General features: G+C 44.5%; 3 protein-coding genes across 4 annotated transcripts; all 3 read right to left on the reverse strand.

Moving 5' to 3' along the window:
- Window positions 1–5,636: 5,636 nt before the first annotated feature.
- LOC130109650 (solute carrier family 25 member 53-like) lies at window positions 5,637–6,518 on the reverse strand. Its single transcript, XM_056276649.1, has one exon. It carries the CDS (start codon window positions 6,516–6,518, stop codon window positions 5,637–5,639), a length of 882 nt encoding a protein of 293 aa, XP_056132624.1.
- A 784-nt stretch (window positions 6,519–7,302) lies between these two features.
- On the reverse strand, window positions 7,303–11,798 carry prps1b (phosphoribosyl pyrophosphate synthetase 1B). Of its 2 annotated transcripts, none has more exons than XM_056274130.1 (7): window positions 11,516–11,798; window positions 10,891–11,074; window positions 10,348–10,446; window positions 9,794–9,918; window positions 9,387–9,560; window positions 9,125–9,284; window positions 7,303–8,656 (listed from the first exon to the last, which is right to left on the reverse strand). In XM_056274130.1, exons 1-7 carry the CDS (start codon window positions 11,635–11,637, stop codon window positions 8,564–8,566), a joined length of 957 nt encoding a protein of 318 aa, XP_056130105.1. In that variant the 5' UTR covers window positions 11,638–11,798; the 3' UTR covers window positions 7,303–8,563. The 2 variants fall into 2 exon arrangements, with proteins under 2 accessions (XP_056130105.1, XP_056130097.1); XM_056274122.1 differs by having other exon boundaries at window positions 10,885–11,074.
- Window positions 11,799–29,972: 18,174 nt separating this feature from the next.
- On the reverse strand, window positions 29,973–43,701 carry frmpd3 (FERM and PDZ domain containing 3). The gene is made up of 10 exons (XM_056289667.1): window positions 43,594–43,701; window positions 41,107–41,238; window positions 40,574–40,693; window positions 37,631–37,767; window positions 36,996–37,122; window positions 36,489–36,578; window positions 36,015–36,194; window positions 35,577–35,712; window positions 33,907–34,797; window positions 29,973–32,800 (listed from the first exon to the last, which is right to left on the reverse strand). The coding sequence occupies exons 1-10, from the start codon at window positions 43,696–43,698 to the stop codon at window positions 29,973–29,975; spliced, it is 4,746 nt and encodes a 1,581-aa protein (XP_056145642.1). The 5' UTR covers window positions 43,699–43,701.
- Between the last annotated feature and the right edge of the window lie 28,388 nt (window positions 43,702–72,089).

The raw sequence follows: 72,089 nt of genomic DNA on the forward strand, positions 1-72,089 counted from the left end.
TTTAGTAAATAATTGCATATTTTCATTTTTTTTTTCTCCTGTGGCCATATGCATTTTCTGTTCTGCATAATAGTCCTTCCTGTGCTGACTTGCAATGTAGAAACATGTTTTGGACAAACTCAGTAAGCCTCTACTCCACACAAGTTGATTTGAATTTTGCAAAAAAAACCAAAAAAAAATCCGGTAAAATCTAGAAAGAAAAAGCAACTCAGACATGACATTTTGAAACATTGATTTTTATTAAGACAAAAATATTTTCTTATGCCCCGTTTTAAAGAACATTTCTCGAGTGGCATCATTTATAGGGAAAGATATGGTGTTGTTGAATACAGATTTGTTTTTGACAGGATCCAGTTGACACAATCACTCTCACTCACATCTTCATCCATCTTTACCTGCTTCATGACCACGTGCCAACGTACTGGGCTATACATCCATTAGGTTTATTTTACCTGGCACAACAACCAGAGCACCACTCATACGAGAGTAAATGCCATTGTGATTAACCATCATAATACAGAAAGGAGTGGCAGAGACAGGGAAGATGGACAGATTGCCCAAGTGAAAAAAGACATAAGGGGGCAGGGGGGACTTGAAGACAGGCGGGTCTTGTTGGTTTCACTTGTTCGCCGCCTCGTTTTTCTTCTCCTGCTCAATCACTGTGTGACAAAACAGATAGTGAGAGAGAAAATCAATCAATGGGGTCATTTTACAAACAAAGAAAGTTATGCAAGGCAATAAAATTCCCTCTACAGCTGCATATTTAATATAGTGGAAATGACAAAAGCATTACAAGAATAAATATGGGGACAGATGAAGATGACATTGGAGTTCTGATATGTGAAAGTGACCGGAACTGCATTAGGATTTTTTTTTAGGTTCAGCCATATATTCGCTTCATGAGGGATTCACCGGTAACTCAAACCATAGCATGCACATAACTGCTGGCCTCCCACACCTCGGCACCCTCCTCTTCATTTCTATGTTCTGCAGAAAACCTGAAGAGCGATGATGTCTTTGAGGCATCGCCATCGAATGTATGTAGAGAATATGATTTCATGAGCAGGGCTGAAGCAGCTGGCGTGACAGATGGCTCCTCTCCTGAGTTGGGCTCCGTCACTATTAATCTGGCAGAATTTCTGGTCAATGGTCAAGTGGCTCATAGCTAGAAACAAAGCTCTCCACAGTTTTAGAAGCTTCTCATGAAAACAGACTTTCCTGAGAGACAGCTCCGTAACGTCTGGGGGGGGGGGGTGCCAAGAATCAATAATGCTTAGTTTTACTGGATGATCTCAGAAGAAGTGAATGAGGACATGAAATATGTATGTATTGATGGGGTGCAAAACATAATTTAGAAATTGCAATTGTGTATTGCATCATTCAACCACTACCTAAAAGTTGTGTCCAAATTGGACAATAACAGCCTAGCATTTCAAGGTTTTGTGTCATCTATAAATGTTGTTTCCTTATGGGTGGTACAGCGGTTAGCGTGGTCGCCTCACAGCAAGAAGGTCCTGGGTTTGAGCCCTGGGGTAGTCCAACCTTGGGGGTCATCTTGGGTCGTCCTCTGTGTGGAGTTTGCATGTTCTCCCATGTCTGCGTGGGTTTCCTCCGGTTGCCTCCCACAGTCCAAAGAGTTAGGTGAGTCAGCTGTACTAAATTGTCCCTAGGTGTGACTGTGTGTGTGGGCCCTATGATGGCCTGGCGGCCTGCCCAGGGTGTCTCCCCACTTGCCGCCCTATGACTGCTGGGATAAGCTCCAGCATCCCCATGACCCTGAGAACAGGATAAGTGGTTTGGATAATGGAATGGTTATTTCCTTTGTGTTGTGATACTACTTAGGTCTCCTCAGCAAAGGCTGAAGTGGTGGTCTTCTTGATATGTTTGCATGCACCAGGCGTGCCCACGACAGCACTTCTGCACCAGTAACCGACGGAGTTTCCCCCATCGACATTGTGCTGCATGTAAGAGTTGCGGTCAGATTGACAGAGAGAACAGGAATCAGTCAGCAGGGAGCCGCTCACTTCCTGGAGGGAAAAGGCTCAAAGTTTCCCAAGCGTTTTGTGTTTAACTCTTCCCCGTCGCTGCTGCTTCATATCACACTAAATCTGGACTATGGCTTTTCTCACCAAGCTGCTTATCTCAGTGACTCATCTGCTGTTACATGAAGTGACTTTGATTTTTCGAAAGCTGCATTGTGAACCATGAAACACAAAGGCATACTTGTATGCACAGAGTCCGAAAGGTTTCTGGTATGTTTTCTCATGTTTTTTCCCCCCCCACATAGAAAAATCAGATCCTTTATTAGCAATAGTGGGTGTGTGCACTAAACTCAACATGATGCAACTGTAATCAAAAGCAGGGAAATACCAGTTTCACTCTAATGCTGTATTAATTGCCACCTCGTTTTTTTTTTTTTTTTACACACTATAAACTGATTGAAGATGGACAGTGAGTAGATGAGTATAGAGGGGTGTGCACCTTTACTGTTCTCCAGACAGTCTGGTACCGAGTGGAACAAGGACGACTTCTCTTCCTATCATGCAGTCGGGTGTGTATCAGAAACAGCCATAATCAGTAAATTATCGTTGCCATGTTTGCGCTCCTCTTGCAGCACAATGGCTGGGGTGGAGTTTGGCTATGGTGGATGGGTACAGGGTAGGGCGGGTCTAGGAGATTTGGTTTCCTGTTTAACCATTCCCGCTCCCCTGGGGTATGTAATACTTACCCTCCTTGGTGGGCAATGTGTTCTTTTCTTGCGTGGAGGCTTTCTTCAAAGAGTTCCTGTTAAAGTTCTCCACTTCCTTCTTGACTGGATTGTCTTCTTCCATTTTGATGATTGCTGATAGAAGAAAGGCAAGATAAAAAATTAAGTCGGTTTGAACAAGAACGATAATTACCTCGGTGACTACCCATGTCTTTGATAAAATAACCAGGTTCATTGCGACAAGAGAGCATAGGAAGTGAAGAGCTCTCTCCAACTGACGCATCATTCCATCACTCAAGATATGATCTTCGGTGCATGCCCGTGCAGGTATGCTACAATCAAGCCCCACTTTAAATACATGAACCATGCAGACTGAACCTCTGATGTTACGCAAGTCACACGCTTGACACGACACGCAGCCCACAACAGTAGGCTACTTTAAAACCGACCCTCTCAAGGAAATGTTGTACTTGTTCCAGTGTTGCGTTTTGATCCGAAGTGATTAAGAAAAACTTGTGAAATGCAATTATATTACATACTTGAAATTAACGAATTACCTCCATTATGGAGATTATGTTTTACCCCTCGTCTGTCAGCAAGATATCTTAAAAATGGATAGGTCGATTCTATTAAGTCTTGGCAGAGGTTTTCTCTCTCTAAATGCTTCTGATGACAAAGGAGTTTTGTAGGTAATTTTAATGAAGTCCATGTCACTGCATATGTGCAATGCTTTGACGACACTATAGCTTTGTTCCTGGTCATTTCTAAACTGTCGGAGTCATAGACAAATACCAAATTTTCGTTTGTGATAATATTCTGACGTTTTAGCTGGCTCCTTTGCAAGGGCCTATGCAGTGTTATGCAGGGTGGTGAGGTTATCAAGTCCATTCTGCAGCAGCAGCAGCAGCAGAACTGATGTTTTTATGACGGATGGAACACGAATTCATCACAGGCAGATTTATTCAGAGAGCAACCATAAGCAGTAATGGAAGTCACGATACAGGTCCACATCAGACAGAACAACGAAACAAGCTTGCATGCGGCGGTATGCAGCTGTGGTGAAGTCCCACAACACGTTGGAGCAAGAAACGATCAGCTACCGACCGATGTCCCAGAACCGACGGAATTAACATGAGAATTAATTCGCACACCCACCAAAATACCGCATCAAACATACCCTCTTTGCACACCAGAACAATCACTTTAAATGTTACATCACTATTTTGATAGCTCACTGAATAGATGTACTACTGATGAGAGAGGGAATCAACAATAATATATATGTGATAACGTTACCTGAGGCAGCTGGATGCAGAGAGAATGTCTTTCACCTGTGGAACGCGTTTGTGAAATCGCGGTGTAGCGGAGGGGTTTAAATAGAGAGAGCACGCCCATGTGCACGCAAACATGAACACCGACACGATGCCGCCCATTGGCCCTATTTTCTCATCGGAACAGTTTTATTGGACACTCCTCACGCAGGACTTCCTCGGCCTAAAATGCCGCTCTTTTTGATACGAACTGGCGCAAACAGCCGCGCAGCAGTTAAATCGGATAGCTGCTGGATCATGCTGCTCCGGACTCAGAACATATGAGAATAATGGCAAATCACTGAACGCCATGGATGAGCGTAAAAGAGCTCAGGGTTCTTTTGCATCATTTAAGTATGCTGTCTCGCCTCAGCGCCATCTAGTGGAGTGAAAACGACACGACGACTAATCCTGACGAACGAGAAAGCAACGTCTTCTGCAGCCGCATAAATTCAAAATGTACACCGTCCTTAATTCAAACGTAAAGCATTTTCTGATGCTGCAAAAGGTTTGCTTACGTCAGAGTTGTTTATGAAACACTGGCATAAAACAGGTCCGCATTTTCAATTACGATCGTTAATGAAAGATTTTTAAAATTTTTTTAATCTATAACTCAAACTCGTCAGTTGTGAACGCCTCAAATGTTATGGTCAAATAAATCAGATTGGGCCTTTTAAAGGCATGATAGAGCACAAAGGCACACTATTACAGCGATGTACATTAGGTAAATAATGATAACATTTGGATTTATTCAGATATGTTGTTACAAATACTGACTTTTTCATCCCCCCCCTCACAAATACAGAGTATAAGATATGTTTTATTTCACTCATAAGGCATATATGGTCATTGTTTTAGATCAGTTATAGCATCACAAAGCAATTCAAGTGACATCTATAGAAAGCACCTTGAACAAACGTTAATTTCACCAGGACCTAAGAGGAATCCTTCCTCTTATGGTTCTCCTGAGCCCCCCCCCCCCGATTTTCTCTTTTTTTGGGGGGGGGGGTTATAGAATATTTCCTCGTCTGAATTGAAGGTTGATGAACCCGGGATGTTGCACATTGGTCCCTATGCTCTCTTTATTTGTTGGAGGATGTAGTGTGATTGTTAAAGCGTTCTGGGACTAAAAGGTGATTTAAGGCTATACAAATAAAACCTAACTTAAATTGATTTCCTTAACATAGTTTGAAAAGACACAAACTGCAAGGTCCCAGCAATTCATCATCACACTATTTCTATCACTACCAATATTTAAAAATTCTGTCATTGATCAATAAAGTTTAGCTCGATGACAAACATCCCAGAGAACAATTCAGTCTATAACTGTGGCCTGCATAGTTGTCTATCCTTGAGAGAAAACCATGAAATTATGGCTTAAATGGGGCTGAAAGAAGTAAATATACAGGACCATTTGTCTTTATGCAAGCTCAGGTAAGGAAATCCCAGAAAGTTGAATCAGTTCATCTTGACACAACATTTATTGGGAGAATAAATGTGTCCAGATGAACTGATTCAACTTTCTGGGATTTTTTTACCTGGATTATTGAGCACTTTATACGTATCACTACAGATATAAATAACTTCCCTGAGCTTGTCTGTGATGTGCTGTTCTACAATCAGCCTGCCTGCCTCTCTTGCTTGTCATAGATAGCAGTGGTGATTCCCCATGTGATACATGATCGCAGAATAACCAGAGAACCTCCCCGGTAAAGCAGAGTAATACTCCGCTGGCGGGATTCCCACAACTTCCTCCAACTTCCTTTCATGCCATTCATTTCTTCCCCCACCTGTGCTTGCATGTTAGCCACAAGCACAGAGAGTGGGTACAGAGGCAAGCTGATTGCCATGGAGGTCAGGGTACCAGACATAAATGAGGAGGCTGTTGGAGAGAGCCCCTTTTGCTCTACGATGGCACACAAGGGTCCCTTCAGGCCAAAGTAAAGGCAGCTCCCTATGGCGTTGCGAGTTGCAATTGGCAACAATGCCTTGTAGTACCCTAGGGCCAACCTCTCTGAACTCAGCCTGACAAGAATGCTCCTTAGGGTAGGCAGCTTGCGGTCGTTTTTTCCATTCTGCAACACATTTTGGACACGTTCAAATGGTGTGAAGACCAGGGCCTCTACAATACCTGCACCCATTCCTGCGAGTGCAGACAGGGCAAAGATGGGCAGGGTATTCAGAGATGATGAAGACAACTGTTGGACAAGGGTATCCTGTAGACCAAAGAGAAGTGTCCCATTCAATGTCCTCATCAGTAAGGGTGGGGCAACCCCTCTGTAAAGCTTGATGGGCCCCTCCCTGTAGAGCTGTCCCACTGCCTGACGAATCAAGGTGTTATGGAGCTGTTGTCGGAAAACCGTCTTGTAAACCGGGAAGACGATGATAGTGGGAAGGGTGGAGAGCAAACTGGATGTTCCTCCATGCAAGTAACTGTGGAAACGAGCCATTTGGTTTCTCGGGACCTCTGCATCTTGTGTAGTAGCAGGACCCCGCCCCATCCTTGATGATATGTGGAAATTTGAAATGTTGGATACTAGGATAGACATCAGAGAATTTAAGTCATTGCCAAGGAAACCAAAAGCAAGCTTATGGAAAAAAATATAATGGAAAAAGAAAAAGAAGTCACAGGAAACCAATATAACATTTTGGTAACCAAGCTTGTATGGGTGTAATAATAAAGGTGTAACTGACCCTGAAGAAAGAAAACCTCCTCATTAGGCAGTCAGGTCACATACTTACAGTCAGCAAACGGCAGCAGGTGAATGAAGACAATTCGTTGTCAACAGTCTGCTCTGATTTTATTGCCCACCGGAAATTGTCGCTATGGAGATATCTAACTAGAGTAGCGTATAGCTTACGTGTGTCAGTTCGTTAAGCAGACCCGATATAAAATAAGGATGTATTGATCTTTCCGCTGAAATACCACCTCCTCCTCTACGCTGGTGAACGCAATAAAAGGTAAAACACGGTTACAATTTACGGTTATTTTGATAACGAGACGCAGACTTGAACGAAATGCCGGTGTGCGTCGTTGTCCCGCCCCCTCCGGAATAAGACTGGATGCACGGATTGCGTGTTACGCGCGGCCACTGGGAAATACCAACTGTCAGTCTACATAGGTTAACATGGATGTTGTTTTCCATTGGTCAACAGAAGCCAAATAAAATGTTGCGCCTCCAAATCGTCTCAGATCTCCGTGCATTTATTTGGCCGTTCAGGATACGGGTGGGGGGGAATGGGTGTGATGGGAGTGAGTGGGTGTTAAAACAAGTTTCAAACACATTTAGGTTTTCTCAATCTTTATTTAAGAACACATTCTGCAATCAATTATCTGGCGCATTCAACCTACTGAAAAGAAAGCTAAAACCAATGGACGCAATGTGACAACTTGTTCGTCCAGACATTGATAGTAAGTGTGAAGGTCAAAATCTAATAAGAAAAAAATAAAAAATAAAATAGGTGAACATTTTGAAAGGAAGCTCCAGCCCGCAGAGACCCCAAAGCAAAAACCCAACAGCTTCCCAAGATAAAGAACTTGAACATCGAAGAGCAAACCCTGTACACTGGGCATCCCCACTCAACGAGCGCGCCTCAATAGTTGAAAATTTCTAAATTTCTTCTATTGTCTTGTATTGCATTGTCTTGTGTTCTTGAATGTCTTGACAAGCTCTTTAGCTGGTAAAACCCTTCAAACTGATTGCACACATGCATCTTTCTAGTTAAAAAGGATTACTTTATAAGGCTATTTTTACAGCATTGCTGCCTTGTGTCAAGATGATGGGGGAAACCTTCAATTCCTGGTCATGTTTTGCACCTTAACCTCATGGCCCAAAAGGGCGCAACCCGCTCTGAAAGAAGGGGAACGTGGAGAAGGTGGGAAGGGGAAGTCATTTCAATCCTGACTGCTGAGGCACACTTGGTTGAGTGGAGCTTCAGTGGCAATGTAAACTACAGCTCATTAAAACATTCACTTCATTGACAAGCCTTTTGTTTTTCCAACAAACGCAGGGGAAAAAAAATCAACAGCACTGTGAAATAACTAAACTATGGACATCACACTGTTTTGCCTGCTCATTCATTGTAACATGGTCAAAATACTGTAACAGCTTTATGTTGGCCAGGCGCCTTTCCTGGCCACAGTAACCTGCTATGGATATTTATGAGCTCTTTAAAACATGTCAAAGTGCTTATAATTTACCCTTGGCAGGTGAAATAGTTAGGACAACCTCTGAATTTAAAATGTTGTGACGGGAAGAGAAAGTTCATAGCATAAACACTTAACCATCCATACATAATAAATAAACTGGCCTAATTCTGTAGTTTGACGTTGATAACTTTGGTGCCCTGGACTTGAGGGGTCACTGCTTCATGGGAAAGGGATTCCTATAGATGGAGTCAATATTAGTAACAGAAATGACTGTTCAATCCTTATTTCGTAGTTAGTTAGTAGTAGCAGAGTTTTGTTAATGTTTGTTTTTGGGTGGGGGGTGACCCTTCTCTTATTTGGTGTAACAGCAGATGGCTGACGGGAAAACACAAGGTGTTACAAGGGGACATGGCTGAACAGGTACGACACAGACTCGCCATTGTGTGTTCTACGGATGGCCTCTGCCAGGATCATTGAAATGTCAATAACCTGTGGAAGGAGCAGAGGGACTTTGTGAAGGTCAAGAAAAATGCAATACTTTAACAGCAAAATTGACAAAAACTAAAATTGTCTATTTAGTAAAATTACTCAACATAAACTATATATCAAAGCAGAAGAGGCAAGATTGAGATGGCTTGGACATGTGTGGAGCAGAAATGCTGGGTATATTGGGAGAAGGATGCTGCATATGAAGCTGCCAGGGGAGAGGAAAAGAGGAAGGCCAAAGAGGAGGTTTATGGATGTGGTAAGGAAGGACATGCAGGTGGCTGGTGTGACAGAGGAAGATGCAGAGGACAGGAAGCAATGGAAACGGATGATCCGCTGTGGCGACCCTAACAGGAGCAGCTGAAAGTAGTAGTAGTAGTAGACTCAATATAAACTATAAATAACTCTTCAATGCAGGGTGTCAAATTTGTGTAACAGTGAGTGCACTTGCACCAAATACTGAATCCTGACCTGTATCTTAGGGCAGTGCTTCATTTTCTCCTCCTGAGGGATGGTATTGGTGACCACCACTGCTTCAAAGCATGCATTGTTGATACGCGAGATGGCTGGGCCAGAGAAGATGCCATGTGTCAGAATGGCATACACCTTTGTGGCACCAGCAGAAATCAGTCTAAAAGAGATGGAAGAGAATGTAGTGTGAAACAGTGATTTTTCAAGTTCAGAATTCCTAAAGAATTTCCTGAAGAATAGAACATATTAGTATGAAGCTTACTTGTCAGCAGCATGGCAAATTGTGCCACAGGTATCAGCCATGTCATCTACAAGGATGGCGACCCTATCGGTCACGTCTCCAACCAGAACCATGCGATCCACCTCATTTGCCTTTTTCCTTTCCTTGTGGATGAGGGCAAAGTCCACGTTCAACCTGTCTGCTATGGAGGTGACCCTGTCAGGGAAAGGATATCATGCCTAAATGTCAGTATTAGTGTGCTAGTGAAAAGGCTGAGTCAAACCGGTCACAACGCTCTATTCCCACTGTAGATAAGTTCGGCACACAAGCTTGAATCTTAAGTAAATTCCAGTGGAGATATGGTCAAGTTGAACTATGCTCAAGTGTAAAACACCATTTGGCTGTGTTGTAGTGAAAGAGTGTGTGTAGTACAGGAGGCCCTGATGTACCTTTTGGCTCCCCCTGCGTCAGGTGAGACAATTGTACAGTTTTTCCACTCAGGGATGTTCTCTTTGATCCATTTAAGCACAGCTGGTTCTGCATACAAGTTATCAACAGGAATATCGAAGAAGCCCTGTGGAAAATGTAACCGAGCTACATGAGTAGAAGTCATAGCAGATTAAGATAATCAACTACGGGGGGGAGGGGGTAGAAGACCTATATTAAGCTGTGTCAACATCTAACTGCATCAAAGTCTGTGACATTTGTCCAGCTAGACTGTTTGACATCAGGTTACTAGTACATAGTGTCTTGACCATTTTTAAAAGATTCAGAATCAAAATGACTTTCTATCTCTCATGGAAAGTCAGGCTCAAGAAAATATGTTTCTTTTTGTTGTTATGACCCGTTTTGGGTTACAACTAGTGTATTATAACAAACAGGCCAATAATGGGTTTATATCACATGCTGAGCATACTGTAACATTATTCAAAGGGCTTGATGAATAAGGAGAAAGTAGGTGAAATTCATTGCTGTTTTACATTTTCTTCTAACGACAGCTCACCTGTATTTGTGAGGCATGCAGGTCCATGGTGATGATATGGTCAGCACCGGACACGGACAGCATGTTGGCCACCAATTTAGCAGAGATGGGAGCACGGCTCTGCAATGACACAGATCTCTTCAGTCACATGGAGACACTTATCAAATCACATGCATTGCTTGTTACTAAAAATAACATCTAGTCATCTAATATCAACTTCAAACAACTAGAATGATTCTTTAAAAAGTTCAGTTCCTTTTTATTTCACAGTGAAGAAATGAAGACATTTGGTTGATTAAAAAGGCAAAACATTTGAATAATGAAATGAGATCAAAATCAATGTTCGAGGGCAAATGGCGAGGAAAAACCACCAACAAAAAACATAAATAAAACAACAACTCTAATCAGCCAAGGGTACAACATACGGGATTATAAATAAAAATAGGCATGCAAAGGATGCCTCAATGAGTTATAAATGGAACTGGCAGCAGGCAGCTGGTTAATGATACGAGATGGTTGTTGGCGTGGGAAAGAAGTAACTAGACAGATATCCCTCACCCCCACCTTGTCCTTCTTGTCTTGCCGGGCATACGGAAAACAGGGGATGACAGCTGTGACCCTGGAGGCTGAGGCAATCTTACAGGCGTTGATCATGATCAACAGCTCCATCAAATTATCATTGATCTCCCCGCAGCCACTTTGCACGATGTAAACATCTTCTCCGCGTACACTCTCCCCTATCTCCACACTGCCGGGGGAGAGAGAGGAGAGGGGGCAAACAACACTTTTGAGCCAACACACCATGACAATCGGGAGATGGATGAGGCACTCAGTAAACAACGACTCGTGTAGGTGTGCTTGCTATGACCTAAAAGATAGCTAAAACAGGTTCCACCAGTGTCTTCCAAAAACTCAATGGCCAAATAGAAACATCATTCTCTGTTCATTGCCGCGGATGAGTTCACTTGATTAACAAACAGCTTAAAACAATCCCAAAGGACAGGGGTTACGCATGTGTTCACTGCCGTTAACGGACTACAAGTTCCAAGCATTGATGCGAGGCAGTTTCAACGTGACACCGCGTTTCTTCATCGTGCTGAATAATTTGCACGTAGCATGCGTCCGTAGATGGATACGGTCGAAAAACACAAATACGGTTCAAAATCATCTGCGATAAGAGATAACTCACCACGTCTCTTGGTTGCTAAATTTCTTCGTCACAACCTTTCCCAGCTCAAGTCCCAGGCGATCGGCTATTTTCTGAGACAGGTCCGGATGCGAGCTCCCGCTAAATATCTTGATATTCGGCATTTTGGCGTGTTCCAGGGCGTCGATAATAAAGAGCCGGCGGCCTTACCACACAGCGGCTGGTTGTGAGAGAAAGGCAGCTGGTAGATGACTGCTGAAAATTCACCTAAAAATCGTAAGCTACTCTAACTGAGCTAAGCGTGCTCCCTACCTATCCACCATTATGCCCCGCATCTGCGCATCACGCCTGCCCTTCCTGTTGATAGCGCGTACGCTTTCACTTACGTCCTGTCGTGATGCATTACCACGGTCGTTTTGGGCGAATAAGAGTGGGGGTGGAGGTGGGGTCGTTCCCATAGAAAACAGCAAGAATGAGTTTATTTTCTTTTTCTTTTAACTGCAAATTTGAACAACAAACGCATTTCACGAAATGCATAAGGCATAATACGGCAAGAGGTCGTAATGTACCTATAAGGGAAGGAAATGGAGTGCAAAGTGAATATTGTTCTACAACATTTACATTTTACATGTGCTCATTTGGCGGACAGATTTATCCAGCAACCTACAATAGTCATCAGTTAGCGGAGGAATTCGATTGTTACTAACTGGCATCACAGACTGCTATATAGTGCTGTATGAAGTAGAAGTAGAGTAGTAGTAGTAGCCGTAGTAGTTGTGGTAGTAAGTAGTAGGAGTGGTGGTGGTAATAGTAGTAGATGTGCTATATATTGATCATATATATCATAGCCAAGATCATCACGAGATGGAGGAGAATCAACACAAAGTTGATTTACAGTGCCACATATTAGTTTAACAGGGAAATCATTATCATAAGAGCATAACATCTCAATGACAGGAAGGAGTGTTTTAGATGTTTAAAATGTGCAAAAAAAATTAGGTTAAGAATAAGTTTTAAAAAAATTGGGGTAAAATCGAAGATGCAATGTATCTACACTGCTCAAAAAAATAAAGGGAACACATAAGCAATGCAATGTAGTTCCAAGTCAATCACACTTTTGAGATATCAACCTGTCCAGTTAGGAAGCAACACTGATTTGTGAATCAATTTCACCTGTTGGTAAATTGTCTAATTTCCACCAGGTGGAAATTAGACAATTTGCAAGACAACCCCTATAAAAGGAATGGATTTGCAGGTGGTGGCCACAGACCATTTGCCTGTCCTCATCTTTTCTGGCCGATCTTTGGTTAGTTTTTCATTTTGCTAGTGCCCTCACCACTAGAGGTGGTATGAGGCAGTATCTGCAACCTACAGAAGTTGCTCAGGTAGTGCAGCTCATCCAGGATGGCACATCAATGCGTGCTGTGGCAAGAAGATTTGGTGTGTCTCCCAGCACAGTGTCCAGAGCATGGAGGAGGTACCAGGAGACAGGCCAGTACACCAGGAGACGTGGAGGGGGCCGCAGGAGGACTACAACCCCGCAGCAGGACCGCTATCTGGTCCTTTGTGCAAGGAGGAACAGGAGGAGCACTGCCGGAGCCCTACAAAACGACCTTCAACAGGCCACTAGTGTGCAGGTTTCTGCTCAAACAGTGAGAAACAGAATGCATGAGGATGGTATGAGGGCCCGACGTCCACAATTGGGGCCTGTGCTCACAGCGCAACACCATGCAGCCCGATTGACCTTTGCCAGAGAACATTTTGGTTGGCAGATTCGCCATTGGCGCCCTGTGCTCTTCACAGATGAGAGCAGGTTCACACTGAACACATGTGACAGACGTGAGAGAGTCTGGAGACGCTGTGGAGAACGTTCTGCTGCCTGCAACATCCTCCAGCATGACTGGTTTGGCGGTGGGTCAGTGATGGTCTGGGGAGGCATATCCTTGGAGGGCCGCACAGACCTCTACGTGCTAGCCAGAGGTACCATGACTGCCATTAGGTACCGGGATGAGATCCTCAGACCCATTGTCAGAACATATGCTGGTGCAGTGGGCCCTGGGTTCCTGCTCATGCATGACAATGCTCGTCCTCATGTGGCCAGAGTGTGTCAGCAGTTCCTGTATGTCGAGGGCATTGATGCTATGGACTGGCCTGCACGTTCCCCAGACCTGAATCCAATCGAGCACCTCTGGGACATCATGTCTCGTACCATCCGCCAACGCGATGTCGCACCACAGACTGTCCAGGAGTTGACCGATGCCCTGATCCAGGTCTGGGAGGAGATCCCTCAGGAGACCATCCGTCGTCTCATCAGGAGCATGCCCAGACGTTGTAGGGAGTGCATACAGGCACGTGGAGGCCACACACACTACTGAGCCTCATTTTGAATCGTCTTGAAGAATTTCCACAGAAGTTGGATCAGCCTATGTTCTCATTTTCCACTTTGATTTTGAGTATGATTCTGAATCCAGACCTTAATGGGCTAATGATTTTGATTTCCATTGATCATTCTTAGGTTATTTTGCTCTAAACACATTCCTCTGTCTAATAAATAAAGATTTTCAGCTGAAATATTTCATTCCTCGAGGTATATATTGTGTTTTTAGGTGTTCCCTTTATTTTTTTGAGCAGTGTATAATACAGTACTGTGGTGATACACAAATGAGGGTAGATTCACCAGGGGCTGCTGCTCCTTTAAGGCAGACATTCAGAGTGCTGACGGAGGCACTGCTTAGAGTTTCCGGGGGGAGACATGTTTGCAGCAGCCTAGCGGTTAGCTGGTTGCCACGAGAGATTGTGCTGTATCGGTGTTGTTTTGTGTAGCGAGTAAACGGAATTGACCTGGTATTGTTGTAGAGGAGCATGGGAGCGTCTGGTTGGTCCTTTCTTGGCGGTGCAGGCATCGCAGCAGTGCACAAAAAGTTCAGTGTCGTGCCTGCATCCAGCCCAGTAGAACCGTTGGCGCAGCTTGTTCAGCGTCTTGGCCACCCCGTAGTGACCCGCCCCCACCGAGCCGTGGGCCGCCCGTAGTACTCGTTGGCGCCAGTCCTTGGGCACCAGTAACTGCCACACACTTCTTCTTCGGCCCGACACTTGCCAGACCCAGTACAGCAGTCCATCATGCCAGGCCAGGGTGGCCCACTGGGAACAGTAGGCCTTGGTCTCCACCGACATGGCAGAGACAGCTTGCCGGGGGGGGGGCGTGCCTTGGCGTCAACCCACCCCACCCTGGCCAGGGTGGGATCACTATCCTGCACTGCTTGCCACTCCTACTTGGCCATTGCCATCAGCCACGCTTCCTCTTGCTCAACCTGCCGCGTGGTGGACACTTGGAGGATCGCTCTGTCTCACTCCTCTTGGCGCTCACAGTGTCTGTAGTCCTCGCAGGGACGACGGGAGAGGGAATCTGCATTGCTGTGCGGGCGCCTGGCTTGGTGCTGGGTCTCGAAATCATAGCTCTGCAGCTCCTCAATCCACCTAGCCACCTGGCTTTCGGGCTCCTTGAAGCTGAGCAGCCAGGTCAGGGCTGCATGATCCATCCGCAGGAGAAAGGCCTGGCCATAGAGATAGGGGTGAAAATGATCGAACGCCACGACCACCGCCAGGAGCTCGTGTCGTGTAACGCAGTAATTGCGTTTGGGCGGCTCAAGGCACGACTGTAGTAGGTCTCCACTCTCTCTCTCCTGGCAACCTCCTGAAACAGGACGGCCACCAGCCCGACATCACTGGCGTCTGTGTCCACGATGAAGCGGCACTTAGGATCACGAAGGGCCAGGGTGGGTTCAGTGATCAGGGCGGTGTGGAGCTGGGCAAAGTTGGCTGCACAGTTGTCGTCCCAGTTGAACTCCCGTCCCTTCTCGGTGAAACGGTGTAGGGGGCTGGCGATGGAGGCAAAGTCGCGGACAAAACGTTGGAGCTGCGCATCTTGCTGACTTTTCGTGGAACTGTCCATTTCTCGACCGCCTCCACCTTAGTAGGCTCAGTGGCCACGCCCTCTGCCCCCACCACATGGCCCAAAAACTTGGTCTCACGTCGAAGGAGGTTGCACTTCTTGGGATGCAGGCGCAGGCCCACCCTCCGAATGGCTTGGGTGGCCTGGCAGAGGTTCTCCAGGGCCAGCTCGAAGTCAGCGCATGAACCAGATGGTCGTCAAGGTAAACCATGCACCGGTTGCAGGGAATGTGAGCCAGCACCCTCTCCATTAGTCTCTCGAACATGGCTGGGCATTGCAGAGACCAAAGGGCATCACATGAAACTGCCAGAGTCCCTGGCCGATGGTGAATGCCATCTTGGGTCTGGCTTCTGGTGCCAGCTCCACCTGTAGTAACCGCTCCGTAGGTCAAGTGAGCTGAACCACTGTGACCCCGCGATGTGGTCCAGGGCATCGTCAATGCAGGGCAAAGGATAGGAGTCCTTACGAGTTGCATTGTTCAGCTGACGAAAGTCCACGCAGAACCTCCAGGTGTCTACCTCCAGGTAGAAACATCCGCTCTGCAGCTTCACGCTTGGCAAGCGCTAAGGGTCGCAGTCTGATGGGCGGAGTTGTGCCAGTGTCGATTGTGTGCTGCATCAGGTTGGTCTGGGTGTACTCCTCCTTGCGTGCGGCAAAAATCTCAGTGAACTGTTGGAGCAGGTCTCTTGGCTGTTGGCTCTGCTGAGGGTCCAGCTCTTCACTGCTCCGCTGATACAGATCCTGGATGGTGGCAACAGTGTCCAGTGAGGGTGTCTGAGAAATGGTAGCCTCGACGGGGGTCGTTGTTGTTGTTGGTGGGTCGGGCAGTGTCGTCATCACCTCGGATGGCAGTGGTGGTGACAGTGGGGGCGGCGGCGGCATGGTGACAGGTGGAGTCGGCTGGATGTGGGTATGTCCCGCCGTCCTCTCTGGACGGCGCCAGAGGGCCAGGGTCTCTGTGCTGAGTTGAATGGCATTACTTGACACATCGACCAGAGCCCCCCAGCTAGTCAGCAAGTACAGCCCGATGATGCAGGGGTCTTGGATTTTGGCCAACCAAAACTCATGGGTGGCTGCGGCTTTCCCTGCCTGCACCTGCAGTGCTGTCTTCCCCAGCATGCCGGTTAGTTCCCCGGTCACAGTTCTGATTTTACAGGCGGTGTGCACCCACTCTGCCTCTGGCAGCACCCCTGGATGCACAATGGAGATGGTGGACCCTGTGTCTACAAGAGCCCAGCAGCGGTGTCCATCAATGGAGCAGCAAAGGTAGAGGCCATGTGCATGGCCCACTCTGCTGATTTGGGGAGAGTTCTCAATGGGGAATATGGTTGGTTGGCTGGGTGGCAGTCTCCCTGGGGTGCCACCCCACTCTAGTTTTTCGACTGGGGAGCGCTATGGTGTCGTGGTGCAGGGGCAGGGCAATCACGGGCCCTGTGCCCCGCTTCTCCACAGCAGCAGCATGGATCGTTAGGCGTCCAGGGTCTGAAGGGTGGCCGGTGTCGGCCTGGTTGCGGTCGGTGTGGTGACGGATGAGCCTGGCAGATGACCCCTCTTTCAACATCTCCCTCATCTTCGTGGACTTCAGCCTGACGCACTCGGGGTCTTGGTTGGTTGTGTGGGGCCATCACAGCCTCCACCCTCTCTGCCTCTTCCAACGCAGTCTTGAAGGTCATAGGTACCATGAGGCGGAGGTGCTCCTTCAACCTCTCTGGTGTGAGCCCCTTGATGAAGGCACTCAGGGCTAACTCTTCACGAGCTGCTGGATCAAAGGTGGGGTAGCCACGATGTTCAAAGAAGTGCACATCTGCTGCATAGGTTCCCAGGGTCTCGCCCTATTGGCGGTGCCGGCGGGTCAGTTGGTCTCGTGTGCTGTCAGTAGAGACCCGTTGACCAAAGCGTCGTTCTAAAGCAGCAGCGAGTGTCTCGTAATCTTGTTGTTCTGATGGCGTAAGGTGGAACAACACCTGCAGCACATTCCCTTCAAGCGCCAGGGCAACGTGAGCATTAGTGTCTTGGGTGCTCCAATGGTTGTACATTACTGCCAGTTTTACTTGAGCTAGGTATGGCTCCAGGGCCGTGATGCCAGCATACCGTGGTAGCTTGAAGATCCTTGGTGATGGCAGCATCGCATTAACAGGGGGTGCTGGTGTTGTAGGGGCGTTGGTCAGCGAAGTGGTGACGGTGACCAGTGACGTAATGGCGGCGGTCGGCAGTGGAGGGCCGCGGCCGGGGGTGAAGTCACGGTGGGCCGCGACCTCTCGGCCCACCGTGTTGCCACATGTTGCCATCTTCGGTTTTTGGGTATTCTGCAATCCTACTTCTGACACCAGTGTGGCGAACTCAGAAGTAATCACAAAGGTAACTTTTCAGTTTCCTTTAATGAACTCACGCAGAGACGAAAACTTGATAAATGCGAAATAATACATGGGAGTCACCTACCTGAACAACAATGTCGATCATGGTGTCAGTACTTAAGTTCCAGTATACAACATAAGAGAACGACAACTACAATTATACCACACTAAATAGTAATGCAACCACATAAAACACTTGCAAAACATTTAATAACATAACTAACAATCTGAACGCAGTGCCGGACGGGTTTTACAGGAGAGCACAATTCTAACGGGGTAGCCTCTTCGCTACAATACTGTCGAGAATTCGGGGGGCAGCCCGGCCGGAACCTTCACAGCCGGGACGCGAACTCGTGTACTTCGCACCGCGGGCTACAACTTTAACCAGTCGACTAAAGGGTCTGACCCGTTAGCCAAGTGCTAACGTGTCTACTTATTCGTGTACGTTACACTACCCCCCCCCCCTTCGGGAATAGGGCGTCCCCGGCCGGACCGTCACAGCTGGGACGCGAACTCCTGTATTCCGCACCACATGGTTTTTTTTTTAATTTAATGAATAAACTCAGTAGCCCTTGGCTAACGGGTCGGATCCTTTAGTCGACTGATTAACGTTGCCGCCCGCGGTGCAGAATACACGAGTTTGCGTCCCGGCTGTGACGGTCCGGTCGGGCTGCCCCCGAATTTGCTACATTTGTGTCAGAAGTGGGATCCCCGGCTGTGACGGTCCGGCCGGGGACGCCCTATCCCGAGAGAGGGGTAGTGTAACGAAAAAGTAGACACGTTGGACCCTTTAGTCGACTGGTTAACGATGTCGCCCACTGTGCGGAATACAAGAGTTCGCGTACCGGCTGTGACGGTCCGGCCGGGCTGCCCCCCGAATTCGCTACAATGCTGTAACGTGCACGAATAAGTAGACACTTTGGCACTTGGCTAACGGGTCGGACCCTTTAGTCGACTGGTTAACGTTGTCCCTCGCGGTGCAGGAGATACCCGTTCGCGTCCCGGCTGTGGTGGTTCCCGAGTGCCCCCCCCCTCCCGAAATCGCCACATTGGTGTCATAAGTGGGATGGTGGTGCTGATGTAATGGATATGAAAATGTCTGCTAAATGCACTGAATGGGAAAACATGGTGTTTAAGACATCCACTAGATGTGCACTGAATAAATTAAAATGGCTATAATCCATGGCTTTACAAAAAGAGTTAGAAATGCACTCTGATCTGCTAATCGGATTATCTGCAATCCATTGCTTTGGTATAGAGATGTGTAACCATTGCTCTTGCTGTCCAGGTAAAAGAGGTTAAAAAGAGATAATGTGTTTAAAAAAATCATCTAATTTGCTGTCTCTGTGGTTGAAGTAACGTTTTACAGTGTTTCTTTATTTCCCCAAATTCAACTATCAGCCCGTAATCTATTGATGTGTTTTCGATCGCTCATGCCTAGCCTAGCTCTGCCTGTGAGGGAAACATGTTGCTTGCGGCTAGTTCATTTACTACTCGGACTTGAAGTAGCAACGTCGTCTCTGTATTCATTCCTTTCGTATTCCCCTTTACAGGTAAGAACTAAGGTTATAATATGTTTAACCATGTATATATGTTTTCTATGATATATGGAACACGTGGAGAGTAAAAGATCTGTGTCTAGAGTAATTTTAGCAAGTGATTCTAGTAGCACGCTTGCTAGCTGGCGTCACGTAGGCGAGAGAGAGCGGTAGAAACGTAATGGCCGCCATTTCGTGAGACAATGTTTGGTCTGTATCCATTTTTATCTTGTACGGGTAAAATAGTGATGCCAGTGTGTTCCAGTTTAAGAAGAATATCACGGTTAGTTGAATGTGGATATGTAAAACTGCTATTTGTGTTTAAGTTAAGGCAAGACTGTTTACTGATTTATTGATTTACCAGTTACTCAACTGTATTCAGGTTTAAATGCATGGCAGCCGTATAAGACACTATTGGATAATGCACATCTACTATGCAGTCTGGTTAAAGGTGCTGTAAATGTATTTTCTCATCTCATCTCATCTCATCTCATCTCATCTCATCTTCAGCTGCTTTTCCGGGGTCGGTTGCGGTGGCAGCAAGCTAAGTAGGGCCCTCCAGGTATTTTCTAATTCTGTTTAAAGGTGCAATGCAGGTATTTTCCTGACAATTTCCTAATTCAGTTAAAGGTACAATGCAGATATTTTCTGATGTATTTCCAGTGTGTTTTCTTGGACGAAAGGCATTGATATTTATTCATATTGGGATTTTTCTTATTGTAAAGTTTCTTAAATCAGGGATCAGGAACAATTTATTGTCATTTCTTTCATGTACTTGAGTAGACAAAAGAAACAAAATGTTGTTTCACCCAGCCCACAGCAGTGCGACTCAAAAGATAAAAACACATCTAAAATGCCCAACAACGACACCACCAAACACACAAAAACAGAGAGGACAAAGCAAAAAAAAAAACAAAAAACCAAACAAAAACACACACACACACAGTTAACAACACAGTCCACTCAGTGCAACACAGTCCAAAAAATCACTGTCCAGAGAGCAAATACCAGCCAGGGTGACTGTCGGAACTGCTGGTCTGCATAGCAGTTCGCTTAGCCTGCCCCGCTGTTGAGGGCTCACCGCCCGCCCTCAGTGCTTCCTCTTTGGGTGCAGCTCCAGGCAGGGCCGGGGTCCCTGGGCCCACCGGACACGCAGACCAGGCTCCCTCAGCTGATCCAATGCCAGCTCTCCCAGAACAGACACCTTCGACACACCTCCCTGCTCTCCACACAACGACGCTAAAACACAGTCAACGCTAGGCGACGCTGCTGCCACACTGCCCTCGGTGTTATCGGAATTGCCAGTCTGTATGGGCTAGCAGTTAGCTTAGCCTGACCTGCTTTCATGTCCTGTCAGACCGCCCTCGGTGCTTCCTTTTAGGGCGCAGCTCCAGGCAAGACCGTGATCCTTGGGCCCACTAGAAGTGGCAGACCAAGGGTTCCCAGTGGATCCAACGCTAGCTCTCCCAGCCATTAAACGAAAAGAAAAAAAATCTAAGATCAAAATAAAAACTTCACAAACGACACAAACTTACTCTTATTTTCCAGATGCGCAGTTTCTTAAAGGGACAATATAATGTTTATTGAGGATTTTGGTGAACATGTAAAATTTGGATTTTTTTCATTACAACTCATGGACTTGAAGTAGCAACGTCATCTCCGTATTCATTCCTTTCATATTCCCCCTTACAGGGGCGTAACACTAAAAATGTGGACACAGCTCTCACTTTGGTTATACAAGGACCGGATGGCTTGTAGCAACTGCCCAGTATCCCATACTCCTGCAGTACCCCCCACAGAGTGCCCTGGGGTACACGGTTGTAAGCCTTCTCCAAGTCTACAAAACACATGTAGACTGGCTGGTCAAACTCCCATGCACTTCCACAAGGGTAAAGAGTTGGTCCGATTGTTCCTCCTGGATCTGAGGTTCGACAATTGGTCAGAGCCCAGCACCCTAGAGTAGACTTTACCAGGGAGGCTGAGCAATGTGATGCCCTGATAATTGGAGTACACCCTCCGGTCCCCCTTTTTAAATATGGGAACCACCGCCCCAGTATGCCACTTCACAGGGCAAGACAGCCCAACAATGTCCAGACCCATCAGCATCTCAGGGCGAATCTCATCCACACCCAGCGCTTTGCCACCGAGGAGCTTTTTAACTACCTCAGAGACTTCTGCCAGGGATATGGGTGGGGCTTCCCCTGAGTCTTCAGACTCTGCCTCCTCCACTGAAGACGTATTAGCCAGGTTCAGGAGCTCCTCAAAGTGTTCTTTCCACCGCTCGACAACATCCCTAGTCTGGGTCAACAGTTCCCCTCCCCGGCTGAACACAGCCCGAGGTAAGCCCTGCTTCCCCTTCCTGAGTCACTGGATGGTTTGCCAGAACTTCCTTGAGGCTAACAAAAAGTCCCCCACAGCCTCGCCGAACTCCTCCCACATCTGAGTTTTTGCTTCCGTGACTGTCGAAGCGGCAGCCCTTCCGGCCTCCCGGTACCGGTATGCTGCTTCAGGAGACCCCTGGGCCAACCAAGTCTGAAAGGTCTGCTTCTTCTTCTTATACTATTCTAATGTTTTTTTTTCATATTTAAACAGAAATATGCCTACACATCAAGGGAACATTGTCCGGACTATACATAGTGAGACCTACTAAAAACTCCAATATGACATAAACTACACCAGCTATATGTCTTGATGCATGCTCAATAATCCAGGTAAGAAAATCAAAGAAGGTTGAATCAGTTCATCTGGATACAACGTTTATTGACAGATACGTTTCATCTCTCAACTAAGTGGCATCTTCAGTCTAAACTGACTGCAGGTATCCCCACCCCCTATAAACATCCATTCATCCATTATCCGAACTGCCTATCCTGCTCTCAGGGTCGCGGGGATGCCGGAGCCTATCCCAGCAGTCATTGGGCGGCAGGCAGGGAGACACCCTGGACAGGCCACCAAGCCATCACACAGGGTCCACACACACACACACACACACACACACACACACACACACACACACACACACACACACACATTCATACCTAGGCGGAATTTAGTATGGCCGATTCACCCGACCTACATGTCTTTGGACTGTGGGAGGAAACCGGAGCACCCGGAGGAAACCCAGGCAGACACAGGGAGAACATGCGAACTCCACACAGACGACCACCCCCAAGGTCAGACTACCCCGGGGCTCAAACCCAGAACCTTCTTGCTGTGAGGCTACCGCGCTAACCACTGCACCACCGTGCCACCCCCTTTATAAACAATGCAGTACAATACAGTGCATAATGACCGAAACCAACGACCAGTTTCATATGCAAATATTGGTGTGACCATTGATCATGTGTCATATTCACAGAAGATTAGGGATTGTTGCGATCACAGCATTGTAAGATGGCGACAGATGTATAATGACCGAAACCAACGACCAGTTTCATGTTCAAATATGGGTGTGCCCATTAACTAGAGTTTCGATGGCCATGTCTAGCACAGAACTAGAGCAGGACCCAGAATGCAAACACACTCGAGGATGGGGCAAAAATCAAGTTCTTTATTCAGCAAAAGGTTCGGTACACAGAGGCCAATCAGCTCAGCAAAGGTATCCAAAAACGACAGGCAAAAGGCAAAGTCCAAAAACACTCGGGTCTGATCTAGAACACTCACGGGGGAAACACAAGGAAAAAAAAATGCTGGAATGCTGTCACACAAGGATCAAGACGAACTGGCACAGAAGACAGGGAGCACACAGATTAAATACACTAGGGAGGGAGACAATTAGACACAGGTGCAACACATTAGGGCGGGGCAGGTAATCGCACATGCGGGAAACAGTAGGGCAGGAAGTGAAGGTATCTGCAATGAGAGACAAGGTGGGTATCAAAATAAAACAGGAAGCACGAGACAGGGAAACAAAAACGATAACTAAACCAAGATGGACTGTGACACCATCTTACATTGCAGTGATTGCAACTATTCCGCAACTCTCTGTGACTAGTACACATGGCTATCGAAACTCTAGTTAATGGTCACACCCATATTTGCATATGAAACTGGTCGTTGGTTTTGGTCGTTATGCAAACTGTATTGTTTATAAGGGTGGGGATACCTGCAGTCAGTTGAGACTGAAGATGTCACGTAGATGAGTGATAAAACGTATCTGTCAATAAACGGTGTATCCAGATGAACTGATTCAACTTTCTCTGATATACCAGCTATACTTCCAGTGGAGGTCAAGTTTAAATAGTGACTGGGTAGTAGGTGCTGGGTAGCAGCAGTAGGATTGATATGAATATATGAATTGGTGAGTTACAAATATTACATTAGTATTTATAGTAGGTTCCAGAGTTTTGTTGGTCTGTAAAATTATTCATTCAGTGAAATGCAAGAAGTACCCCGAGCTTGATGTGTGTGTTATTCTGAACATCCTTATGCTTACTGGATGGTCAATAAATTTGTCAGCAAATAAAACCCCAGGTACTTGGCTGCAGTAGCAAAGTTTTTGGCAAAGACGAAAAGGATAAAGGCTTTTGGCTTTTATCAGCTTTTGCTGTTCTCAGGTACAAAGAACTTTTGGAAATATTTTGCTTCCAATGAGTTAACATACTATGTAAATTGCTGGAATACGCTTAGATATCACTGCACTGTTCAAAATCCTCCTCTAATGATTGTAACTAGATGGATGGCAAAGTCTTTTCTTATTGCTTGCAAAGATAGCTGCAAAGATACTTAATGGGTATTCACAATATATGTACAGTGCTGTGGACTATATTTGCCCCTTCTTGATTTCCTCTATTTTTGCATATTTGTCACAGTTAATGGTTTCAACTCTTCATACAAAATTTAATATGAGACAAGGAGAACCCAAGTAAACACAAAATTCAGTTGTTAAATGATGATTTTATTTATTTGAGAGAGAGGTTATCCAACACCAACTGACCTCGTGTAAAAAATTAATTGCCCCCTTAGTTACTCAATCATCCATTTAACCAAATTTAATGGATAATTTGATTCGATTAGAGCAGACACACAGCCTTGATTACTGCCAGCCCTGTTGAAACAAGACTTGTATAGAAACTTATCGTCAATGTGAAGCAGGCTACAAGGTCTCAACAAGCAGCACACTACACCGCCATAAAAATAAATTCCAGAAGAGATGAGAAATGAGTTGTTGAGATACATATATCAGTCTGGAAAGGGTTACAAAGCCCTAAGGCTCTGGGACTCCGGTGAACCATGGTGAGAGACATTGTCTCCAAATGGAGAAGACTTGGAGTAGTGGTGAATCTTCCCTGGAGTGGCTAGCCTACCAAATTTGTCCAAGGGTGCAGCGACAACTCATCCGAGAAGTCACAAAAAAACCCAAGACAACACCCAAAGAACCGCCGGCCTCTCCAGTCTCAGCTAAGGTCATCGTTCATGATTCGACAATAAGAAAGAGACTGGGCAAAAATGGAATTCATAGGAGAGTTGCAAGGTACAAACCCCTGCTAACTGAGAGAAACAGTACTTGACTCACATTTACAAAAAAAGCACATTGATAACCCCAAAGCCTTTTGGGATGATGTTCTGTGGCGTGAAGAGTCAAAAGTGGAACTTTTTGGAAGACACAGGTCCTGCTATGTCTGGTGTAAAGCAAACAGCATTTCACAGTAAGAACATCATACCAACAGTCAAACTTAGTGGTGATAGTGTGATGGTGTGGAGATGCTTTGCTACCTCAGGGCCTGGAGGAATTGCCATTATTAAAAGAACCATGAAGTCTTCTCTCTATGAGAACATTCTGAAGGATAAGTTCTGGTCTTCGGGCAGTGATCTGAACAGGATGGACAATGATCCAAAACACAAGAGGAAGTCCACCTCAGAATGGCTCAAAAGAAACAAAATTAAAGTTTTGGAGCAGCCTAGCCAAGTTCTTGACTTGAACCCCTTCAAGATGCTGTAGCAGGACTTTAAATGAGCATTTCAAGCTTGAAAACTCCCCGGTGCCACTGAATTACAGCAATTCTGCAAAGAAGAATGGGCTAAAATTCCCCCACGGCCATGTGAAAGACTGATCTCTAACTTTAGGAAGTGTTTGGTTGGTGCTGTTGCTATTAAAGGTGGCACAACCAGTTATTAAGTTTGGGGGGCAATTACTTATTTACATGGGTATTGGATAACGTTTTTCCTTCCATAAATGAAATGATTGATAATTTAAAAATTATATTTTGTGTTAAATTAGGTTCTCCTCATTTACTAAGTTGTTGTTGTTACATTTTGTATGAAGTTAAAACTTTTTAGTGTGACGAATATGCAAAAGTAGAGGGAATCCGGAATGGGGAAAATACTTTTTCATGGCAATGTAATTGATTGGCTTACCCACATGTTGGACAAAGCTAAGATGAGATTGATTCTTGCATTGCTACTTGCAGAATGCATTTGTTTTGACCGGTGGACATACGCAGGCTTAAATGCTAGGGTTAAATTGGGCCTGATAGAAATGGCTGGCTGCAAGCTTCACTTTCATACCCAAATGCCTCTAATGTGAGGGAAATGTTTTAGATTGTAACAGCAGCGGTGGTGTCTACTCCTCATGTATGTTAGATACAAAGAGCCACCAAGCTCTGCAACATCAGGTCCACAATGTTTGGTAGGCACTAGGCACACAAAGTCCACAAATGCATAAATTAATGGGGGTTTTTTTGTGTGTGGCTTTTTCCCCCTCTTTTTCTCCCCAATTGTACTTGGCCAATTACCCCACTCTTCCGAGCCGTCCCGGTCGCTCTCCACCCCCTCTGCTAATCCAGGGAAGGCTGCAGACTACCAAATGCCTCCTCCGATACATGTGGAGTCACCAGCCACATCTTTTCACCTGACAGTGAGGAATTTCATCAGGGGAACATAGCACGTGGGAGGATCACGCTATTCCCCCCCATTTCCCCCCAGCCAGAGCAGGTGCTAGTGCAGTGACCAGGACACATACCCACATCCGGCTTCTCGTCTGTAGACACAGCCAATTGTGTCTGGAGGGACACCCGATCAAGCCGGAGGTAACACGGGGATTCGAACGGGCGGTCTCCATGTTGGTAGGCAACAAAATAGATTGCTACGCTACCCAGACGCCCCATTACAACTTATTTTAAATGTCTGCAATGGTAAGCCCTTTACTGCGATTGGATTTTAAAAGTTTGCTTAAAGATTAGATGTCAGACGTGTTGATGAGCTGATATCAAAATGAATGAGCCAAATGATCCTAGTGTGTTGTGAAAAGGAACAGCCCTAAAATATAAATGCAACGAGAGTTATTTCTGTGCAATCAACTTTAAGTTGTCATCGTGTGAAGTCAACGCAAAAGACACCTTCCGCTTTAGCCTGCATGCAATGTCATTACCACATTCTTTGAAAGGCTTCATCTTCAACGTACTTTATTGCTCTTAAAACATGAGATAATTTTTACACAGACAGAAAACCACAGTGACGACAAGATTATTGACAGTAAATAAAGACAGAAATGAATAAGTACACATACAGTAAAGAAACAATGGACCAAGCCATGATGGACCCATTGTGTGAATTAAAACACAGACATATCCACACAATTTTGCCAACGAAACCAACTGAACAAATGACAATCACTGAAAATGTTTACCATCATGTTTAAATGTTCTGATGTAGATGGAAGAATTTTGGCTGATATTTCTGTTTATAAAAATAAACATGTTCCATGCTTTATATTCATAATACCTTTTTTTTTAAAATATATGTTTTGCTATAGGTCTATGTTACATTACTACTATAAATAATTACCTACAGAGATGTTTTGTCCTTTTTTACAAAATAGTGAAGAGACTGGATGAATCTTCACATCACAATTATTAGATTTTTTTAAAAGTATTTTTCAGGCTCACAAATATCATGTTTCAGGATATTTACATTTCCAGAGTAGAATAATACATCTCTCCAAAGAATATCCATTGCAAAACACTGTCATAGTATTTCCTGTCATGTCCCTTGCTTTTTTGTGTATTCTTTTCACTCAAGAATTGGAAAATAATCTTTACAAACAGTATAATCACCTTCATTTGTACTTTAAAAGTTTCTGCTCCGTGATCGGAGGTCCAGCAAGAAGGGGAGAACATGCACTACAGTGAGAGAGAAAACTCAGCATGGTTATGGAAAATGCCAAGTTAACAGTGAAGGATACAACACTGCTAAAAGAGAGTGCATATAAATACTATGATTGTGTTTTGAAACAAAAAAAAAATGGACTGGCACAGTGCTGAAACTATGTTTTTGCACTTGGTATTGAAGGGTGAGCCAATTGCATTTGCGCAGAAATGCTAAATATGACTTAATAACACCAATCAAGATGTCTAGAATACCAAACAATCTTTAAAAATCAGAATTTTTCAAGTCAAATTGACCACTCACTATGTGGATCAGTGTTTCGTGTGTTCCCTTTGGTGCATATACAATCCAGCATCTAGGTGCATAGTACCCTCAGTCAAATCAGATTTTTAATTTTTAACAAAAATGGCAGACATCACCTTTAAATGCAGCTTCTGATAACAAAGGGCAGGTGGCTTCACTTGCACACAGTTCAAAAGGAGCCAGTTTAGGCAACACTGTGAGTCTAATGAGGATACACCTTTGAAACCATTTGTGTATCACACTTGAGTAGCTTTTTCCCCTATCTAATAATCAATTTTCACTGTACCATTGGAGAGCCACATCAAACAAAGATCCCAAATCTCGCAAAATAAAAAAAATAGTCCCCATTTTTCTAGCAAGCAACATCAATGGGTCCATGGACTGATCCATTTTTTTTCCTTTTTTATTGAAAATATTTATCCAATCCTCAGTGGTTCAGTAGTTAAAAAGAGAGCCACCCTGAGGTTAAAATGAGTGGCGGGACTTCCTTTCCAAATCTGGTATTCTGTATCCTAAAATTGCCTTCTGGGCACTTCACAGACAGCGTCCCATGTCTAGGGATGATTGTTTAGTGTAACTAGAAAACGAGAGTAACACTAAAAGGTATGGAAGAATGCACTCATCAGATTTTCTTGGATATCATGGTGCATTACCATTTTAGTTTCAAGTTTCTCAATTTACCAATTAACGTTGAAGGATGTTCTCAGTGGTGTGCAAATAACAATAGTAAAAATAAGTGTTTTGTTGTCAGCTCATTTGCCACTTCTTATTGGGTTTCAGAACACTCTGTTAACAGTGTATATACTGTATGCCTGTGTTAGGCTTACTTAATTGTAAGGCCTTGCTGATTTGGCTCTAGGTATGACAACAGGATGAGACACAAAGAAGATTTCAGACAGGGAATAGTGGTGTTAGTTTTATTAAAATACATAGAAAACTACTTTGTGTGTTTCTTAAATATTTGTTGGATTGCACAATGTAGAACAGCACATAGAAAGCAATTGTATTTATCAATTAATTGTATTTATCTGAAAACCTGAATCATAACAAAGGATCCTATGAAACTGGTGAGCGTTAGTTTTGAAAAGATAGGGCCATGTAAAACTCATGGGCTGGACTGAATCCTTTTTTTTTTCAGCAGCAGTGTAAATAAATAAAAAAAATTGAATTGAATTGAATGAATTGAACATGAAAAGATACACAGAAATGTCCAAACTAATATTAGAGGTTGTGCAAATATCTAGAGCTAAGCTTACTCACTTGCAAGTGGATCTCTATCTAAAATTGTAATAATTCACAAGAGTGAGATGCACATTGTGTAGATCGCTGCCAGCGTAAGTTACTCGGTGCATGGGAAAAAATACAAGTGTTGGAACTCCTCCTTATATGATTACAACTTGAGTGCGGTAAATAAATTTTCACTCAGTAATTTACAGTTGTTTAGCCTGTGACATGGGTTTCTGCTACATTGTCTGCCCTAAGCAGGTGTGTGTGTGTCGTACCTGCACTGTTATTAACTTGTGAAAGAATGGGCTTATGTCAGTCAACATTGTTCAAGTGTATCATACAAGTCTTTCAGAGGTATTCACTTTTCAACACTGAATGATGTTGTGATTGATATTTCAGTTTGTCAGATGTTGTCGACACAACCAACAGACATCTCCTTTTTTCCCCCCGTTACAACAGTTAGAAAATTCAACAAACAAGCACATCACCATCTACCCAACCAATGCTTTGGACTACTTAATTCACAGAAGTCGCTATTTCATGAGCTCGCTGCATTATTTTTGCCCAGAGCATACATTTATCTCTGACTATTTATAATAATCTCTATATTTCTCTTAAATTTATGTATTTCAATAATTATTCTAACATATTTCTCCACAAAATTGTATATTATTTGTTAAGAACAACTTAAATATACATCACATAGAAAATATTATACGATAATTACTTTTGAATTGTGAATGTTGATGCTATGTGGTTAGCCCTGTCTCACCAAGTCTTTTGTGAGGGTCTTTCATCCTTTGTGCATTAGTTCGATGTGTTTTTTATATTTCAAGACAAAAGACCCGCTAGGTTACCACAGTGCATGTAAACATGAAATGAAACAGCTGCATTGCAAATTTATACTCAGGATGAATCATTGCACGTCTTGTAAAAATGTAAACAATAAATAAGTAATGAATTTTGAGAGCCCTCACTCACACTCTCAAATCTTGATTACATCCCAGGTAGGATTATCTTTACTGGGTGGGCAGAGTTTTGATGGGTCGGGTGAGAGAGCTCATGTTACTGGTGTTGGTAGAAATTTGAGGGCTCACTGTCTTTGTTGGTAAGCTGCTTGAATGTCCCATTGACTCCTCTGCCGCACGCAAAAGCAAAGTGTAGTTGATAGCTACTTCTTCAACTTTTCTTAGTAACTGCAGCCTTTGAGTTTCTGATCGTACACCTCTGACCAGCTTGATGAAGGTCTGAGTAAGGTCACACAACACCTGAAAACTGGCGGTAACAACAGCAAGCATTCGTGTTGGGCTCTTTTCAACACTTGCCACTCGCCGACAAGATGCCCGGAATTCTTTGAAACGCACAGCCAGCTCCTGTTTATACTCTGTGACTCGTGAGGCTTGAAGACGAGCTTCACCCTCTGCTTGAGGACTATTTGCACACTGACGCAGGATAGCTAGTAACTCATTAGCATCCATCTGGGCATTTAGGAAGCCATCGGGCAGGCTGAATGTCTTCCCTTGTAGAGCCTGAACTCGGGCCAGGCTTCCTTCTAATGTACCACAGGCTCGTAGGTCAATCTCCTGTGTCTGTGGCTCATCTTCCTCATCCTCCTCTTCCTCCCCACTGCAATCCTCTGCATTGAGAACTTGAAGAGTTTTGCTGACTACAGGCAGAGTACGTGAGTCCAGCTGCATCCCAGGGAGGACCTGAAGGGGAATGGAGTATGAGAGTTCATCCTTCTCACTGCTTTCATCTGCAGCTTCACACTTCCTGTAGCAGAAGCAAAATGAGCAGCATTTCTCCCTCTCCTCACTGTCTTCACTGGGCAGAGTCAGTAGCACCTCCCCAGGCCCCTCTCGACTCTCACGGAGTAGTTCCTCTCCTTGAATAAAGAACACTCCCTTTTTCCCCTTGCCTTCTGCCTGGTGAGATTGAGTGTGAACTGGTTCCACAGGGGTAGGAAGCCTCAGTCCTGTGGCCCTCACTCTCTCCATCTCCTTCTCAAGGCTCTTGGCCTTGGGCTTAACCTCAGCATAAACAGGTGTACTAGTACTGTTATCCACCTCTCCAATGCTGTAGCGCCTCTGGAGCTTCTTATATTGTGGAGCTCCCATGCAATCTGTTTGGGAGGTGCAGGTGGGCAGGCAGGAGCCCTGTTCTCCCCTGGGTTCTCTTGACTCAAGGCTAGTTGAACGAATTCGGGTAGTCTTGATCTCTAGGGTTTGCGGTCTCCTTGTGCTGCCTTGGGTGTGAGGGACTTTGGAAATTATTGGAGGGGTCTTGGAAACATTCCTCTCTCTGCCTCTGTGCTGTGTTTCTGCAGTTGAGCCAACTGGAGTGTCAGGTAGACGTATGCCTCTGCACATTCTCTTACAGTCACAGCTGCGCCGCTGCTCCCTGGAGATACCTGGTGCCTTCTGAACTGGACTGGTACGGAGCTGACAGGCACAGGGAGTGCCTGAGGGCACTGGTGAAGATCCCTGTGGTAGATACTCTCCCTGGGATGACTTCGGCTTTAGCAGCTCCTCCAAAAACTCTAGCTCATACTGGCGGACCTTCTGCAACTGAGCCCGTCTCTCATCCGTCTCTCTCCGCATTCTGGCTGGAAATGTGGCTGACAGCAGGTTTCTGAAGCTCAGGAAAGGGGCAGTACGACTGCACTTGCTCTTACTGCTGCCCTGCTTCTTTGAGTCACTGGCTGGGAGTGTGGAAACCTTATCAACAGGGGTACTTGGGTGAGTGGGGTCTTCCAAAATGGGTAATGCTTTTGGGGGGCATTTCTGTTGTTCAAGGTGTGCTTTGCCCTGGGAACCATCAGTCTTACCTTCTGCTGCTTCTTTTCGCTCTGATTTGACAGGCATGTGAGGAGAATACTTGGTTTGGATTTGAGGGTTGGGTTTAGCCAAAGTAGGGTCTGCTCCTCCCCCCCTTGCTGCGTTATCTTTGCTGTTTGCCTGCTGGAGGCCTTTGGCACGTAGACGCTCATCATCTGTGGGTGAGGATGACTGAAACAAAACCACCCTTTGAACCTGTGGATTTTTTAGTCTAAGCTGGGTACCAGACTCCACCCGGACCGGGCATGTGCAGAAAAGGTCATCAATTGGCAGAAGCTCTTTAGAGCTTGAAGGCTTAATGGTCTCGCTAGAGGCAGTCTCGGCATCTTGGCACATGTTAGTAGGAGAAATCTTGGCAGAGGCAGTTCTGTCAGCAGGCAAGAGGATAGGTAAGGCTTTGTTGGTGGGGTCAGTACTAGGAGTTGCAGTTGTTGTCCCCTTTATGCCATCAGAAAGGTTTTGACTCAGTTTTTCCGTGGAGGAATTTGATGACTCCTGATCGTTGCTGCCTTGGGTTGTTGATGGATCACTGGATGCTTGGATAGACACTTTGGGCTCTCCAGATGACTTAGATGTGGAGTCAGAGATGCTTGCTTTGGTGGACTCTGGTTTTATTTTTCCATTCATTTTTTGTTCACTCTGAGCATGCTCCTGAGTGCTCTCTTTCTCCCCTACAATGCTGAGGGTTGCAGTCTCTTGGCTAGGGCTGACTTTCAAAGGAACAGTCTTGCTGAGTATCACTTGTTTGGATGGACAGCCAGCACGGATCTGACCAACAGAAAAGGCTCCGGTGCCTATGGTCTGAGCAGTGCAGCCAGGAATAGCTAGGGGGAAGTCACGACGGCAGATAATTCGCTCTTTGTTGATGTGATGGGCCAGTAGGTAGGCCTGGTTCTGGCGCTGCTTCATTGCCGAAACCATCTCAGACACATCTGTCAACTCTGAGGAGTTGGTCTCATGTCCTGAGTCCAAAGATGACTCAGGTGTAATGGCAGCTAACACAATAAGCCCTAAGGAAGAAGGGAAGACAGCACACCATCAGGGTATTAAAGACCCACAACACAAATTAGAATTAAAGAAATAATTATCTTGTCTCAACACCCAAGTACTCCTTATTATGACTTTACTGTTACTCAACTTTTTTTATTAATATTAGTTTCATAAAATATGTGCGCTTATTATGCATGAAATCTACTTGCTCACTTTCAAAGAAAATGATTGGAGTTGTAAATATAGTAGGCTTTATTCCTATGGAATAATAACCTGGTGATGGGAGACTTCTGGATTTTTTGCAGCCTATCTTGTTGAAAAGTTTTAGACAAAATGTCTTTCTGAGAAATTTTGTGCCAGCCTTACATCTACAGTCATCAATGCTAGTTGTATATAAATGGGACAAAAAAGCGTCTCGTACAAACTACAAATAGGTATTTAAAAAAAAATAATCTTTTTTTATTACTTGACCATTCAGAATTTTTACCATTATCAGTTATGGTTGTAGTCTAATGCAATAATGATTTTATTTTTAAATGGCGCTAGAATTGTCAGTTTTGATACCTATCTCCAGCCTGCCCAACTGTGTCAACATCTGTTAAAGTATCCTTGAGCAAGGCAATAGATGTCTATATTCTTAAGACACTCTGACTGACCATGTATACAGACCACTGTGGTGAACCACATGTTCATGTTAGCATTACTTGAAAGATGTGCAAAGATTAGCAAATTCTGGACTATTCCAGTGTTGAATATTGATTAAAGTGTCCTATAATCCTAAAACATTTTAAGGTTAAAGTTTCTAATTAAAGCGGTAATGGGGAAAATGTATTAACATGAGAAGGAAAACTATGATAGGCTTCCAAAAATCCTTAACCTTTTCTTTCATGCATTTTTTTAATCACAAAAAGTTAGAAAATCAGTTATCGAGTTTTTACTTGCTGTCACACAAGGGGACAGGCTCAACTCAGTAATAACAAAAGTTGATGGTACTATAAATACTATATAAAAACTACCGCATTTATAATGCTGAAGATAAAGAAATTTAAATAACATTGTAGTGGATTAGTACTACTGTTAAGTCTGGGAATGAGATGAGGGCCTTGGCTTGACTCAGACTGTTGACCTGCAGTCTGTGCTGGCTGTTGGGGGTGATGAGGATAGTCTTCGGAAGCTGCCAAAGCCTCTAATGCCTGCAAAGTGGACACCAGGGCATCATCAAGCTCCTGGGCATGGTCCCGCACTGTTCTGGTGGCCACATTATCAATCAGTGTCACTGGTACATCTTCCTTGCCCTGCGCCACCTTCCCAGAAGTCGCCCCTGGGCTAACACTGGCACGCATCTTTCTCCCTCTCTTAGTGTCATCCTCATCTGAACTGTTGTCCCTAAACCCAGGTGGTGGGGCAGCAATAGCAGGTGGTGGTGGCTGCAACCTCCCTCCTCCATCATTTGCCTCCTCCTCATCTTCCTCTTCATTCCCAGGAGGAGGTAGGGCTATGAGGTCAACGGCACCTCCGTCACGTGAGGCACAATTGCTGGAACAATGCTTCCCTGAACTGCCACTACCATTCACTGCTATTGATAGACCCTCTGCCCTAAATCTGGCTTTGCAAGAGTCACAGAAATACCGTGAGGTTTTCTGGGACTGACTCATCGTTTGAGCCCGGCTTCGAAAACCTGCATTCTCCTCAGTGGGGCTCCCAGCACCCACAACAATTTCTTCGGTGCTCTGCTGGGTGGGATCAGACTTAGTGCGTGGCCGCCCTGAAGGCTCCTGGGAAATGAAGTTCTCATTAATGTCACGCTCAGCTTCTGCTTGTGTTTGGAGTTCCTGAAGCTGATGTTGTTCTCGTAGATGTATATGACACAAGCCGAGGTGCTGAGGCTCTGCAGGAGCAAGGGCCCTTGAGGACCCTGGTTCCCTATGTGTGCCGTCCCTCTCGTCACTTCGCCGCCCACTACTTGACAAGCCTGCAGTCCCAGAACGTGGATGAGCATGGTGAGAGCCTCTGTAATCTGAGGACAAAAGTGTCAGAGCATTGGAGAGTTTGAGGAGTTAACAACTATTGGGCATAGAGTAGATCCAGATAGGAAAGCAGTGGTGGCAGCTGGTGGTCACATGGGGGACTTTTTGTTATATCACAGATGGATGCTGACGGTTGAAGTTTGTTTGAGGTTGCGAGGTTAGATTCTGGTGGAATGTGATGGGATAGTATGATGGTTCCATTTTTGAGGTGGATTACAGGTGGAAATAGCAGATGAGCGAAGAGCTGTACATGCTTGACCATTATGGTTTTATGATCAGAGCAACAAAAAAAAAAAAAAGAAGAAAAAAATGCGTAGAACATTTCATAATGTTACTCTATCCTGGGAAAAGGAAGAGTGAACTGTCCCATTTCAAAAAGTCACAACAGAAATGAACGTAGAGACAGCAGAGGGCGCCATGGAAAGGTAAAGTAATTCCATGATAATCTGGTTATTGCTTATAATGGTTTTAATCCAGATACAGATGGAGAGGCAAGTCAATGTCTACATAGACTGAACATACAGTGAAGATTACCAAATACCGACTGACTGGCAATGTCTCACATGATACCTTACAAGACAGTGGATGAAAGCTATTTGTGGTTAAAGAATGGAAAATGGTATTTTTTTTTTCATTTTAAAATTCAAGAGAAATCATTTTCTATTAATTTTTTTCAGGAATTTCTTTTTTCACAAGGTGGTATATTTTGTAGACAGAGCATGTGTGTATGCCTAAAAACAGAAGTCAAGAAAAGCAATTTAGAACATACCAGCCTTGGTCAGCTGAGATTGACCAGGTGTCCGGAAGTAGATGGTCCGTTTGGGGTCCACAAACAACTTGTAATAGCCAGAGATGAGGCAGGCAAAATTACTGGCTTCAGGCCACTCCATAAGCAGAACCAGGGGCTGCAGGGGGTGGCAGGGAGGGGAATTAGGAGACTTTTTAGGGGACAGGCAATAAGTATTGCCTGCCATTATTGTAATGTTGATTGAAATGTATTGAGTTGTTGGTTAACAAAGTACAGAATCGTGGGTTTTACAAATACAATGTTATATGTACACTATCCCTAGATAGTTTTGCAGGACATGCAAAATGCAGATTTGTAATTAGTAAAAGTTAATTGCTACAAAGATTATGTTCCATGCTGTTTGTGGATTGTTATTCGATATCATTGTAATATTAATATTCCTGTAGACTGCTTTGTTACCTTGGCTTCATGTATAGTCACTTCCACCCGAGCTACACCTTGGTTTTCCCGGTAAAGCTGAATCTTAGCAACACGACTGAATTCAGCCAAAACTGTGGTGAGGTTGTTTTTCAGGTCAATTACATGACTTATACCATGACGTGGACCCACCAGTAAGGTGGTGGCAGATTGTTTCTCATCCTGTTGGGGAAACACAAGAGATCTCCAATAAGATGTTTGAAAAACACCACCAAAGATAAATTTGTTTACAACATAATCAGTTCCTCTCCTGGTGGTTTAGAAATCCACAGTGACAAAGAGCTGATACTGCCAAAATGTTAAATCAGTACATGTACAAAGAGTCTGCTCATGTTGTGGGACTCTGTTGTAGTGTTGTGGCTCCCAAAATGGTATTAGGACCATGCAAAGGAAATCACAGGAAGCAAAAGGAATTCACATGGGACTACTCCAGACCAAGATGTACACAGTAATTACCAATCCAACAGTATGGAAGAGTAATCCACCAAAAGGTGGGAGGTCATTGAGTACACGCATGTATTGCAGTTTCCCTTGGAGAGGCGGGACCTGTCAGGTGGATGACAAAAGAAAGGGGATCAGTTGTCCTTGATTGAGATCCTTTAACTCAGTACTCATCTTGGCCTGCTGGAGGCGCTATAAAGCCACAAACTTCAATACCAAAGCCTTATGAAACAGCCACATCTATGTACAAAAGCTGAGAGTCAGTCTCAAAACGAAGGTTTGGGTTATCATCCAAACACAATCATGAAATATAATGAATATACATCTCCTGTGGACTATTTGAATTTTCAACAAATGATCAACAGCAAATAGTAATGCAGGAAAGTTTTGTACAGTTCTAAAATACAAATTAATAAAGAGATAGCTGTGAGCAATTATACTTCTCAAGGGACATTTTAAATATATAAACATCAAAATGATAACGATTTACAGGTAAGGACAACCTGAAGTTACAAGCTGTACCTTGTTTCCTGATGGTGGTGGTTGTTGATATGTCTTCAACAGCTGAGACAGTGTCTTACACACATTCTTCTCCTTGACTGTCGGCAGCAGTGTGAGAGGAAGGAAAGGCTCTAGGCCCCACTCTTTCCTGTGATTGAAAATGAAAGATGATACGTGAATAAGTCAGATAAAGAACTGTTTAATTAAGAGTCAAGGAAAGATTGTTGACTGACAAGGAGGGGAGACTCTCCATCCTGTGGCAGAACTCCTACAGCAGGACTCAGTCAGTTTTGCTCACATCTTCTCATATGCATGCATGCATATGTTCCGCCTCTTTGGATGTAAGGCCAGGGGCTAATTAGTTACTAGTCTGAGGATTTCAAGTGACCAAATGGGCAAAGTGAGTGAGAGATGTAATTTCCCAAATTAACGGATTCCTTTTTCTCATAATGACTAGGGGGGAAATGATCTCTTGAGTAATTTCAGTTTTCAGTACTAAGGGGGTTAATTAATAACCACTTATAGACTGTAAAATAAACCAACTTGATTATTAGACTCAATGATAGGAGAGGTCAGAAATCCGAGATGAAATTATAAAATTTGGTGCTGCACCCCTGTGTGTGTAATTTGTAGTAAATTATTTAGGAATGACTTACTCCACATGCTTGAGAGAGATCTTCTGATGTGGCCTGGCCGAGGACACAGTGATGTAGATATGGAGGGCTGCCAATCGCAGTGTGATATCAGACTTCCAGTCCATGGCGTAGCGCTCCTTAATGACGTCATTGCGACTCTGTCAGGGACACGATGGCACGCAATTTGATTCTTTTATTTATTTATTTAGATTTTTTTTCTCCCACCCTTTTTCTCCCCAATTGTATCCAGCCAATTATCCCACTCTTCCGAGCTGTCGCGACCTCTGCTCCACCCCCTCTGCCGAGCAGGGGAGGGCTGCAGACCACCACATGCCTCCTCCAATACATGTGGAGTCGCCAGCTGCTTCTTTTCACCTGACAGTGAGGAGTTTTGACAGAGTGACGTAGCGCTCAGGAGGATCCTGCTATTTCCCCCCGTCCCCCCGAACAGTTGCCCCGACAGACCAGAGGAGGCGCTAGTGCAGCAGCCATGACACATACCCACATCTGGCTACCCACCCGCAGAGCAGAAACGGCCAATTATGTCTGTAGGGATGCCCGACCAAGCCGGAGATAGCACGGAGATTTGAACCACCGATCCCCGTGTCGGTAGGCAACGGAATAGACCGCCACGCCACCCAGACGCCCCAACATTATTTTGTTCTACCTCTAGCTAATGGCAGACAGAGGGGCAGGGGGAGACTCCCTATTGAAAGCCTTGGCAAAAAAAAAAAAAACAAACGACCCCCAAAAAATCTTTAACCTATGACATAGTAAGAATTGGCAAGACAGAGTTCCTTGATCTATTGAACATATCACACAGAGGGGTGAAGTATCTTTGACTAATTTTTTGTAAGCTTGTGGGAGAGAAGTGCAATCTACACACAACTTTGAATTGTATCAAAGTATGCCTAGCATTTATAGAACTACGGTGAATGTCTTTATGCATGCTCAATAATCCAGGTAAGAAAATCAAAGACGGGGGTCTGCGGTGGTGTAGTGGTCTATGCATCGGCTTTGTGTTGATGCAGTTGCCCACTGGGGACCGGGGTTCGCGCCCTGGTCTCGTCAGATCCGACTATGGCCGGACTCAATGAAACAGCAATAATTGGCAACGCTGTCTTTGGGAGGGGGGCGAAGTCGGCTTGCGTTCGTCACATGAATGCGTCTGTGTCAGAAAAAGCAGTGGTTCGGCCTGGACTGCCGGCCGGAGAGATGCAGTTGGTGAACGCATGCAGTACGGGGTTGGGTGTTTTAACTAAGATAGGGATCGATTGGCCACGAAATTGGGAGAAAAAGGGAAAAATCAGAAATAAATTTACAAAAAAAAATCAAAGAAAGTTTAATCAGTTCATCTGGACACAACGTTTATTGAGAGAAATGATGAGCGATGAAATGTTTCTGTCAATAAACATCTCCAGATGAACTGATTCAACTTTCTGTGAACTACTGTGAATATTTTCAATACAGATTTTCCACACTTTGTCTGTAATTTCAGTTCCCAATTCTTTCTGCCAGTCTTCCCTAAATGAATTTGATGGTGGACTATTTAAATTTTGTAGAATGTTGCAAAAATAAGACAGTGTACGATTAGTATACAATTTTTTATTTCACCATTTTTCTCCCCAATTGCATCCAGCCAATTACCCCACTCTTCCGAGTTGCTTCGGTCACTGCTCCACCCCCTCTGCCGATCTGGGCAGGGCTGCAGAATACCACATGCCTCCTCCATTACATGTGGAGTCGCCAGCCGCTTCTTTTCACCTGACAGTGCGGAGTTTCGCCAGGGGGACATAGTGCGTGGGAAGATCACGCCATTCCCCCCAGTTCTCCCTCCTTACCAAACAGGTGCCCAACCGACCAGAGGAGGTGCTAGTGCAGCGACCAGGACACATACCCACATCTGGCTTCCCACCCGCAGACACGGCCAATTGTGCCTGTAGGGATGCCCGACCAAGCCGGAGGAAACACAGGGATTTGAATCGCCCATCCCCGTACTAGTAGGCAATGGAATAGACTGCCACGCCACCCGGACGCCCCCTAGTATACGACTTAATAGTCAAGAGACTACCCAAAGCAGCATGAGTGTCGCAATTGTAGAAAGCAGAAGAAATGTGAAGTTGGGAGCTGAAATGTTTGCTGCAATTGCTGAAAAGAGGTGAGTCGATCATTAATATAGCAATCTCTTAGAGAGATGATTCTCCCTCCATGTTGTGAAGACCGGGTCTGGAGGACCCGGTCTAAATGCATGATTGGACCATATCGGGGTATCCAAGTATATTTTAGGGGCTTTCAATATAGACAACCCCTGGGACCATACCTTTAAGGAGTTTTGGATTATGGGCTTATTCCCATATAAGTCTTTTTTAGCCTTTGTTGGACCGTTAAGGAATGCTGGGAGACATGAACGCTTGCAAGAAAGGTGCTCAATATGCAGCCATGCAGGCATTTCTTCCAGGTTACTGCCAGGAGGGCAACCACGCCAGAAAGAGAAACTACTTAAATGGACAGCCAAATTGTACAATTTAAACTGGGGAAGATTAAATCCACCTTCACTTTCACCTTTACTAAAAAAAACTTTTTAGAAATTCTAGGTACTTTACCAGACCAAATGAAAGATGAAACAACAGAGTCTAGCTTCTTGAAGTAAGTGGACTTTAAGTCTTTGAAAGTCATGTTAATCACTAAGCTGGGTGGCTTCAGATAATGCAGAGGCATAAAATTGCCTTAAAGCTGTTGAGACCAAGCCTGGCACTGGTGCATGCATTTTCCTGGCTCATCTCCAGATTTTGATAAAGAAGGAGAGGGCAAACATGATTTAACAGAACGACTAAAATGAAAGTAGCTACCCAAGAGAGTTTCTAAACCCTCTGTTGGCAGCCTCCGCTCAGTGAATAGAGAGCTCTCCTTGTCTGTCATGAGACTAGATGACATTTCAAATCCCCCTTTAACCCAGTTCTTTACCTGTATATACAGGTACTCGAATGCAGCAGGGTCCCTCCTCAGCAGGTCTGCAGGATCCTTGGGGAAGAAGCATATGCGAAACAGACACTTCATCCCCTGGAAGTAGGTCCTGTGCACCACCTGAGGGAATAGTAATGACTACATGATTAGATCTCTGGCATTAGTCACACATATCACAGTTTGAGTCCCCGTAGATGAGCAGTCTATAATGCATTCTGAATACATCTGTAACCCTCTCTGTCACTTTGCTGTGCCAGAGGGAGTTATTTGGAACCTAACAGGACCTTGATAAATATGTAATGTCTACATCATATTTCCATATATTCAAACTACATCCCAATGGTGGGTTGACAAAAAAAGAAAAAGAAAAAAAGAAAACCAGAGCAATCTGGGGGGACAGTGTCGACTCGTGATGTCCTCACCACATCCATCAACAGAAATAGTGTTGTAAGTGCAAATGTTCCACTCCTTTCAGATTAACTGAGTTCACTGACACAATCAGAGGGTCTTTGCTCCAACCACAGAGTGCTTACATGTGACAGAGGCTGATTCTCCTGCAGCAGATGCAACCTCGGACTCTGATCCAGACCACCTGCCTCCAGCACCAGGGCAAAGTGCTCGATGTAACGTAGTGAGAGGCGATCTTGCAGGGAAGAGATCACATCCTGGAAGGTGTGTGTGTGTGTGTGTGTGTATGTATGTGTGTGTGAGAGAGAGAGAGAGAGAGTGCGGAAGAGAGAAGGAGAGTGGGGAATTGGAAAATACTTCAGCAGCAAAGACCAGCTGTATTATGGGAAAATAGGTGTTTTTGATTTAGATATGGAGGCTGCTGAGACTGCTTTCAGCATTGTGCTTAATCTGTTCTATGGTGGGAAAGAGGAGGTTGGCTATTTGAAAATCTCATTGTGGAGGCCTACTCAAAAGGATGTTTTCCATCAAGGCTCTTTTTCTTGGTTGGCCCTGTCCACGATGCTGAACTCATCGTTAAATGCAATCGAGACCTCAGGAAGGCATTACAATGTGTTCTGTACGGATCAAGCACTTCATGGGGAGAACGAATGCCGTATAAACACAAAGGAGAACTCTTAACAGTTGTTATTGTGCAAATAGGTTTACTGTATCTGAACGACGAGGTGCTTTTCTTACACAGATAATACTTTGGGTTAAAAGTGGTTGATTTAACAATTTCTTGCCTACGCCTTTGGGTAAGTTTTTATAATATTTTTCATGTTATTATAAATGTTTAAAAGATATTGGCTCTATATATTCTCATGCATCTAATAAATGTATTAGAGGCATGAGAATGAATGGAGACATAACTTATTGATATGGTTGCCAGCCTTGGAAAAGAGCACACACTATACGTACAAATGCAATGTTTTGCTTCCTGTATGCGAGATGCATTTAAATGGTGGGCGCACATCGGAGTCATCGAGCCAGAGACACCTCGTATCACAGCTCCCTGTGAAACACAAACATCAACTGCCTTGGGGCGTCCAGGTAGCGTAGCGGTCTATTCCGTTGCCTACCAACACGGGGATCGCAGGTTCGAATCCCCGTGTTACCTCCGGCTTGGTCGGGCATCCCAACAGATACAATTGGCTGTGTCTGCGGGTGGGAAGCCAGAGGTGGGTATGTGTCCTGGTTGTTGCACTAGCGCCTCCTCTGGTCGGTTGGGGCGCCTGTTCGGCGGGGAGGGGGAACTGGGGGGAATAGCGTGATCCTCCCATGCGCTACATCCCCCTGGTGAAATTCCTCATTGTCAGATGAAAAGAAGCAGCTGGCGACTCCACATGTATCGGAGGAGGCATGTGGTAGTCTGCAGCCCTCCCCGGCTTGGCAGAGGGGGTGGAGTAGAGACCGGGATGGCTCGAAAGAATGGGGCAATTGGCCGGATACAATTGGGGAGAAAAAGAAAAAAGATAAAAAAGAAACATCACCTGCCTTAACCATGTTGACTAATGTGCGTCATGTTAAATGAAGCCTTGGGATAATAAATAATCAATAGAAGGAGCTACAGCGTGTTATAGATTTTGGCCTTGAATACAGCAGGAGAGTCTCTTTCATTTTACAGACTGCAACTTGGCCCACATTTGGGCATCCTATTGTGCATCTGATTTAAGCTCTAGCATTGTTTTGTATTTGTATCTTATATCATACCGCAATCCCATTCAATTTGACTCAGTAGATGAGAGCCTCCTTTACTTCACCCTGCACTTTCTCTCTCTCCCCCACTCCAATAATGAGTGGCGAAAGGATTTCTTAACTCTAATGGATTGCTTTTAAGGAGTTTGTTTAGAGATGTCAACCTAAAGAGGCTCACTACAGGGTAATAGTGACCTTTGTTTGTCTTTTTTAATGTCATTCTTAACATTACAGATATTTCAGATTAAAACGCTGTTTTTGCGGGGGGGGGGGATTTTTCCCCCTTTATCTCCCCAATTGTATCCAGCCAATTACCCCACTCTTCCGAGCCATTCCAGTCTCTGCCCCGCCCTCTGTGCCAATCCGGGGAGGGCTGCAGACTACCACATGCCTCCTTCGATATGTGGAGTTGCCAGCCGCTTCTTTTCACCTGACAGTGAGGAGTTTCGCCAAGGGGATGTAGCACGTGGGAGGATCACGCTATTCCTCCCAGTTCCCCACCCCCCCTGAACAGGTGCCCCGACCGACCAGAGGAGGCGCTAGTGCAGCGACCAAGACACATACCCACATCCGGCTCCCCACCCACAGACACGGCCAATTGTGTCTGTAGGGATGCCTGACCAAGCCGGAGGTAACAGAGGGATTCAAACCAGTGATCCCCGTTTCGGTAGGCAAGGGAATAGACCACCACGCCACCCAGACACCCTTTAAAAAGCTTGTAAAATCAGGGCTGCCTCATTTCTTTTATCTATACAGTGACTGGATGGCCAGACAGACACACACACACACCTACACATGTAACTGACACAGACAAACACACATGCCCCTGTGCGTTGTGCTCTAACAAAAGGCCATTTGTTGCGGCAAGTACGTACTCTAACAGTGGTACGGCTATCAAACGTGAAAGACTTGATCTGTCCATTCTCCAGGAACACCTTCAACACATTTGGTATGAGTAGCAAGGATTCGTCCTTGAGCATTGTCTGAAAGAACGAAAGGCAGAGGAAAGAGGTAAGAAAACATGAGAGTTGAGGTTTAATAAAAGTGTAGAAATGTGTAAAAATGTGACTAAAAAGGTAATCAAAATTAATCTATGCATGTGCACTTTGACCTCTAGAACTGAATTAGAGGTAACAGATTGGAGAAGAGGATAAATTCCAGTCTGAAAAAAATAGGGTAGCCTTATTTGACCCATGGAGCAATAACTCAACTGAACTTATGGCTGCCCAAAAAGAAGAAGAAAAGAAAGCCACTTTTATATTGTCATTGCACAGGTTACAATGAATTTGTTTTCCTCCATTTAACCCATCCTATTGTATAGGAGCAGTGGGCAGCTGCACTGCCCGGGGACCAACTCCCATTCTTCATTCCATTGCCTTGCTCAGGGACACAGACAGGAGTATTAACCCTAACATGCATGTCTTTCTTGATGGTGGGAGGAAACCCATGCAGACACGGGGAGAACATGCAAACTCCACACAGAAAGGACCTGGGTCAGCCTGGGGTTCGAACCCAGGACCTTCTTGCTGTGAGGCAACAGTGCTAACCACTGGACCACCGTGCCGCCCAAAGGGAACAAAGATCTGCCTTGGGATGCCTTCCCTAGTGCATATCGTGTTGTGATCCCAAAAGGGCTTATTCAGTTTCTTTAATCCAGCCCCACAGTATCTATGCTACCCAAAAAAAGAATGCTGGGATGGAATCCATTCAGAGTATTTGTGTTGTGTGAGTGGAAGGATGGGACTAGAGCCCTGGCTCAAAACTACAGCTTTTACTCAAATCAACTGTTGGAAGAAAAATCATGATATACAGACAGTTCAGTTCCCTCTCATGGAATATAGTGTGATAGACACCCTCCTCCCTGTCCATCACACTATCCCTGTATCTGCCTCTGCCTCTCTTCCTGTCTCTTGTTCCTTCTGTTGCTGAGGACTTTTTAGCAAAGTGACTCTACTCATTACCATTACAGAGTTTCAAAGAAGTTGAGGTCAAAAAAGCTTTTGGGATCTAAGAAGAAAAGGGTTTATGTATGTGTGTAGATCTAATGGTTTGATGTTACTCGGTACAAGGATGTAGGAGTTACAGCCCTGAAGCCCAGCTCTAAGCCACTTACAATACTGTGCCCTTTTCTCTTCACTGTATTTCAGATGTTTTTAGGTGAAGGTGATATATGTTAAAAGGGAGCCAGATGTCACTTAGGATAGTGTGATGACATTGATTTATCGTTGTCAATGAATCTCCACAGATGTACATAGTAGTTGATAGGTAAAGTGTGTCCAAACCAGATTCCTGCCAGGCTGTTTAATGGTTACTCAAATATTCAAATAGTTGCTCAACGAGTTGTTTTGCTGTCCTGTGCAAATCCTGGGGGGGGGGGGGATAAAGGCTGATTAAGGCTGAAAGCAGGTCTTTCATCATGCAGCAGCAACACAGGTAGGCTAAACAAGTGAAGAGACACCACCAACATGTTCATCTATTTCCCATTACCACCCGACGCCTTTGGCCCTGTGAGTGTGAGCCAAGAGGGAAGGCGCAGCCAATGTGTGTCATATTGAAAAATTAAGTGTTATGAGAAGTGAGAAGCAGCAGATGTGTCTAGCCTCATCTCTCTATCCCTGCATGTCAATAAAACGTTGGAGTGCAGGTTAGGTTGTCTGCACTGATAAGCAAGCCTTGAACCAATCAATCCCAGCATGCAGCTCCTGATCACAGGTAATGGATAGAAATGATTAAACCTTTTGCCGAGGGGTTGTGGGGCCTGTGACTAGGGCGCCTGATTGTAGCACCCCAATACCAGGGGGCATTTACTCACAGGTCTGATCAGCAGGATTTACAGCCATAAGATGAAGACAGAGGATGAGGCAGAGGTGTGAAGTGAGAGAGGATGATCTCTATCCATTTTGTTGCTGAATTGAGCTGTCCAAAGGAGTTGAATCAAGTGCAACTGGACTTGGTATATATCCGTGAAGACGTTTCGCCTCTCATCCAAGAGGCTTCCTCAGTTCATGCCTTTCTGACGAGACGAAGCTAGTCTGAAGTCCAGTTGCACTTGATTCGACTCCTTTGGATAACCATGACCTAGATGAATGAGAACATTCACAGACATGAATTGAGCTGATGTACTATCCTGATAAAGAGGAACATATCTGCCTTTAACCAAGGCTTCTCACGTTCAAACCTATGCAAAGGCAAATCTGTGGAATTACTGTATTTGATTTCACTAATTTTTTCTGTATGAACTGGCAGATTATTGAATACTAAGATCAACAGTAATGAAACATAAAGTCCAGATCTTTACTTCATTCTATCAAAAGGGCATGGCACGGTGGCACAGTGGTTAGCGCTGTCGCCTCACAGCAAGAAGGTCCTGGGTTCAGACCCTTGGGTTGTCCAACCTGGGGGGGGGGGGGGGTTGTCCACTGTGTGGAGTTTGCATGTTTTCTCCGGGTGCTCCAGTTTCCCCCACCATCAAAAAGACATGCATGTTAGGGTTAATACTCCTGTCTGTGCCCTTGACCGAGGCATGGCAAGATCAACTGGAGTTGGTCCCCGCGGGCTGTACAGCGGCTGCCTACTCTTTCTAGATACACAGCTAGGATGGGTTAAATGCAGAGTGTAATCTCCCTACGGGGATCAATAAAGTATCTCAAAATAAAAATAAAAATGTTACTGTGACTGTTAGGAAGTAATGTGAATGAAATGTAGAGTGAGAAAAGATCCAGTCTCTATGACTTAGATCTGTCCTACCGTAGGGTGCTTCTCTGTCCATGAGTCCCCTCCTTATTGACTGTATAACCTCCCCCATGGATCTTCAGTTTACATAAAACTCAGATTACTGGGAAAATGTCAACACGTGTACTCACTGATCCCCTTTTATAATTAGTCTTCTGTTTGTGCTACGCAATGGAGGCCCGACAATCCTAACTCATCTACTACACAGCAGGTCTTGATTGCACAGATTGGAACAATGTGGCTAAAGCCACACATGCGTTATTCATTGATTGCACAGATGTCAGTTAGTATGATAAGCACATTGGCTTGCCTGTGGGCCCAGCCAACAGGGGAAAATGCAATCAAAGCCAAATGCAGCCAGGCAGGGTCAGAATTTAACAGGCAAAAACAGGGATATTTTAATATTTCAAAACAAATACATTGCAGGTTGTTTACCAAAAATGCAAGTGTGTTTTGAGAATTAGAGGTGCAGATCTCATTCCAGAACATAAATTGTGCTACCCCTTTAAGATAGTTGGCAGAGTGTTGACTGTGTGACACTGTTTGTCTTATGTAGACTTGCTGTAGGTTGATTTGTACTTGGAGAGCTTTGCAAGCACAGCTGTTGTTCTTTCTCCTTTGTTCTTTTTCTCTGCCTGAACACTAGATAGCATATGTCTGCAAGTAACCAGTGTTATTTGATCTGAGTGCTTACCTTTTTTTAGTGACAATCGCCTGTGATAGTTATTTGTGGCAGTTTTTAGTTTATGTAAAAAAGTGAAAACCATGGCGATGCTAATCGCGCTTGCTTGTCTAAGTGATTTCCAATGTTAAAGTAGCATTCATGCTAATCGCTAATTAACTGTAATAGCTAATTAGTGGCGACTTAGTGTTTGTTGGTGTGAGAGCATGAGGGAAACATATTATAATTGCATATTTGTATTTTTATTTCTGTATTTCAGTTTCACAGTTCTTCTGACAGTCTACTACTACTACTTTCGGCTGCTCCCGTTAAGGGTCACCACAGCGGATCATCTGTTTCCATTTCGTCCTGTCTTCTGCGTCTTCCTCTGTCACACCAGCCACCTGCATGTCTTCCCTTACCACATCCATAAACCTCCTCTTTGGCCTTCCTCTTTTCTTCTTCCCTGGCAGCCCCGTATTCAGCATCTTCTCCCAATATACCCAGCGTCTCTCCTCCACACATGTCCAAACCATCTCAATCTCGCCTCTCTTGCTTTGTCTCCAAACCGTCCAACTTGAGCGGTCCCTCTGATAGTAAACATCCTAAACCTACCACCTGCTGTCTCCTGGGTGTTTATTAAGGAATCTGTTTAGCTATCTGCCAAGCTAACAATCTGTCTACATTCTGGTAAGGGCAGATTATATAAATTATTTTCATTTAAGGCGAACTTTTTGAAGCACACACAATATATGTGCTTGCGTGTTCATTTGTGTATGAAGTATGTGCGAGTTATGACCTGCAGGACTTACTGAGTCTGGATCGCTAATGGACACTTGTTCTGAAAAGCGCACTTTAGGCGGGTTGGTTCGCAGGCGGGCCTTCTTGGCTGCACTTATGAAGGCAGACTTAGGTGACTGAGGGACAGAGAAGAGACAGCTGTTGAATGAGCTTGAACAAAGAAGAAAATTTAAAAAAAGAAGGAACATGTTGACTAAGCTCTTGGCCCACAACACAACAAATGTCTTGTCAGCAGCACTAAACATAAAAGAAAAAAGTGTTTTCTACTCTATGGCGCTCTTATGAAAATGTTCTGAGCGCCTAAAAGACACTTACCTCTTAAGGGTGCACATGAATATACAACAGTGCCATCTTTCAAATAAAAATGATGGGAAAATGAAGTCAGTACTGCAAATAAATATTCCCAGTGGTTGTACAGGCTAGTTTCTGCCACACTGCTGTTGCTCATAAGACTGTGTCTGTGAAAAAGTTTTCACTCCATTTGTGCACTTAGATCAATCTATCCTATTCATCCATCCATCCATCCATCCATCCATTATCCAAACCGCTTATCCTGGGCGGGGAGACACCCTCGACAGGCCGCCAGGCCATCACAGGGCCCACACACACACACACACACACACACACACACACACACACACACACACACACCTATTCATCCAAACTTAATTCATTGTGATGCATATATAATTAGCACTTTCAGATTACAATTTCATTATGTGGTTGATTGCACAACATATTGTGATTAGGTGATGAAAACTCACAAGGTGCGTGTGTGCCCATATAGTATATAAAATACCCTTGTAGAAAGGATTTACTGGAAAGAGAAACTAATCTTTACAGTGCCATGAGTATTAATTTAGGGTGGTACTTATATCAGTGCAAACACAAAACACTGCATTACAGTGATGTTGGATATTACTTGACAGCAGTTTTAGAACAGAATAGTTGTATAGCCTTCCTGTATGAGAGAGAGAGTGGACAGTGGCATAGCAGATTGGAGAGTGGTTGGAAAAACACTGATAAACAGAGGGCAAGAAATGAGACTGATGAAAAGAAAGAGACCATCAGGTGGACAAAGGTAGAGAGAATGGGAGAGAAAGAGTAAGGTAGAGGGATAGATGCCTATTGTACTACCTGATGGGGCTGCAGCACAGTGAGAACTATAGAGTCTTTGCAGCGTCTATGGAGAGACAGCAGAGAGTGGAGTGGATTAGATAACGCCATGGAGAGCCATGGCATTTTCGAGAGGGTTTTTTTTTCTTCCCTCCATCTTTGTCATTTTCCTTGTCATCCTCCAGGTGCTCCCAGACTGACTCATCCACAGCCGTGTGTTGATGTAACATGCTGCCAATAACAAGCCACAGTAAGGTCCACATGGATCCACCCTCTTTACCCGTGTTTCACTTTAGGTTCACCCGTTCACACCGTTCTACCACTCCAGGCTCACGCCTCCCTTGCACCCACCCCGCCCTCCCTCTGGGGACAGTAAAGGATGTTACCTTACAAGGTCTATGACTCTCTCTCGGGGCACGTCGCTCACCGGCTCGTCGTTAATGGCCAGGATCTGGTCTCCAGGGAAAAGCTTGCTGAAGGAAGGGCCGTCTGAAGAACAGACGGGACACAACAGAAACAACAACAGACACACACAAACAAATAAACAGAGAGAAGTTTGGTTTGAGCTATCACAGGAAACAACTTTTTGTGTGTGGGCCAATCTCTCATTTTCTATCGCACTCACTTTCTTTCTGTTTCTCACACACACACACAGACACACACACACAAAATCAGTCAGGCAATCAAACACTATACACATTTCATACATTTAAAAGGCAGTGTAATTAACAAGATTAACCTTTTAAACACATGCACAAACACACTAACCAGCAGAGATGGAGCGTACAATAACAGGCCTCTGGCTGCCTGCAATGAAGCCGAAGCCTTGTGTCGGGTGGCGCTGGATGGTGACCTGTCGAGCTGAGCCAGGAATCAGGCTACTACTGTCCATACCATCCTGGCTTTCCTCTAACATCGCAGAGCTGCAGAACACACACACACAAACACACACACACACTTTGTTAGACGGGAGGTTACAGAATCTATTCTATAAATGTTATGTGTCAAGTGTGTCTGTCCCATGTGTAGAGTTGTGTACCTGTCACATGCGTTTGGGTGTCCATCCTGGACCTTGGCCATCCCCTGAGAGGAGGGAGGAGCATGGGGCAGGGTTTCACTGCAAAGGTTGCTCTCTGTTTCGCAATCATTCACCTACAAGGTAGAAAGGAAGAGAGAGGGAGGAGGCAGGGAGAGGGGAGGATGGACATAAAACATTTATGTAGCAGATACCTTGGAGATGTACTTGTGAAGGAAATAAGACGGACCATGTCTGCCGGGTCAAAATATTGAATGTCGTGGTTTTTGAGATCCGCTCAGACAATCTGAGCTTTCTGTCTTAGAGAGCTCATATTGTCTGAATACATCTTTGAATGCCGATACATACAGATAGAAAATTATGATTTTTTTTTAAAACCTGTGCTGTTGGCAGGCTTGGCATACAACACAGGGAATTTGTATGCCGGTGTGTTCTAGACAGATAATCTGCAAGTGGAGTTCAGATTCTCCACCTGCAAAGGCAATCTTTTACCAGGAACCACTTATAATAACTTCATCCTTTGGCTGATCTGGGGGATGACAATAGCACAGGGTTTGTTATACATTTATAGCCGCCATTGGTCCCCCTCTTCAGCATGTGTGATCAGCTGAACAACCAGCAAGCATTGCTAGTAACAGTGTGTAACGTGCGCTCGTGTCAAGGCAAGTTAAAATTGAGGGGTGTAGGGGTATGACTCATCCAGGCAAATCAAACCCAAACAACTCACACCCCTCCTGCCCTGTCGACCCTGACCTGGTAGTGGGTGTTGTTTGGAGTATAGTTTGTATGGATGGGTGTGTGTACTAAGCTAGTCCTATTGGGATTAAAATTTCAGGACATTCTCGAGGTGCAAGCAGGGGTAGGAGCGTCATGAGCAAGCTCTCAACCGCTCGCTTCGCCTCCATCCAAATGACTCTCACCTCTCCTGTCTGCAAACCCTACGCCTAACATTTGGTGTGTACGCAGCCCCCCCCTCCCAGGACTGGACGCGGCTCATCCCTGGTACTGGAGGGCAACTCACCCGCAGTGACAAGGCAGGGGCACTCGGCATCCAGCCAAGCACCTCCAGCATGCCCCTGACCAGGACCACAAAGCCCATGGACACGGATACAGCTGATGTTTGTCCACCCACCACCAGGCCCCCTAGCAAGACGAACATGCGCCGAAAGCATCAAGGAGACCCCCACCCACACGGTCCAGGGTGACAATGGGGCCCCGTCCTGCTGAGTGCAATCACCACCTGGGCAAAACCGCCCTGGGCACAACCGGCCAGGATCAAGTGCCCGCCCAGCACTCACACCCAGACAGCACATCCCACCGACCCCGGCATGACCCCCCTACAGCATGTAGGTAGACATGAGAGCCTGCCACCCCACCCCTATGCCTGCCCGCCAACCATGGGACCCAATCCTGACCCAGCGACCCACACTTGCCACCCCCCCAACCTGAACCCTGAAGCCACGAATCTACCCCGTACGTGCACCTGTAAGTGGGCTACAGGTGCCCTCTGAAACCACAGGCCCTATTGGCCCCTCTACTACTCTGGCCTGGAAGCGGTAGCCAACACCCTCCCAGGCTCACAGCCCCCCCAGTAGGCCTGGGATCCCCCCGTAACCACAGCACCCAGCTCCCAGGACAACCCTTACAGCTGCAGGACACTCACCCAACCATAGGGACCTGGTGCAGCCTGACAGCTCTCAACATGCCCGAGACCAACATCATCCCGGATCAGGAATACTCATGTGTTGATGGATGGTTCAAAAACATTGATAAAAGTAGCCCATGTTTCATTAAATGAATGAACTTCATTTTTGGATAATGCCACTAGTGTGTCCATTGAGGTATACAGTATTTTATTAATAGATGTAACCATTTGGATGCAGTGAGATTGTTTCTATTTTTCCAGTTGAGTAGAACTGTGTTCTTGTTAGGTGTTAAGGCGATCAATATGGGTTGCTGGTGCTTGTGTGGTCCCAGAAATTTTATTGAGCATGCACTGAGCATGCAGATTATTGAGCACAAGTGGTGTTTCAAACAATGAGAGATCTCCGAGCAGAAAAACCGACAGGCAAACTGGAATGCTGTGGCTCAGGAGAGAGGATAGTTCATTAATTACGGTGGTGCAGACTGTTTGAATAGGTGGGCAGAGACAGATGGCATGGAAGTAATCGTCTGTGGTACTGAGTGTACAATGTGAGCAAATGTCTTTGTTTAGGAATCCCATTTTGAACATTTGGTGTTGGGTGATATGCGCTCTCTTGTAAGACTTTGTACTGGTTAAGTTACATTTTGGAATTGCGGGTCATAGAAAATGCATTTTTACAAATACACTTCCAGAAGATGACGTCGGTGGTCACAGCGAGGTCTCTCTCCCACTGTGGCAGGTAAAGCCACAGTTTGTCTGTTTTTAAGAAAAGTTTGTATATTCTAGAAAAAAGGTTGTTTTTTTTTAAGCTAGCAATATGAGTAAGATCGTTGATCATCAGAGGCGGTTAAAGGGTGTTAGTTAATTTGATTGTTGCTGCAGTTGGAGATATTGCAGAAAGCTGTAACCACCAATGTCATACCTCCGAGTTAATGTTGGGACGATAAAAATTAATTTATTTCAAAAATGTGTTCCAGATGAGTTTTTCCTTGCCACTTGACTTGAAGACCCTTCTTCTTTTGGCTTATTCCCTGATTTTCAGGGGTAGCCACGGCGGACTTTATAGTTTCCATCGATACCATGTGAGGGCACAGCATCAGTGTTGGCCATTGTTAACCCAGGCCTCGACCGATCTGGTATGGTCTTGTCAATCCACATAATGATTATGAAAAATTTTACGTCGGATGCCCTTTCTGACACAACCACTAAACCTATGGACAGGGGCACAGGTAAAGTGCTGGATGCCATCCCAGTATTAATGGACTTGCACCCATGCCTGTCGCCAGGAAGACTTGAAGATTAATGGGGGTTTTTTTAACCTGAAAATCTGGGTTGTGCCAAATTGGAGTGAGTTTGTTTAGGAATAGAGTGTAACCTGCGAGTTTGTTGAATTTCCACCAGGCTGTCAAGAGTCATTATGATAAATATATTTTCATAGCAATTATGTTTCTTTATTGATACAGAGAGAAATGGGAAATCAGATATTGATATTGACATTCAGTTTTTCTATTTCCAGCCAAATATCTGTAATTGTTACTCTGGCTGCAACCATTTGGTAATAAATTGAAGATGGTTAGCCAGATAGTAGTGTCTGAAGTTTGGGGCCGCTAGACTGCCACGGTCTTTGGTTTTCTGTAGTGTTGTCAATTTAATTCTTGTTCTTTTGAGCTTCCAGTAGAAGCTATTGGTTATAGAGTTAAGGACACTGAACCACTTAGCTGTTGGTTGAACTGGGGTCATTGATAAAATGTGTTTTGGGCACTAATGATCTTTACATCACAATTAATTAGGCTTATGGGTCTACAATTGGAGGGGAGAGTTGGGTCCTTAATAATAGGTCTGAGCAAAACCGAGTGAGAGCAGTATTCATATGCGGAGGCATAGAGGAGGATTTCATATCAGTAATCATGCGGATGAATAGTGGGGGTATTGGTTGGGGATATTATTGGCCAGAAGTGTTTATAGAATTCCACTGGGTAGCCATCTGTTTCAGGTGATCTATTGTTGGCATGGAAAGAAGAGCTCTCCTGAGCTCTTTTGAGGTTGTGGGTAAGTCTGATTTATTGGCCTGCTCTTGGGATAGTTTTGGGAGGTCTGTGTCATTGAGGGATGAGTTAAGTTTTGAAATACTAGATTCCTAGTAATATACTTATCATAAAAGTCCCTGAAAATTGTATTGATATCTCGTGGACTATGTGTTATATATATTACCATGTAGATCTTTGACAGCTGTGATGAGTGGTGTTTTTTTAATTTTTTTTTATTATGTTTCAGTTGGTTGGCAAGAAATGTACCTGTTCTGTCAATAAATTAAAAAAGCCTGAGAAAAAAAAATCAAACCAGAGTGCACCCAGTGGAGTGCAGATCCTCACCACCAGGCGTATCTCCCCTTCTCTGGTGCTCAGACTTGGCAACAAACCACCCCCTTTTTTCGCCTACCGGGAGAAGGGAAAGCAAAAAGGCACTGCCTGCGTATCTCACCTTCTCCGGTATACAGACTTCGGTGAAAAACCAGCTGAGGATTTAGCACTCAATTGTGGTATAAAACAGGTTTTAAAGGTGTGAATCACCGCAACCACGACAGGTCCTTGATCATAGTCATAACTGCACAGAAATAATTAGGCTAACAGGCCCAGTACCAGCGGGCAGATAGACAGAGAGAGAGAGAGAGAGAGAGAGAGAGAGAGAGAAACCAGTGCTTTTCCTGCCATTATAAGACTTTTGTGCAGCGCCCAAGTCGATTGAACATGAAATATGGGGAATAAAAAAGTTTTTAATGTGCAGTGCTCGAACTGTAAAATCTACCTAATAACACATTTTGCCTATCAGTCTTGTGGCTGTGCAGCCTCCTAGGCGGACGGACCCTCACACGAATGCGACCAAGTCCAATATGAACTTGCACTTTCCAAAAAGAACGGGTTTGCTATGTGACCATGTTGGGCTAACGCTAACCTTGTCTTTATTTTCATAATATAATAAAGCTGGGTAAACCGGTAACGCTCGCACATGCACGACTCACATCTGCTGTTGACTCAGATCGGGCAGCGACAAGAATATGCAGCACTTCCTGTTTTGACTGCAACCTAGAGGAATTTGTTCCTTTGTAACGTTCACATTTTTTGGATTATCAAAATTCTTTTAAGAACTTTTGATCATGTCGCTACCCGAGCCGAGTCAGCCGTACACGACTCAGATCGGGCAGCAGCAGAGAGCAGTGTTGGTCGAGCGAGCAAGAGTGAATGAAGAAAGATTGCGGCGGTAGCGAGAACAAACGTTTTTCAAAGGTTTCGAATCCCCGCAACTACGAGAGAGGTTCTTGATCATACAGTCATTACTGTGCACAATTTTAGGCTGATAGGTTCAGTAGTATGTGCGATTAGCTGCAGACACACACACACACAGACACACACACACAAGGACACACGTGACCAAATGCATAACCATGTCAAACTATGATAATTTATGAGTATTTACACTAAAAAAAATGTGCAGGATGAAATTAAAAATAAACACATTTGCTGAAAACTTTAAATTTGAAACCATGAAAGGCCTGGTAAAGAATCCTCACATGCACACGTTCTTCTAAAGCTTGCAAATATGGACACCACCAATGCTTATCAAAGCACTTTCACTTACACATGGCTGTGTGGGAGGGTGTGAAAGCAAAAGACAAAGACTCTGTGTGTGTGTGTGTGTGTGTGTGTGTGTGTGTGTGTGTGTGTGTGTGTGTGTGTGTGTGTGTGTGTGTGTGCATTTGTCTGAACTTGACTCTAGCTAGAACTAGACTAACATACTCCCTGGGAAAAAAAATGAAGCATTGATTGTCATGCAAATGGCACAGATGGACCAGCACAAAGAGTCAGCTAGATGAGCAGAAAAACAATGCAGTTTAGAAACATTATGCAGGAATAAAGTATTTCTGGGAACAAAAACCCTGCTGGATGCACTGGGCATAGAGCAAACTGTCCATTATACAAGGACAAGTCACTCGGTTCAATAATTCAGACTCATATTCTTGTCACTTGTCCCTAATAACAGTAGCTTTAGAAGGAATCTGAAAATTTACAATTTCAGTGATGCATTACTGATCACCAACTTATGTCATGGTATGTGAGACGAAGGGTGATGTATGTACATAGTCTTCATTTTGAGTTCAACCTAGGACTAACAATCCATTACATTTCATGTGCTTTAGATTTCAATTAAAATGATTAGACTTGAATAAAATTTCCAGCTGACTTACAAAAGATCATCTGTCTGTATCAAAGGTGCACAGTATGTTGACAAATGAAGCTATGCGAGCTGGTTCTGCCACGAAAAGGGATTACATGTTTTTGAATGAGCTAACATCCAACAATATTTCTTTCCCCCTTCACTCTCAAAGTGTTCTGGTAGTTCATTACTCTCTCCTTTCACACTCCTTTTCAAACCCCTTAATACCTTCCCCTCGTCTCCATCTGTCTCCCTTTCTGCAGTTTCTGGGACAGCATCTATTTTGTTATGTCATCCGGGAGTCCTGGTGACTGGCTGTTCATCAGGCCTGTGTGATTGTCGCATGCTGTTATGAATGTTCAGAACTCCTCAGCACCTCTCCTTAAACTCACAGAAGAAGAAGCCAAGATGTGCGACCTCAGAAAGGACACAACATAAATATCCCCAGTAAGAAGAGCCTCCACTTATACCCTCATCCATTCTCCGTCATTCTCAGAACCTGAAGCGTAATCTTAAGGGGCAGCAGAGTGAACGCAGCCTTTTGTACATACGGCAAAATAGTAAAACTCATGGTCAAATTGGAATATTCACAGGTAGCTAAGGCTGAGACCTACCGGCATAAGCCGACCTGAAAATGACTTTCTGAATAACAGACATGGACACAGGATTTCCTTGGATCAATATATGACATGGTCAGCTTTTGTTGCCCTATGGCTGTATGAACATAATACAATCTTGGAATAACATGGCAGGTTTTACCTTATAGTTTGACATTTGTATCAGAGAGGAGGTGCAGAATGCATAAATATACATGGTGAGGAAGAATACGATGGTAAGCAACAAAGAGAACAAGGTAGCTGGGAGACACAGAAGCCTGTATGTACGTCGGCAAAGATAAACAACCATTAGCGGTGGGGCCGACCTTTACAGAGAGAGGAGACTGAGGAATTCTGTCAAGAAATGGTCCCCAAGGGCATCAGCAGGTCTGCCAGTTGCTATGACGACGGCTCTGGCTGGCATGTTGGGGCTGAGGTGGATGGAAGGATAGTGGGTGGATGAGAATGATGATGTGGCCGCTATGGGAGACAGAACAAGCTAGTGGTCCTAAGGTCCTCCTTGCAGCCACCATGGCCAGACGCCAACATTTCCTCAGGCACCAGAGGCCAAGGCGCCAGAATTCTGCTCTGCCCCTACGCCCAAGTCTTCTTCAGCCCCCCATAGGCCTCAAGGTCTGTTTCTGGGGAGAATATGACCAGCTCTGACCTTTAGTTTTTTCTTCTTCTCAGGTTTGCATTCTAATTGTAATTTACCATTGTCTTGCAAGGACATTACATCCACAATGCAACATCGTAGAATAGGTCTCGATATTGCAGGCTGCACAGAACAGACTGTACAGCTATGATAGAGTTATAAACAGACAAGTGATGGTCATTTGTTCATTGTCACATAATTACTACAACCAAACTGATCAGTTTAAATCAACAGATTTGAATATGCATGTACTACATGTCAATTACATCTTGTCTTGATCTGCATTACTGAAGAAAGAGCATACTCAACAGTATAACATGCTGAACTGAGCCATGGAAGCTGTGATGGCTGCTGTGCAAAAAATACACAGAGGACACAAACTTGCTCAGTATGAGAACAAAAATGAAGGTCATTTCAAATATTATGAATGCAAATGGCAGGTTCTAAAGGTGACAGTCCTGCTCAGGGAAATCAAATGAGTCATGAGGGGAAACGAACAAGTTGCCAATTTTTTGATTTTATTTTTTTGATTTTCTCCCTTTCCCCCCCTAATTGTACCTGTCCAATTACCCCTTTTCCGAGCCGTCCCGGTTGCTTCTCCACCTCCTCTGCTGAACTGGGGAGGGCTGCAGACTACCACATGCCTCCTCTGATACATATGGAGTCACCAGCCACTTCTTCCCCCCCCCCAGTTGTATCCAGTCAATCACCTCTCTCTCTGAGCCGTCACAGTTGCTGCTCCGCCCCCTCTGCTGATCCGGGGAGGGCTGCAGACTATCACATGTCCCCTCTGATACATGTGGAGTCGCCAGCTGCTTCTTTTCACCTGACAGTGAGGAGTTTCGCCAGGGGGATGTAGCGCGTGGGAGGAGCACGCTATTCCCCCCCCCCCCCCAAACAGGCGCCCCGACTGACCAGAGGAGGTGCTAGAGCAGTGACCAGGACACAAGCCCACATCCGGCTTCCCACCCGCACACACGGCCAATTATGTCTGTAGGGACGCCCGACCAAGCCGGAGGTAACAGGGATTCGAACCAGCGATCCCTGTGTTGGTAGGCAACGGAATAGACCTCTATGCTACCCGGACACCCCTTTGCCATTTTTTTCTAATGTTATCCTCCTGTTCCACCTGGAAGTCCTGCTACTGTCCAGCTGATTTAACCTTCTTTTTTTGTTGCTTTTGTTTCTTCTTTTTTTCCTTTGATAACCGATCACAAGGTCATGATTATTAATAACATAAGTAGAGTTATTAACTGGAGGTTGTCTCTAGTTTGTTTAGAATACATGTTGATGGTAAAGAACATGGAAAAGCCTCACACATCTGTTTCTTACTTCTTCAACCACAGAAAAGATGAAGTATTAACAACTTAATAAAGATTTTATCATGTACACCAATTATAATGTCAATATTCTTGGTTTAGGCCTCTGAATTAGAATTCCCTGAACGGGCCGGAGTTTTAGTGGAGAACATGATGAGGATTTTGTAGACTTTTTTTATTTCAACGTATTTTGAACCATCATATGGACTGACTAATTGGCTGCTTTCAAATCCTATAATAAATAATCAGTAAGGAGGTTAACGACAAATTTGAAACTGAAAAGTCAAAACGTTTTGAAATTGAACAGTCATGCATGGTGAATTTAGAGTTTATTGAAGTCAGCTTATCGGTTGGAAATATTTTACTAAAAGAGAACAACAGTATCAAGAATTCACCAGCTAGCTCTCTCTGCATCACACTGACCACATATTGAGACAATATTAGATAACTAACCAGCGGGTTCGTGTTTGTACTTTGTAGTAGAGAGCTGGGACATAAAAATGTTAGAAGATCCATTCACTTTTCACAAGTGGTGCTGCAACTGTGTAGGTTTATAACATTTTCCCCTATCCACTTCATTCTATGTACAGGATATAGCAGGTATGTTAAAAGTGTTACGTAAGAACATTGTGCAACATGCTGTTTGTGCAAATGAATATTGGCTTTAACTCAATTCAGCTTACCCCATCAACATTTACATATTTCCAAAATCCAGCAGATCTCTAAAGTGTTGTCATTGCAATACTCAAGTATGGGATTCCAGATCGATCCATTTCCACTGAATGGAAAAATGCATAGGGGTGTAAAAAGGTGCCTCTAACTATAGCCAGTGCTATTATTTGCAACAAGAAGCATTTCTTCATCTCTGGAAATGGATTCTAGTGGTTTTTGAAGTTGCAATAAAAAGGTTAAAAAATGTTCGCATTACCTAGCCTTGTATAGTTTTGACTGCTGGGATAGGCTCCAGCATCCCCCCTGACCCTGATAAGGATAAGCGGCTTGGATAATGGATGGGTCGATAGATGCTTAATCCCCCATCCCTTTTTCCCCCCAATTGTATCCAGTCAATTACCCTACTCTTCCGAGCCGTCCCGGTCGCTGCTCCACCCCCTCTGCCGATCCGGGTAGGTCTGCAGACTACCACATGCCTCCTCCGATACATGTGGAGTCACTTCTTTTCACCTGACAGTGAGGAGTTTCACCAGGGGTACGTAGCATGTGGGAGGATCACGCTATTCCCCCCAGTTCCCTCTCCCCTGAACAGGCACCCCGACCGATCAGAGGAGGCACTAGTGCAGCGACCAGGACACATACCCATATCCGGCTTCCCACCTGCAGACACGGCCAACTGTCTGTAGGTACATCTAACCAAGCTGGAGGTAACACGGGGATTTGCCCCATGTTGGTAGGCAACGGAATAGACCGCTGCGCGCCCTACACAGCTTTGTATAGTGTTATGTCACTGTTTTTGTGGTGTACCTTCCCCCCCTTTCCTCCACCGCTGTCCATCTACCTACATTTTGTGCTATCATGGCAGTGTCAAATGCTGATAAAATTTCTAAATAGAATGCGAAAACATCAACTTTAAGAGGGGTAAATGTAAGTTGAATTATGTCTAGGGTTATAGAAAAACTTAGCTTTTTGCTGATCAGATCACAGCTTTAGTTAAGTCCAACATTCAGAGGAAAGACAGGTTTGTCTGAACATTCACACAGTGGGTCTTAGCATAGTTTTTTTTGTAATATAGTAAATAATGGCTGTACTGTGTGTCATCACTTCTAACAATAGTCATTATATATTTCCAGGTCAAAGCAACTGGATACTGGGATCTGAAAGTCCCAATCATTTTGCCTCTGACAATATAATGAATGGATGTGGACGTACTCAGAAGGACTCAAATTGATGTCATTACTGATGAGGTCTGTTGGCAGTTTTGGACATTAACAGCAAACACATGCTACCACTCCAGTGTTGAGGCCAAATGTATGGTAAACTACACACATCACACTGGAACAGTATATATATATATATATATATATATATATATATATATATATATATATATATATATATATATATATATATAATGGAATTTTAAAAAATGAAGGGAAAAAAAGCATTTTATTCACACTTAAGAATCTTTTTTCCCTTCGGGTCAAGTTTTCTGTGCACATCCATCAATTTGTCTTATCTGAAATCACATGGGTAGGCATGCTTCAGTGTGTGCTTCACCAAAGGTTGTGTCAAGGGTTCACTGGGGGTGCTTTTGAGTAGCCTTTAGAAACACAATATGAGAAATGGGACATCCTATAGCAGTGGTATGAAAATGCACAGTGAGACCAATATGTGATCTCCATAATATATTATTATTTCTCTTGCTCATCATCTGAAGTTACAATGATCTTACAAACCTGGAGTACGTTCCAGTAATTTGCACGTTCTTCTGCAGGGCATGAAAATGAAGTTTGCTTTTTTCACTTTCAATTAGTGGGGACTTAATTTGATCTCTATAAGCTCACTAGATGGGTCCTGGACTGCTCCTGGACTGCTCCATTGGCATGTGGACACTGCTTGGCATCCTGTGCATCATGTTCTTCATAAATTTTATGTCCATTATAATTCTCTTATCCTCTTTTCAATGTTGTATTATGTAAATTGCGTGAACACAACATCCATTGCACATCTGTCCGTCTTGGGAGAGAGATCCCTCCTCTGTTGCTCTCCCTGAGGTTTCTTCCTATTTTTTCTCACTGTTAAAGGGTTTTTTTAGGGAGTTGTTCCTTATCCGATGAGAGGGTCTAAAGACAGGATGTTGTGTTGCTGTTAAGCCCACTGAGGCAAATTTGTGATATTGGGCTATACAAATAAAATTGATTGAATTGATTTGATTTGATTTGATGACAAGAGTATTGCTGAGGTGGATATAACCTTGTAATTTCACAGGAGTAGTCTTTTTCGCAAACTTTTGTCCAAATGGCAGTGAAGAATAATGAGCTGATACTTTTAAAAAAAAATACATAGGATAATGTTGCCATAATTGATTGTTAGCACTCAGTCAAGCCAGATTTATTTGAAGACTTTGAACAAGTTAAATTTACACTAGCATCAAGGCAATGTCGTTATCAGTGAAAAACATTGAACATCAGTTGTGGAAATGTTTGTAAATATTTTCTGATATGGAATCAGGAATCAGGAACACTATGTCGTTTTATTGAAATGAAACGAAAAAGTGTTCCTGATTCCATATATATCGTTTAGATTATATCTACGATATATATCGCAGAAATATCGTTTCCCCAAGCCCACAGCAGTGCAACACAAAGGCAAAAACACAAATCTAAAAACCGCAAAAACACACACATATATATATATATATATATATATATATATATATATAAATATATATATATATCAAACTAAAAAAAAAAAAATATCACTGTCCGAGAGAATGAACACCAGGATGACTGTCGGAACTGCCGGTCTAAAGGGGCTAGCAGTTAGCTTAGCCTGCCCTGCTTCTGCGTCCTATCACAACGCCCTTGGTGTTTTCTCCTCGAGCGCAGCTCCAGGCAGGGCTGTGGTCCCTGGGCCCACCGGACACAGCAGACCAGGTTCCGCCAGCCGATCCAACGCCAGCTCTCCCAGCCAGACACCCTTGACACACCTCCCTGCACTCCACACGATGACACCAAAAACACAGTCAACGCTAGGCGAGGCCGCCGCCAGACCATGCGCCATTTTATCGTAACTACCAGTCTGCATGGGCTAGCAGTTAGCTTAGCCTGGATCAATTCAATCAAACTTTAGGTAAGAAGAAGACCCATCTGTTAGAAATGCCCTGTGACCACCAAAAGTTAGTGTATGGTTCCAAATTGAGCGCTGTTGTAAGAATCTTGTGCTCCCAGTAAACTTTATGGCGTGGAAATTGCAGGAAAGTAGAGACAGACAATTTCTCTCACTGACTACACGAGTGCGTGTGTCATTTATTCTTTCGTACAAAATCACAATGTGAACAACATGGCGCTGCCCTAACAATCCTAGTCCTCGCTCCACCCTGTCAACCTGGTAACCCTTTCTTATGGTGAATTGTGCCCATATAGTCTGCTACATACGTCAGAGGCCAGGGTGCCTACAGGAGGGGCCTTAAGGACCCTGCGGCAGCGTAGGGGTAGGCGGGTGTGGAGGAACCTTAGGGGCCTTGTTGTGGGGTGGGGGCAGGGTAAGTCCAACAGGTCAGTCCAAGTCCAGGTGAGCCGGTTTGAGGCGATCTACTGAAATGCGCTCTGGCTTGTTGCCGACTTCCATGACAAAGTGCTTGTTTCTGGTCGTAGGGAGGCTGCAGGGGTCCACAGTGGGCATCATGGCGGATGAAATCATATTCTGCCAACTGCAGACTTGCGGGGATGTGAGACTGTGGGAGGCCGTGTTGCGAAGTGGGGACCGGTGCAAAAGCTCTGGCGTTATCCAGGAGCGTAGTCCGTTGATGGGCTGCAGACCCGCAGCAGCTGTCCGTAAATTAGTTCAGCGAACGAGGACTGGAGGTCCTCCTTAGGGGTGGTGCTGAGGCCCAGCAAGACCCACGGGAGCCTGTCAACCCAGCTGCTATCCCTGAGGCTGGCCCAAAGAGCAGCCTTCACAGAGTGATGAAACCACTTGCACAACCCATTGGCCTGCTGGTGGTACGCGGTAGTGCAGTGGAGCTTCACCCCTATGCTCTCTGCGACTGCGTTCCAGAGCTCAGACGTAAACTGTGAGCCCCGGTCCAAGGAGAGGTCAGATGGGGTGCCAAACCGGGCGACCCAGGTCCAATGAACACCCAGGCTACGTCGGTGGACGTCGTCGATGACAGTGGGATGGCTTCTGGCCATCGAGTGGTCCTGTCCACCATGGTGAGGAGGTAAGTAAAACCATGGGACGGGGGCAGAGGGCCCACTAGGTTCACGTTTACATGGTTGGATCTCCTTTCAGGCACCGGGATCTGTGCCAGGTGGGCTCTGGTGTGGCGGTGCACTTAAGAGCACTGACACTCCATGCAGGTGTCAGCCCAGTCTCTGTCTCTCACGTCTTTTTTGAGCCCATGCCAGACGAACTTGGCTGCCACTACACTAGTCTTTCAAACGGCTTTTTGCCTGGGTGGGAGAGGCCATGGACAGCGTCTCCTCTCGATGCGGGCAGGACGCTCCTCTGCGCGCCCGTGTCGCACAGGAACCACCGCCCAGATATGGTATTTTGGATGAAGAGCAGCCTGCCAGTTCGGCCGACGCACATGACCACTACTGAGTGCCGGTCCCGGCATTTCCCGCCGCGTTGAAACTGCATGGAGACCGGTACCACTTGGCCTTGGGTCCAAACTTTGCATGGTAAAAACACAGACCGTGGTCCTGCCGCCGTTGAGGAGCTGCTGCTGCGGCGGCGACTGTTGTGTCTCCAGGCTGTGGTGAAAATGTTTGGGCAGGAATAAATGATCAGCCTCCTTGGCCAGAGCACGACAGTCAGTGATGGCGGTGTTGGCTAAAGCAGCCCATACCTGAGAAGGCAGCTGTCGCAGAAACAGTTGGATGAAGAGGAACTCGGGCTTGTGCTCTCCCAGGAGATCCAGCATCCAGTCTATAAGTTCAGATGGCTTACTGTCACCGAGACCTTGTACAGAGAAGAGCCGGCTGGCCCGCTCAGCATCAGAAAGTTCAAAAGTTTTCAACAGGTGAGCCTTGAGTGTCTCCTATTTATCCTGCTGCGGGGGGTTTTTGAGGAGGCTCACCACTCTGGTTGCTGTTGAACTGCCGAGAGCCGACACCACATAATAGTATTTTGTGGCATCCGCAGTGATTTCCTGCAATGCGAACTGCACTTCTGTCTGGCCGAACCAAGCCGAGGCGGACGACTCCCAGAACTCCGGCAGCTTGAGAGAAACTGCATTAGTCATCATGTTCATAAAGAGTTGTCTCTGGAAACGTCCAGCAAACAAACGTCAGGATCACCCATGTGGAAACTGCAGGAAAGTAGAGACGGACAAGTTCTCTCACTTACTACACAAACGCATATGTCACTTATTCTTCCGTACAAAATCACAATGCGAGCAACATGGTGCTGCTCCAACAATCTTCGTCCTCGCTCCACCCTGTCAACCCGGAAACCCTTTCTTTAAAGGGCCCGTGTGTACCTAACGCAGAACGTCAACCAATTATGGTGAATTGCTGGGATAGGCCCCAGAATTCCCGCAACCCTGATAGCAGGATAAGCGGTTTGGATAATGAATGGATGGATGGATGGATGGATGTGTCCATATAGTCTGCTACAATGGCCTGTAATGAGCAAGCCACGGTTAGAGACGTATAATGATACTGAAGTATAAACAGTTGACATTCTTCTGTAACAGTGGTTTATGGCAGTGGTTTTAGTTCATTCCCTGCCATAGCTGATTCTACATATACATTTCTTGAAAATCATGTTGTATACCGATAGATCCTATTCAAACACAGGGAAATCCTCTGTCAGCCTGACAGATAGGCAGCCAACATTTAGCATCAAATTTAACAAATCCTTGAATCTGTAGAAATCCTGTTAGGATCATGAGAAAGCCGACACAATAATCTCCCCAATGTGCTGGGAACTGAGCCTTCCTGGACAAATGGATACCCTGCATGTCACATGTCTGGTGTCTGGAATACATCCGGCCATATAAGCCAACCGTTTCGGTAGTTTGGTGGTATGGCAACCCTTTTTGCCTTCAATTAGTTTTTGATTGTTTGTGATAAACCTTCCACTATTTATGCTGTTTGTTGGAAAGGGTCAGAGATTAGTGGACTGTGGTGAGAGCAAGTGAATTGATAGTTATAAAGCCACTGGCACGCCACCTAATCCCTTTCTCTCATTATAAGGCCCACAGAAATCCAACAGGACAATGTAGCCATTCTAAATTATGGGGGGAAAAAAGCATGCTTCACTTTTTTTTTGTTAGACCCCCCCTTTTTTTTCCCTCCCCAAATGTACTCATTCAATTATCCCACTCTTTCGAGCCGTCCCGGTTGCTGCTCCACCCCCTCTGCTGATCCGGGGAGGGCTGCAGACTACCACATGCCTCCTCCGATACATGTGGAGTCGTCAGCTGCTTCTTTTCACCTGCCAGTGAGGAGTTTCGCCAGGGGGACGTAGCGTGTGGGAGGATCATGCTATTCCCCCCAGTTCCCCCTCCCCCCTGAACAGGCGCCCCGACTGACCAGAGGAGGAACTAGCGCAGCGCCCAGGACACATACCCACTTCTGGCTTCCCACCCGCAGTAACACGGGAAATTCGAACAGGGATCCCCATGTGGGTAGGCAACGGAATAGACCACTACACTACCCGGACGCCTTTGCTTTACTTTTTATTGTGTATTTACATATAGGGTCAGATCCAGTTGAAAACTTATCTGGACCTTTTTAACAAATTTTTAACAATAGCTGATTTGTCACTTCTCCTTTTTTTTGAATTCACTCTTTCCTCCCTTTTGTCTTTGCTACTTTATTCTGTTTACTATGCAAGTGCACAGATCATCGCAAACTATATCACTAAACAATCAGGTGTGGCACACACGTGCTGTACATCTGTGTGTACATGGATGTGCTTATTCATGTACACACACATACGCTTTGTGTTTAAACACACACATACGCTTTGTGTTTAAACTTTTCCTACAGTCTTTGCTCACTGTCTCTTTGTTGTCAATCTCATCTTTCTCTGTCATTTCTGCACAAGGTTTCCTACTCTTGCAGGTAAACTTTCTAGACTACACCTCATATCCCTGCTGTCGGATAACAGACATCCAAGCTGCAACTTCATCTTTGTCGGCCACACTTGGCATGCAGATATTTGGCAGAGTCCAGAGAATAGTCATCACTGTCAAACGGAATAAGAATACCGAAATAAAGATTTGGGTGGCTCTGGAATCCAACCAGTGGTGGCTGGTGGTAATTTTTTTTGGGGGGGGGGTGGGGGGGGCGCAATTTACCTTGACGCAGCACACCTGACAGCTGCTTTAATGTCCACACAGTCACAGAGTTATTAAGAAGGACAATGTTGCCTATAGATTTTATCAGGGTTTGTAGATGGCGGATGATTGACAGTCGAGATGAGGCGTCATGGTGGGTGTGAACATGATTGACAGCCACGAGAATTGTTCAGTCACATTAGATCAAAAAACATTAAAACAATACCAACTCGCTGCCAATAAAAGTGGGAGTGTTGGGGGCGCGCAGAACTGCGCCCCATAGGAAATCTGAAGAAACCAATTAGACAGCAGCCTCCGGTCACCTGCTCGCCAAAAGTTTGAGGGCTTACATAAGGTATCGTTTGGCAGGCGCCCCTCACCCAGGAAGTATATGTATTCAGACAGAAATCAACCAAATACTATTTGGAACCAATATTTAATGGCTGTTGACAGGTGCTCACAGACTGAAAAACCCTTTTATTTTATAATTATTTGCATTAGACAACTAAATTATATTTAACATGTTTAAGTAGATTTTAATCTCTTGATATTTGAAGGGCACAGCACCCTGTACTGGCCAGCCGCCACTGAATCCAACCCTCTATTTGCCTGTCTCATTCCATTCTATTCTGTTCCATTCCATTCCAGTCTCATTCGGACTATTTCACCTGCCTGCCTGCCTGCCAACACTGCTGCCTACATCTCTCTCTCCTCACAAATGGCTTGCCAGCCAGGGCCACATGGCATTCATTAGGGTAGGAAGTGTTGCTAAGTGATTTCTCACATTTGCTTTCTGAACTTGTAGCCCACCTAGACTATTTCCCGTTTTATTTCTGTCTCACTCTTCCTCTCCCTCATACCACCTCTTTCTCACTCTCTCTGTGTCTTTCCTCCCAGCAAGAGCTGACTGCCTATTTGAAAATGGATTGTGCTTGTGGGGGTGAAAGGGACAGCTCCAGAGTGGTGATTGATGCAGAAAAGAAGGAGCAAGCAGTGGCTCCCTGGGCTGTAATTTGTGGGGAAAATTTCAACTCAATGTTTACAGAGAGGTGACTGAATCGTTTAGCACTTTCCTTCTCAAGTTCTGCCAACCAATTAGCTGCTCTCGTTATTTGTGCTGTCCAATTTCTGTGCTTATTTGCAAACATGAAAAAAAACCTTGCCATGGGTAATTAACTTATGGCTCAGTGGAGAACGTCAACACAGACAGGTTGTAATGTGTTGTACTGTACATTTGCACCTGTTGAATTCTTTGCAATTATGTTTGTGTGTGTGTGTGAGTGTGTGTATCTATGTGGATGTGTTTGCCTTCACTGTCTGTAAAAAACCTCGCCAAGTAGGCCAAGGCTGGCTAACTTTAACTTGGAATTGACAGTACTGCATGGACTGCTGCATCATCTTGAATCGCTTGGCTGGGTTTTATCAAATCTCCCCTCTGCTTGTGATATCCAAGTGCTGAAACCACCACAACACACAACTTGACACAATGCCTTCTCAAGGACCCACGATGAGCAGAAAGGCAAAATTTAATGAATGCCTTAGAAAAAAGTTTCGGGTGAGATGAAAAGAGAGCAAAGAGTCTGCAATCATTAGCACTGAAGAACGTTTTGTACTTTGCCTAAACTGTGACACTGCTGGAAATGTTTTTTTTGGTTTGTTTTTGTTTTACTGTGTTTTTCAAAAACCTGCTATTGTGTTGGTATGGGTGACAGACTGTAGTAGTTTAAGGAAGATAAGAACAACTGAATTGGATGTGAAGTTGATGTAAGTTCTTCTTTACAATAGAGTCTGCAACCTTGACAAGGATGCAGTGCACAATTTTCCTTGCCCTTGCACATTGAATTCAACCACCAAGGACAGCACGGAAAACAATCTCTCTTGAAAATGGTTTCTACCACAATCAATGGTTTTGTTAATCCACAGATATTCAACTGTCCAAAACTGTAGGGATATTGCTCCATGTTCTCTCACTTTCTCCCTCTGTCTCTCACTCAGTTTTTCATTAACACCTCGACCAAGATAAATGAAGATGAACGAGAGAGAACAAACCTTATCATCACTATGTCCCACAAGGTTAGTTGAACAGTATAAACAGATAAATCTCTGTGTCAAATTTTTTTTGACGGGTCAGGTCCCACACAGACTATATGCAAATTACTTTTTTAAAGGTTCATCAACATGAACTCATGATAATTTACACTTTATTTTTCTGCAATTTATTTGTCTGTAACATTTTTGCCGTCTGTTCACTCCCACACTATTTACTCACCTTTGTCGATTAAAGCTGTTTGTTTTCTTGGCCAGCTATGAGGCATAATGGACTCAAGGCATACTGCTTGTGTGCTTTCAGTCCATTATGTACAATTACTGAAACTGCCTCAGACAGATTCCTGCCAGGAGGCCAAGAGATGACCTGGAACACAATCACACAGACCAACCAGGCACTTGACTGAAAACTGGGCATCTTGCCTTTATACCTCCTGATCATAGGCGGCGCTATGGCATCAGGTATGGGGAAGCTAAATTTCCTAGGATGTTCTTTAAAAAAAAGAAAGAAAAAAAAAGCTTAACCCAAAAGCTAGACTGGCACTTACAAATAAGGAAGTCCTCATCTTGCTAAAATATGACTCAGTTAAACTTATTCAACTGTGGGCATCTGACTCAAAATTGTAATCAAATTTTCTATTAGGCCTATATGTTATTGTCTCTGGTGTCATCAAACTGAGATGGCGCAGCAGAATAACTCCATTCTTTCTTCACACAAATTAACGTTCATTTATCCTGAGGTCAATTTGCCTTTACCAGTCAGAGATTTTTTGTTGTTGTTATTGTTTAAGAGGATCACAGTTATACATCTCAGAATGAAAAGAGTTTTTGCATGTGCCTATAAGCTGTGCCTGGTAGACAGAGGCTCTCAAACCCATACTTTTAAAAAAAACTATTGTTTTTCTTTTATAATATCCACATAATCCATATCAACATACATTAAAACTCAACAACACAAGAACACACAAGAACACAGTACAACACACACAACACAACACAGTACAAAACTGTCCAGAAAAGTCCAGCCCAACCCATACTGTATATCATTGTCTTAGAAGACTTTAGCTTTTAGTCCCATCATCAGTCCATCATTGGACACAGTTCAATGTCCCTACTCAAAGGCCTCCATTCCAGAGAACAATGTCCTTTCATTAGTGTATTGTATGTTTCAACAGAAAGCTGATCCAGGAAAGGCCTCCAGAAGTTTATGAACTCCTGGCCATTTCCTTTGAGTACAGAGTTAGTTTTTTCACGTGGAAACACATAAAAAACTTCTCTATACCACATCATGACAGTAGGAGGAGTGTCCTTGATCCACTTCAACAGAACACATTTTCTTGCCAAAAGTAGCAGTTTATCAAGTAATTTATGTTTCAGAGAAGAAGTGGCACAGTTTTAGCTGGTAGACACAACAAAAACAGGCCAGGCGCTTTCTTAATTGTAATTTTAGAAATATTACAAATTTCTTTGGCAATAGAATTCCAAAGCTGTGCAATGTATTTGCATTGCCAAAAAAGATGAAAATAATTCCCTTATTCTATCTGACATTTAACACATAAAGGTGATAGCTTATGATCCATTTTATTTCAAATAATTGGGGTTATGTGTAACCTATGGAGAATTTGATATTGAATTTCCCTCAATCTATTTCAAGTTAAAATTGTTCTAACACAATCCACAGCTTCTTTCAAGTCATCCTCTATGTATATATTGTCCAATTTCTTCTCCCATTTGGAGTGAATATTTTCCATACAGAGTGAATTCAAAGAGTATAACAATGTATAAAAAAACAGAAATAAAATGATTAGAGCTCTTTTGATCCAATAAAAAAAGTTATAGCACTGTATTGCAGTGTATCAGATAATGGAAAAGTCCATCTATTGATAAAATGGTGAATTTGCAAATATCCAAGGAAAGGCCCCTTAGGTAAATTGAACCTTTGCTGTAATTGAGAAAATGTCACAAGATTTCCTTCTTGAAAGAGATCCCCTACAATCTTAATTCCTTTAGTTTTCTAGTGTTCAAAGATTGGCGATCTAAACCCGGCAATAAAGTCCCGATTATGACAAATAGGAGATAACAGATTTAAATCCTTTTCTGTATATCCCGCAATGTTTTACAAGAATTATAAATTATTGAATTTGCCTTAATTTCTTTCAGGCTATTATGTGTATACTCACAAGAACACTCTAAGGCAAGAAGGGTATGCAGGCCCAGGAATCTATACAGACGTCTGAACTAAGATATGAATGTAACTGGCCCCATATTGTTCGAGAATGGCATGCCACTTATCAAAGAGAATGTTAGGCAATCCCAGGCAACCCATTGTTGTCGGTGTCTGCAAAGTACCAATTCTTTTGCTGTTTTGTTTTTTTACCATTCCAGATGAACCTGGAGAACATTTTGTTAATATTGGAGGCCACTTTCTTCGACAGCATTTAAAGGGGGTGTAGAAGTTGAGGGAGAATTTTCATTTTAACTAGATGAATTCGACATATAAGCGACAAGGGTAGATATTGCCATCATTCTAAATCTTTTTCAACGGCACGGCCTGTATCACTGGGACCAGGTTTAACCTCCATAGATCTTTTAAGATTTGGAGAAATCTTTATACCCAAATAAGTAAATCCTGACCTAGTCAGTCTGAATGGAAAGCCCTTCATGATTTTGACATCAGAAGTATCACAAATTAACATGGCTTCAGATTTTTCCAAATTCATCTTATACCTGATATTTTACTCAACTCTTCTAAAATAGATAGGATGGCTGGAATTGACAATCAGGTGATGACAGGAATAAGAGAATATCGTCAGCATATAGGACAATTTTATGAAAAATGTTGCCTATTGTGACTTCTTTTAGGCATGTAGCCTTATAGCTGTATAGTTCCATATAGTTCCAGGGCAATTGCAAATAATAGTGGACTCAGCGGGCAACCTTATTTGGTGCCCTCGTTAAGTGGGAAAGGTTCAGACCCCAGTCCATTAGTATTTATGCTAGCCACTAAGGCATAATAAATTACTTGTATCCACCTCAAAAAATTACCTCCACACTCAAACTTCTTTAGCACATTAAACAAATAAGCTCATTCCAACCTATCGAAAGCCTTCTTGGCATCCAACAATACTTAGACTGCTTTTATTTGTCATTGCCTTATACACTCACTGGCCACTTTATTAGGTACACCTTGCTAGTACCGGGTTGGACCCCCTTTTGCCTTCAGAACTGCCTTAATCCTTCGTGGCATAGATTCAACAAGGTACTGGAAACATTCCTCAGAGAGTTTGGTCCATATTGACATGATAGCATCACGCAGTTGCTGCAGATTTGTCGACTGCACATCCATGATGCGAATCTCCCGGTCCACCACATCCCAAAGAAGCTCTATTGGATTGAGATCTGGTGACTGTGGAGGCCATTTGAGTACAGTGAACTCATTGTCAAGTTCAAGAAACCAGTCTGAGATGATTCGAGCTTTATGACATGGCGCGTTATCCTGCTGGAAGTAGCCATCAGAAGATGGGAACACTGTGGTCATAAAGGGATGGACATGGTCAGCAACAATACTCAGGTAGGCTGTGGCGTT

Source organism: Lampris incognitus, chromosome 1 (assembly GCF_029633865.1).
Source record: "Lampris incognitus isolate fLamInc1 chromosome 1, fLamInc1.hap2, whole genome shotgun sequence".
Taxonomy (NCBI): Eukaryota; Metazoa; Chordata; class Actinopteri; order Lampriformes; family Lampridae; genus Lampris; species Lampris incognitus.

What these genes read in the sequence shown, in the direction of transcription:
- LOC130109650 (XM_056276649.1), bottom strand. Translation starts at nt 6,518, where the DNA reads ATGGGGCGGGGTCCTGCTACTACACAAGATGCAGAGGTCCCGAGAAAC.
- prps1b (XM_056274122.1), bottom strand. Translation starts at nt 11,637, where the DNA reads ATGCCGAATATCAAGATATTTAGCGGGAGCTCGCATCCGGACCTGTCT. An exon ending in TGCATGCCTCACAAATACAG is followed by an intron (nt 9,919 to 10,347) that starts GTGAGCTGTCGT and finishes CATTTTCCACAG; the next exon opens with GGCTTCTTCGATATTCCTGT. An exon ending in AGCACTGCCCTAAGATACAG is followed by an intron (nt 8,657 to 9,124) that starts GTCAGGATTCAG and finishes CTCCTTCCACAG; the next exon opens with GTTATTGACATTTCAATGAT.
- frmpd3 (XM_056289667.1), bottom strand. Translation starts at nt 43,698, where the DNA reads ATGCTCAAGGACGAATCCTTGCTACTCATACCAAATGTGTTGAAGGTG. An exon ending in TCGAGTACCTGTATATACAG is followed by an intron (nt 37,768 to 40,573) that starts GTAAAGAACTGG and finishes TGTCCCTGACAG; the next exon opens with AGTCGCAATGACGTCATTAA. An exon ending in TGACTATACATGAAGCCAAG is followed by an intron (nt 35,713 to 36,014) that starts GTAACAAAGCAG and finishes CACCCCCTGCAG; the next exon opens with CCCCTGGTTCTGCTTATGGA.